The sequence below is a fragment of the Electrophorus electricus genome, chromosome 10, assembly GCF_041902795.1.
Source record: "Electrophorus electricus isolate QZ-2024a chromosome 10, ASM4190279v1, whole genome shotgun sequence".
Taxonomy (NCBI): domain Eukaryota; kingdom Metazoa; phylum Chordata; class Actinopteri; order Gymnotiformes; family Gymnotidae; genus Electrophorus; species Electrophorus electricus.
Window position 1 is genome coordinate 14,381,965 of NC_137506.1, and position 72,089 is coordinate 14,454,053.

Consider the following 72,089-nt stretch of genomic DNA (forward strand, 5'->3'; position numbering starts at 1 on the left):
AATAATAAGTGTATCATTTCCATCACACTTTTCACCTGAGTCTCCCGTGTTTCTGAATAAAAGAAAGTAATATAACACAAGCAGTTATACAATTTCCGAAAGGCATATTATTTAGAAATAAAGAAGAACTTGGTTATTATTTGGTTATTAGGACACATGAGGAAAGCATTTTAGTTGCATTCATTTTGCCAAAGACATCCATGACTGAAACAAGCTTCCTGTCACCACTGACCACCCTCCTAGCGTCCATGTCTCCACGGTTTCCCTGTCTAGTGTCTTTATTTTGATTTACTCCCTTGTTGTGGTTCCATTCCTTCGTTTCGTTTTCTGCACCCCTCATAATTTGCACTTGTGTCTGGTTTAATGCTCATTTGACCATGTTTTTAAGCCCTGTTTTAGTTTAGTCTTGTTGCTATTTATTGTAAGTCCAGCTGCTGTTTGTTAATCGAGGCTTCCGTGCATGTGAATATAAGCCTGAATGTTTATCCTCGCCCCTTTGTTATAGCCTGCATCCCTGGTTTGTCTTCGTGCACTTTTCTTTACTTTAGTTTATCATGAATTCTCGGACTCTCCATGTTAATAATTTGACCCTGGACTTTGGATTTGCCCCTAATAAATCTCACTCTTTTCCACACACTGCTCATCGTTACACTTCCCCAAACTACTATATTTACATTAAAACTCCGTCAACAGCAGTCTTTAGCGTTGAGGGTTTTTTTTCAATCTGTGTAAAATTACATAATTTCTGCTGTTTCAGAAGTGAAGGATTTGCGTGCTCTAAATTTTCATCATGCCAATGCACAGAGGTTTTGGTATGGAGATTTTATCCCGATCTATAGGAGCAAGTGTAATGGACTATAAAGTTGACGAGAAAGAAACCATCCGTTTCGCCGCCGTTTATGTCCATAGATGCTGCTATTACCAAAACTAGTACTGCGCTGATTCTTTAGAGGACAATCGATTTGACCGGAAGTCGCAGCAGTACGGCCGACTACTCCTGATCATAACGCATTCATGACAACTCAGCCCTTTTTACGACTGAGGTGCTCACACGACAACGCGTGATCTTGCACCTTTTATGTGTTTTAAGAAAAACGCTCAGTGTTTTAAAGAGCAGCAGCGAATTTTCCTCTAACGCGTTACTGAGCTTTGTGAGCAGAGTAATTTCTCCCATTGTGTTGAAATGAACAGGTGTCTGTTAAACTCATTCATGAGCGTATTTTAACGCGCGTTCAATATCGTCCGAGCTGTAATCTTTTGAATTCTGTAACCATGCGGCGTCATACGTATAACATTCTAGTCGCGTGGTGTGATAGCAACTGCTAGTCAGAATAAACAGAAGACAAGCAGTAGTACAAACATTTCAAAAAGATAAGATTACAAAAGTGAGATGCATTTTTGGCAGAACAGCGTTCATCCTTTTGAAGTTAGTTGCAGCAATTCACACAATTCTCCGACCTACATTGTAAGACATCCTCCTGTTGAGCTGGATATCAGTGTTTTAAGCTGGTTTCTGTTTTGTAGGAGGACGGTAAGCAGCTGGAAGATTCCACCGTGTCAGCGCATCGTAGAGTGAGTTATCAACACAGCTGGCGACTGTTACAACTAACACACCACTTTAAATTTTGATATGAGGCCCTTTTTAGATAGAGATTGCCTGTTAGGGATTAGAATGAGGCTCTGCAGCATCTCAGATTGAAAAATATATATATAGAATCTTTGATGGCCGAAGATCTCTAGGGACCGAATACACATTGCTGGGTCATATGTCTCTGCATGTTTCAAATGGGAAACCATAAGGTGGAGGAGGAAGAGACCCTGGGTGAATGTCGGAGGAAGACAAGGGAGGACAACCGACGGAAGGCTGCACGTGTGGGGCGGTGTCTTGGAGGTCTAGACCTCGAGCTAGCAGTGCGAGAACTGCAGAGGGAGAATGTGGAGATCAAAGCTGAACTGAGAAGGCTGAGAGCACAGCTTGAGAAAGTAGGAAAAGTGAAAGACTTAGTTACACTGCAGTGCACATCCAACGAAGCAATGTTCTGCTATACACAGGAGATGATTTTAGATTGAAATAAGGAACTATAATTAAAATCCAGGTAAATAGTGAGCATAAATGTGTTAGGGCAAATCAACAAATGGATTGCCTATGACACTACAATATCACAGTCTAACTTATATTATATTTTTGATAGTATATCAAAGTGTGTGCACATGCATGTATTTAATAGTGATGCTAAATTAAATGCTTTTTTCACAGTTGGAAAGCCCAAGGCCCAGTTTCCCCCTGGAGTCTCCCAAACCACGAGACAACAGGTTTCCCTCACTCTCCCTCAGACAGCCTACCAGATTTGCACCTGGTGAGCCCCACTGGCTCCAAGAAGCCCCATCATCCAGACCCTACAGGCCTTGCCGTCCACTACTGCCTCCCCTGTACTTTCACTCAGATGTGAGGGCAGCACCAAATGCACAGGAGAAGCTGTTCAAGGAGACACATGAGAACACACATGAGAAGAAGAAACTGAAACGTCAGCAAAAAGACATAGAGCAGACAACGAAAGAAGCAAATGGAGCCACGGAAGCAAGAAAATGTGAGAAGAAGAGATTTCGTATTACGATTGTATGGAAAGGATTTAAAGGAATTAAGTCTTTCTTTCAGAAATAGCTGTGTAGTATAGAATTTCATGTCCTTTCCATATTAACATAACTTTACTCTTTTCCTTTATGCAATAAACCTGACAAAATCATTTTCCAGGCATTTTTCATAGATTTTGAATTGATTTAAATATGAACGTCTAATTTCTCATTTCAAAATGTGCTTATTAGTTCATGTCTGTTTTATAATATAAATAAAGATATTTTATTAAATAAGTGAAAAGTCTGGCATCAGCTTAATAGGTACAGTTAGACCATTTAAGTCCATTTAAGTGTTCCAAGTAAGATCATGTCATGATTTATTGACAAAATATTAAAAATGTATAATTTTGAAAGAATTAACCGCCCAATATTTATTCAGTAAGAGGTTCAGGAGTAGAAAAAATGTTAAGAAGCCCCCTAGTCCCCCAGTCCCAGAGTCACATGCGAGGTTTAACCATCAAATATTAAAACCCTGAGAAATGTTCAGTTTGAGATCTGAGTGAATAGTTTAAGGTAGAGATTTGTCCAACCATCCATGTTCTGTTACAAAAATGGGGTTGCGGTCTGGACCTCCTTGACACCAAGAATTGTACAACCGTTTCCCTTTGTAGATGATGAATCTGCCCAACAACATTCCCAGTGATGTGGACGGTTATCTGTTCCCTCCCACTTCCACCTGTAGTCTGGTACATAATCTTACAGGATTTGTCATGGACTAGTGACAAATCCTGTCTCATCTACATTGTAGATATTCTGGGGTTTTGTTGTGAAATCTGTGAGATAAGCATATCAAAGCAGTGGGTGAATATTCCAGTATCAGCTGAGGTCCTCACTGTAGCCACAGGAAACTGTTCTGATTTGTGAATGGTCTGCTCAGGATGATCTCATAAAACAATAAAATGATTTTCTCCCATTGGGGAAAGGGCTCTGAATTCCACTAGCCAGATTATAATCCAGAACAAGATGTAAAACATCTGTTTCAGTGAAGCTCCAACCCCAGTCACACATGACCTGCCAGGATTGTAAGAACACATGGACACATTAGCCTAAGCCATTTTATGATCACATTGTAACTTCATATTTGTTATTCATTTATTCCATCAAACAGCATTTATTTTGCATATCATAATTTCTTACTTGCAGCCAGTACAGTGAAAACTGATGCAAGTTTGTACTTGAAGGAACTCCTCATTAAAACACTCTAAGGTCATCTTAAATGGAGTCTAGTGGGCTTAAATGGTTTCAAAGTGACTAGTGGTGAAAAAAGACAATGTGTTCATTTTTAAATAAAAGATATATTTACATGCATGGAGCCTAAATATAATGTCGACTATGAATCATATTATTATTTTGCCCACATACAGAAATATTAAGTTATTCTAATTCAAGGATTGCTTGTTGCCTATGGTTGGCATGCTTTTTGTAGTGCTGTATCACTTAAACCCACCTTTTAAAGAATCTAATTTTTGAAAATATTCAGATGTCCAGAAACTAGATGCCTGCTCATTTGTTAATATGTAAATGTAATTAGAAAACTGTGTACATACGTGGTAATGCTTAAAAATAGGTGTATCTGCCAGTGAAGTTTATCCTTTGACCTTTAGATTAGCTGTAATGCTGAGACAGGCAGGGCAAGACACAAGCGTGTTGTCGAACTTTGTTTATTAGGAGGAGCAGAAACATTATCCAAGAGCAGGTTACCAGAATACATGAAAAACAAAAAACAAAGTGAGGCTAACCAGGAAGAAGAAAACATAGAGGTAAAAGTAAGATAACACAGATATTAAGAACACGGGAATGGAGAACAATATGGAAAACGAACAGGCAGAGCAAGAATACATATGGTAGAACTCCAATGTAGTGATGGGATGTTAGATACTGAGGCATCAAAGCTCACTATTGCAAAGCACATTGATTCAACACTGTATTGAAGATTGTATCAAAGTTACTATTAGCATATGACTAATGAGGTCTAAGCATCAAACATCATCTAAACACTGGATGAAGTGGCACTGTTTCACAGGTCTGGCACTGTCCTATAACTTGCAATCTATAAGAGAGTGTAAAATCTCCAGACATCTTTTTCCCACAAAATTTGAAATATGGAAAATATGGAAGCAAATCTTTCCATATGAGGATAAATAACATAAATTGACCATTTCTTAATACACAGAAATTAAAGCATTAAAATCTCATTTGACATAATATAAATGCAGTTACCAAAAAGTGGCTGAAAATAAGCAGGAAACTGGGCATGGTATAAAAACTTATATACATTTACATACACTTATATATACATTTATGTGTGTTTTGGAAAGTTTCCAAGATGTTATTTTGTGCCAGCATTGTTTAGGTTTTATTGAGACTCCTGTGTCAGGTAATCAACATATTACAGTCCATGGTAATTGGTAAATTCAGGTGAAATATTTATATTCATCTGAAATTAACTGCCCTGCCACTGTGTGTGTGTGTGTGTGTGTGTGTGTGTGTGTGTGTGTGTGTGTGTGTGTGTGTGTTGTTTTCTCAGTGTTGACAGGCTGCTGCTGAGACTGCTCCACTGCTACAGTGTCTCTGACCTCCAGCAGGGGGCAGCAGCAACAGATCTGCTCTCTGCTCTGCAGCACAGACTGGACTTCTCCTGCAGCTCTGCTCTGGACCTGACAGCAAACACACAGACACACACTCTGACTCTGAGCAATGAGGACTGCACAGTCATCTCCATGGTCAACCAGAGAGCTCACACACACATACATACATACATACATACATACATACATACACACACACACACACACACACACACACACACACAGCTCACTGTGAGATAGAGGAGGCTGGAGTGGGGCTACTCTTCCCCATTTTACACACAGTCACCCTGCAGTAAGCCACTGACTAACAATTTAACACAATATTCGGCATGTGACTGAATGTAGAAGCTGTGTGTGTTCATTGGAAAGCATTGTATGTTCTTTGAAAGGCTCTATATAAATGTAACTTTGCTCATTCAGTCATATCTTGTGTTCTGTCAAGGACATTTTTTTGAAAACAAACAGCAAAAAGCCTGACTTTCTTGGTGATTTTATTTCTCTTACTGGCTGCCTGGTTCACTGATCACTGCCTGTCCTTGGCAGGATGGATATTGAGTGTCTCTGAAAATGTATTAATATTATTAGTATGTGCCTAACGCTCCTCTCTATTCCAAAGCTGACCCGATTTCCATAATTCTCGTATTGCATAAGACATTTATTTCCATTATATGTTTTAACATTCAGGTGGTCATTTTTCTTTTCAACAGTTATTGGCATGATCCAATAGATCCAAAGTCAAACGAATACGCACATCATGTGTTGAACCCATCCATAGTATTTTTCTGCTTATCTAATATGCCAATATTTTCTCGTAACCATCCCACCAAGTCCTAAAAACACCCAAACCTAAATGCTTAGTAACTACAGTAAAGCTTTTGTCACTGTCTTAATTTTTAGTCTGCATTAGTTCATCAAATGGTTATTTATTGAGAGTGAGTCTGTATTTTGTATTTGAAAAAAAATAAAACTTTGTCAGCATTAAGCAGGTTTGTTGTCTGGTTTGAAGGCTGTGGTTGTGCTATTTTTCTGGCCTTTCTGGTCAACTAGTTTCTGTACCCAGTCATTCCATCAAGGGAGGTGTGTTGCTATTGAAATGTCTAACTTCCTTCATCTAGGGAATTCATGACATACATTAGAATTACATTTATTATAGCTGCAGGTGGCAATTAAGGGGTCCAATCATTTTATCACATCTGCACAACTTGGTTTCTGATGACATCCCATATTAAGTTCACCAGCCTTTGTGGTTGGTTTTGAGGTTTTGTTTCCAGGAATGTTGTATTTTGAAACCAATCTCTCAATTTTCTCTGCTGAATTGCTTTATACAAATATTTTTTTCTGATTCGACATGACTAAGAAATATAGTTCCCCCAGAAGGTCAGTTCACCCCAAATGTACTTGCATTCACAGTATGTTCATATACACCATTGAAGTTTGGTGATAATCTAACACTCTATGGCTAAGTTTTAGCCTATTAATAAAAATCCTGCTCTTGGGGATTGATAGTTAAATACACATATTTTTGATAATTATTTACAAGAAGATCTGCATTTTTTACATTTAAAAGGTATCTCTAGATCAAAAGGTCACTGACTTGTTTGAAAGGTGCATTTGCCCAACTAATTTAGGTATCAAAAATCAGGCTAAAAAAAGGTTTACGAAACGTATTGAACTTTTTTATGGAATAGTCACAAAGTATTGCACTGTATAAACTGCATTTCTCATGCACAACTGGTACACAATGGGATTGACTCTTTTTTTTTTTTTAAATACCTTTTCATATGTCAGAGGGGCTCTGTTGGCAAAAATGTCCTATAATTGCCATGCTAGCTTAAAGTCCATAAATCAATACTCATGTCAAGTTTCATAAGAATTACTCAAAGAAGTCTTAATTTTTTTTTCTGCTGTTTTGAATGAATCGGTACACCTTGGAAGGATTGATAGGTATGTAGGGGCCATACTCCATACAAATATCAACATGTTTCAGTCTCATCAATATTTTGATACCAAATTTGTGAAGATTGGAGAAAGGTCCTACGACTAGTGTGTTACAGTTCATCAGCAACATAAAAAGCAGTAGGATATTTAAATTCAAAGTAATGTAGCAGTCCACTGAAGCCAGTTCTTACTAAATTACATTACATCCTTTGAAGCCCACTGAAAAATGATTAGCCAATTACCTGAAAAACATTAGCCAATGTTTGACTCAGCCTTAGCAATCCTCCAGCTTGCTTACAGAAGCAGTATGCAAAATTTCATCTTGATCAGAAGAGCAGTTGTTGAGAAACAGTTATTTGCATATTATTATATGCCCCATATTGACAAAACTGCTACATTTGGTAAGCTACCTCAAAGTCAACAATGGTATAAGTCTTTTAAATTTCATGAAATCTGAACATGTCGTTCAGGAGTTACAGCTAGTTAAAGTTAAGGTTAAAGCCTAACCTTTGTACTACTACTTTGTACTACTAATATTACTTTGCAATAGGACAGCTGTATTTTTATGTCAGGTTTTTGTTTAAATAATTATTGAGATTCAGACTCTTGCAAATATTTTGACACCAATTTCACTCAGATTGGTGTGAAAATCCTAGGAAAAACCCAAACAAACAAAAAAAGTGAAATCTAGTGGGCAGAGCCTATTCGAATTAAGGAGAAGCCAAGGAAGAATGACATAAAAATAAATAATACTATTTCTATATTCACCTCTGCCTTTTGTTTTGAACATCTGCAAATGTTAAATATAGTTTTGTCTGCAGTTCATAAAGGAAAAAACAAAAATACATTAGAGTCAGAACGTTTGTTTCTTTGTCACACAGTTTTATTATTGTTTTGAATTATTATATTGTCTTTTAGCAATTGTCAATTGTCCTTGGACTTGTCCTCGGCCTCACACAGCCAGGTGAAAAAGGCTGTCACGGATTTGAGGGCCACACCTTTGCCTCTTGTTGTGTTTGGACAGCAGCTGCTGGTGCACCTTCCTCTGCTCCTCAAGTTTGGCCTACTGATGGATCTGTTCAATGGTCTTGGGCCCGTGGTCAACTCGCTGCGACACCCAGTTATGCTAGAAAAGCAAAATCAGCAGATGCATACTTTTGCATCACCATGCGCTGGAATGGCAAACACAAACACAGGCAGAGTCTCTAACCAGTCGCAGGTGGATGACGTGATGACGTCCTGGAGCAGGAACCGAATGCGTGAGGAACCCCTCCTCTCCTTCACTGTCTTTTCTATATATTTAAAGTAGTGATCCATTTTTGGCTGAGAGAGAGAGAGAGAGAGAGAGAGAGAGAGAGAGAGAGAGAGAGAGAGTGTAAGAGAAACGTAGAAAAATTTCAGGTATTCTACCCCTTTCGATTCGATCAGGTGTGCTCTCAGCTGAACTCATGTCGCAAGACGTTTATGACTTTTATGTAAACCCTGCTGCCTTGCACGTTGGTCAGTGCTGTAAAGCAGTTCACTGCCACTGTGGGTGTAGCTGTGCTGTCATCAGCTGCGCTTGGCTTTGGGGAATCCAGGGTGCAGCAGCAGGAGGCGGCAAACGTGGAGGAGGCTGTGAGAGCAAAACCTTCTAACAGCTGACCAGTCCTGAATAAAAGCCTTTCATTTTGTCAGCTGCAGTAGGAGCAGAGCTAACAACCACACTGACAACTTCACTAAACAACATGAACTTGGACACTTTTAAAATCATTGCCAAGGCCTAATAATACACTGATATCAGCGCAGCATGCTAGTCGCACTATAGATGATGATCCTAATTAGTTGGCTACCCTGTAGTCAGAGTGCAGGCAACAGGCAAGCAACAGAAAACACTGACAGCAAAACTTTTATAGACAACATTTCAACATGCTTGTTTTTTGGTTAAAAGCGTGCATGGAGAAAAAAATACACAATAAAAAAGACCAGGAAAATTGAACACATATAACTGTCAAACTAGTTGGTGACTGAACTGTCAACATCACAACTGCTGTTCCTACTAGAGAAAAAACTGACAGTCAAGATACAATATCCAAAACTTCTTCATCCAGTTTCGATGTGTAAAGTACTTGTTGTGAAAAACGCAACACAGACCAAATCTGGACAAAATAGGCACAGTCGCTGCACTGCACACTAGCACTCATCTACACATGCCCCGTAAACCTTTACATGACATACTAAAGATAAACCGATGCAAGTGCTGAGCATCTGCTGAGAATATTAAATCAACCCAGACCAGGCCCGCGGCCTGCTTACCCTGGCCTTCTACAAGTCCAGGTCTTTGCCGATGGCTGTGAGGAGGTGGCACAGACGCTCCAGGCTCTCCTCGTTGTGGTTCATTAATAATTTGACCACGCAGTCGTGCATGATGGCCTCCGACAGCATGCGCAGCTTGAACAGCTCCCCGATGAACTTGATGTTGCCGATGGACCTCCTGTGGGCCTTGTCCTTCGCCTCCTCCAGATCCTCCTCCAGCCTCTCCCGCTCGCTGGCCTTGCGAGGAGTAACCAGAACAAAGACAAAAGCAAGAAACAGCGCGTTTGGACCCGATAACGACCTGGCCGCCTCCCAGCACTGCTGCCGATTTCAGTCCCCTTTCTCCTGATCTGTGGGTTGGTGAGTCGGGTAAACTAGACAGGAGTGCTGCTTACTGAAGTGGCCGCTTCCAGCTGGTGCCGCAGCTTCTCCAAAACATCATTGTTGACCTTGTCCTTCTCAAACTCCTTCTGACAGCGGTTCAGCAGCAGCTTTTGGAAACTCACAGTGCTGGTGGGCTTGTCTGCCATGGGCACTTTTAACTACACAGGAAAGACATGTAGGAGAAACACTTGGGTATAAGATAGTGTTGAGAGTTCTGTTACTAAATAGAAGCTGATTAAAGCTCCATGTCCGTTTAGAGTGGTTCAAACAGAGTTCACTTCTGTGTGGCATTTGCTTTTGTATGGAACTTCAGCAGCAATGTATGGGAACATGTTACTCACCATAGCCAGGCAACTGCACATATTGCCATAGGTCAGAGAAGCTGGGCTCATCGATGGCTTTTTCAAAAACCAGGTCAACCACGCCTTTGAGGCGCTCCTCCGTGTCGACGGTGAGGTCCATCACCTGCTTCATCAGCTGGTTAAACATCTGCGGAGGAAGCTCTGATTTCTCAGGGGGATAAGAGTCTGGGGTGGGGGCAGGAGTGGGAGCTGGAGCTGGGACGGGTCCATGTGCAGAGACAGGGGCAGGAGCAAAAGCAGGACTGCCGGGCTCTCGTCTCTGCACAGGAGGCTCGACTGGCCGTAGTGCTGGTGATGAAGACTTCAGCATTGCACACTCAAGCTTTGGCTCGTCATCTACAGCCAATCACAGATGAGGGTTGGGAAAGTTGAACCACCAAAAAGGGGGAAAAAAATTCAAATAAAATAATAATCAGTGGAGTCAAAAGCAAATCATCCACAAAACTAGTACTAGTTTCATAAGGAAGTTCATGCATGTGCTAGCTAGCCCTAAACCAGCTGTGTGTGTGTGTGATGTAGTTAGAGGGTTGAAAGGGACAGTGAGGCCTGACCTGGTTTCAAGTCCACAGGAGCAGGAAGGACCTGAGCACTGTCCACGTTATACATGACATTCCCCTGCTCTGCTACCTGGCTGTTCAGCTGCTGGGATTTGAGGTAGAAAATGTGAGAATAATGAGGGTGTGGACATAAAAACTAGCAAAAGACAGAAAAGATGGAGAGAGAGAGAGAGAGAGAGAGAGAGAGAGAGAGAGAGAGAGAGAGAGAGAGAGAGAGAGAGAGACTGCACACATGCAGAAGAAGGGGAATGGCAACGAGGGTGGGGGGTGAGCACAGCACAGCACAGCACAGCACAGCATAATTAAAGTTTACAGAGAGGCCTTTCCTCAGAGAAGCTGAGGTGCTCAGGATTTGGCTGAATCGTTCTTATAGGGCCTTTATGTGGGCTGTCTGTATAGTGGGAACACGAGGGAAGATCAGGAGGATTCGAGTGGCTGTGAGGGAGAACTAAGATGGAGGCAGATGAAAGAATAGGCACGGCAAGTCGGAACATCAAAACACATCTGAGAAGCCTTCTTAAGTCAGAACAGCCACAATCACACAAGCTACTGGAACAAGTCAAATATGACGGAGGAGGGTCAACGGTGCGACCGAATCACTGAAGGAGGAAGAGAGAATGGCTGGAAATCAAACTACACCATCAACTTTTGTTGCTGATTGTATGATGCTTTTAATAGGACAAGACAATGAAAGCCAGCCAAACAACCAAACAACCAAACAACCAGCTCAGAGCTTATTATGAGGGAGGACTAGATGAGAGAGTACTTTGACCTGTGGAGTGGATCACGCGAGCTGATTTCAGTTAAGCACCTAGTTATGGAAACTATAAAGACTAACATTGTCATAAAAATGTGCTAGGGTTAGAATACATTCTTTGCTCGCTTCAAGGCTACATCTAGCAGCGCTAATGCTAACAGCGTTAATGCTAACAGCGCCAATGCTAACGGCGCTAGTGCTAACAGCGCTAGTCCAAATGGCACTATCGGCGCAGCCAATGGCACATGCGCGGGGCCCACCATAGAACAGCGCCCTCTCATCATCACGGAGAGTGACGTGAGGAGAGTGTTTAAAAGGGTGAATACCAGGAAGGCGATGAGACCAGACGGTATCTGCGGGAGGGTCCTCAAAGCCTGCGCAGATCAGCTAGCCCCGGTATTCACCGACATCTTCAATCTCTCCCTGACGCTCGGTATCGTCCCGTCCAGCTTCAAGCAGTCCACCATCGTCCCCGTCCCAAAGAAACCTCGACCCTCCGACCTCAATGACTACCGCCCTGTCGCCCTCACATCAGTCGTGATGAAGTGCTTTGAAAAGCTAGTCAGAGACTTCATCACATCTTCACTGCCAGCCTCCATGGACCCACTGCAGTTTGCATACCGCCACAACCGCTCCACTGACGATGCAATTGCACATCTGCTCCACACTACACTGACTCACATGGACGAAGGGAGGGGAAATTATGTTAAAATGCTATTTGTCGACTACAGTTCAGCATTTAACACTATCATCCCCTCCCTACTCACTACTAAGTTGGGGGATCTAGGACTGCATACATCCCTGTGCGACTGGATCTCCAACTTCCTAACAGACAGACCACAATCAGTACGGGTGGGCAACTGCGCCTCATCCACCCTCATCCTCAGCACTGGAGCTCCTCAGGGTTGTGTCCTAAGCCCCCTGCTCTACTCACTGTACACCTACGACTGCACAGCCACTTCCAGCTCTAACATCATTGTCAAGTTTGCTGACGACACCGTTGTCATGGGTCTGATCTCGGACAACGACGAGAGGGCCTACCTGGAGGAGATTAAACACCTGGAAAACTGGTGCCAGGAAAATAATCTCCTCCTAAACGTCAGTAAGACAAAGGAGCTGATCGTGGATTGCAGCAAGAAGCAGGAGCGGCACTACCAACCAGTGAGGATCGGTGGAACCACGGTGGAGAGAGTAGATAGTTTCCGGTACCTTGGAGTTCACATCTCGCAGGACCTGTCCTGGTCCCGCCATACCAACTCCCTGGCAAAGAAGGCTCGTCAGCGTCTTTACCACCTCAGACGCCTAAGAGACTTCAGACTGCCCTCCAAAGTACTGTGGAACTTCTACACCTGCACTATCGAGAGCATCCTCACGGGGAACATCACAGTCTGGTTTGGGAATAGCACCAAGCAGGACAGACAAGCACTCCAAAGGGTAGTGCGTTCAGCGGAGCGCATCACACACACGGAACTTCCTGACCTGCAGACCATCTACTACAAGCGGTGCCAGACCAAGGCCAAGAAAATTGTGAAGGACCCCACCCATCCCAACAATAGACTCTTCTCTCTGTTGAGGTCAGGGAGGCGCTTCCGCTCCCTGAAGACCAAGACAGAGAGGCTGAACAGGAGCTTCTTTCCACAGGCCATTCGGGCCCTGAATCAGGGAAACTGATAAACTGTGGGGACCACCACCACCATGTAACATAACTGTATATCTGTACATCTGTATATATAGATTTATACTCAATTACCTTGTTACACAACAACTGTAGATATATTATTATACAAAATGGATCTGTACATTCTGTAGATTGTGTACATATATACCCAACCATATTACACCTGCACTGTACATTCTGTAGATTGTGTACATATATACCCAACCATATACATTGTACATTGTGTATATAATCATAATATACATATACTGTACATACATTGTTAATATATTTTTGTACATACATAGAATATATATATTTATCTTGCATATATATATTTTTCTCTATGCACCCCTGTTTCTTTTCCTCAGTTTGGACAGAGCACTCTCCACAATTTCACTGCGAGTTATACTGTGTATGACTATGTATGTGACGAATAAACCGAACTTGAACTTGAATTTGAGATCCGGCTACAGAGGACAGAGGACAGAGGGCAGAGGGTAACTTGGGGGAGATCGAAACTAAAGGACTTGTCACTTTGAACCAGTTCCTAACAAGAAGTACGAAATACATAAGATCTACCTTAAACATTGATGAGTGCAATAAACAATAAGTACTAGAGTACTACTAGACCAGCAAGTAGTAAGTTGCAGTAGTTTACCTTTGAGATCACAAGAGACCGCACAAGCACCTGGGTAGCTTCCTGCGAGAGAAGGGGCCGAATCCTTCGTATGTTACAAAGGAGAAATCTGAAACATGAGTTGAGAATGACAACTGGTTGTCCAAAGTTATGATCGTGATACCAGGGAGTTCTCAAAGGGAACTGTGAGGTCCTGATAAGGGCTGGGAGTACCCGGGATGTACAGAAGGTTGCATGTTAGCTAGGACAGCTAGCTGGCTCATTCGCTTTCTATCCATCTTAAAACTGCCAAAGTCTCGAAGTAAACATCACTAGTGAGTTATTCTACACATCTGGCATTAGCAGAGTGTTACAATAATAACAGTTCACCGCAGCAGTAAAGCAATAAACACTTGTCTTATGTAGCCGACAAACTCGCAAAATACACCAAGCCCGTTGTCATAGCAACCAGCACTTAAAGCTTGCTCGAACTAGCCTAGCTAAGATAGCCTTAATGGGCTAACAAAGACTCATTTCTACGCCAGGCGCACATACTACAAATGCATATTAGCTACATAACTGTTTGAATAAATGCGTGTATTACCATGCTATTCATTAATTTTCCTGTATGTGCACAACTGTAGACCGGGGGTTCTTTAACGTAATCCTCTTCGCCATTAGCTTAGCTAGCTAATAAAGCTAAGCTAGTTAGCCAGCCTAGCTAACTAACTGATATGTTTCAATGTGGAGACGCAGTAAGAGTGTCTCTAATAATTTGAGTTTGTTTTCAGTCGGTACGTACACTCAAACAGTGTCATACAGTTATAATAAATCAGCAGAAGCTGTTATTAAAATAATTTTCTGCGTCCTTTTGAGGTCTTACCTTGACATTGGTGAAGCTGAGCAGTGGTAACCTACATACGATTCGCATTAAAGAAATTAAATACAAAAAAAACATCTTTCTACGGTCAACCGAGAAGTCCATGTCTTTGTGAAATTTATTCTACAGTTTATTTTTTGTAGAAATGTATTCTACAAAAATTGTAGAAAATTGTAGAATTCTACAAAAATTGTAGAAATTTATTCTACAATTTATTCTACAGTAGTAATTTAATACTACTTGCTTTGGAAAAAGCAAACACTTCATGCCAAACTTAAAGTGTGCACGGCACAGTAATTGCTGTAGAAGACACATACATGTATTTTCACAATACACAGGCTGTTTATGTCTGTTCAGTACATATACATCATAAAATCAAACACAATGGGTCGTGTGTTGTTTGCTATTTGTTTATTTTTAAAGAACTGTACATGCGGGCGTTTTCATAATCTTCATGGAGAGGTGTCCGTTTTAAAATCAGGTGCGGGACTCGAATTTCCTCCGTTGTTCCAGGCGACCAGGGTGCGGTTCTGCTCACAAATCACTGCACCAGGTAGGTACCAGTCAAAATACGTGGTTGAAGATACCGTGAAGTTGTTGGTTTTTGACGGTACTGATGGAAAGGTCAACATGGCACCCGGAATAATGGCGTTTTCCTCCACAGGTGTTCTTATTAGGCCTCTTGGAGTATTAATTGTAGAAGTGCCTGATCTTCGTGCTGCGAACCTCCAGCTTTGGTCACGTTCTGCCCAGAAATCTATCCGCTTCAAGATTGGTCTAATGGGCCAGTCATTGCTCATCCTCCGCCGCTCTTGTTCAGTCGGCAGAGGGTGGATTTTCGTCCTGCTCTGTCTCTGTCCCATTGTCAAATGCGCTTACACTTGCTGAACTTGAATCTTATAAATTCTGATGTCAGCAGGGGTAACATTTCAGAACTGTTGTCAGTGTAGATCATTTGAATAAACGACTGTCCTGTTTGTCTGCTACGAGCTGCCATAGCTGCAGGTGTTTGGTGACTAGACCAGTCAGCATGCAGGAGTCTGCCTATGTTCAGTTAGAACAGGCATCAGTAAGACAAGACTCGCTGTACGCACTCATTATCTTAATACTGTTCATTAAATTAAGTCAGCGGTTTATATTGAGTTTACGTCAATTGGTACGACGACTCTACAGTCTTGAATTGATTTCTGGAGTGTAATATGGATATAAATATTAAAATGTTCTATTACAGAACACGACACCTGTTGCGTTTTATATTGGTAAATCTCTGATATGACCGCTGTAACATAAAGTTGCGGTTACAAGTACGTGAAACATTTTGATCGACTGAAATCTAGATGTATGTACATGTAATATATTTGTCTAAAAGTCTAAAAGTATCTCGGAAAATGTTCGAGATACTGCATGGCTTATATCTGTTGGAAGACTGCCTGTACGATGTATAGTCAAATGGAGTTGTTTTGTTACAACAAAGGAATGTCCGATGTATAATTGCATAGCCGATGAAACGATAGAACATTTATTGCTGCAGTGCACAAGGACTATTGAAATTTGGGAGAAAATGAAAGGTATTGGGTTTAAATGGGATCGTAACAGGAAAAGTATTAGGTATGGAATGTTTAATGAGAATTTGACTGAGAATGTGAAGGACCTTTATTGGATGATTGTTTGTGTGACAAATTCGAAGATTTGGAAAACATGATGTAAGATGGTTATTGAGCAATGTATAATACCTGCAGAAATAGTTTTTAAACAGATTGTATGTGAGTTAAAAAGGTTGAAGACGTTTGATATGAGAGGAAAAATTCCCTGGACTCTTTTGGACATATAAATGGATAATGTATACCTAATTTACAGATGTAAATTGTGCTGTTAATTATTAATGTATAGAGTGAAGGTAGTCTGTGTCCTCTGGTAGATATTGTTTGTGAGGTTTTTGTGATGGAGTGTTTGTATTGAATTGAATTGAATTTTCTTAATAAAGTCAATTTAAAAATGGAGAAAGGCAGTCCAAGAAACATTATTTATTTACATGACCTTCGAACGAGAGGGTGGGATCCATAACTCCAAGATCTTTAACCGTTAGATAAGATGTGATTGGGAGACCATTGAGGTTCATTGAGTTATTATAGAGTGGGGACCTAGCTGACTCTGGGCCTAATAGAAACACCTCTGAATGTCTCCGAATGTTAGAAATTAATTAAAAATACTAATGTCAATGTATTTACGACACATGCATTTAGGACATGTAAGTTTTTCAATCACAACAAAATATGTTGTTGTATTTTTTGCATTATGCTTACTACAGAATTAACAGTCAAAAGTTCAGTGACTTTGCATGCAGAGTTGTAACTCTGCTTATTACTAGAACTGTGGCTAGAATCAAAATCAACGCTAGTGTCATTCCTAAATCCCCAATCAGCTAGTTGTGAAGTTAACATTCAAATAGAAAATAAAAATGCAGACTTCAGAATTAGTTAAATAGCTGAGGGAATAGAATAATTATCCATTGCTACCCCTGTCTTTTATCATCCCTCCATCCCTCCATCCCATGCCATCTTCCTCTATTATTTGCTTTTCTTTTCTGGTATCTCCTTATCTCTTTTTAAAAAAAACATTGGCCAAAAGCAGCTGCATCATTACCTGGTTTGGGAACTGCACCACCTTTGACCGCAAGACCCTCCAAAGAATAGTGAGAACAGCTGAGAAGATCATTGAGGTCTCTCTTCCCTCCATCACGAACATCTACCTAACACGCTGCATCCGGAAAGCCACCAACATTGTGAAAGACCCCACACACCCCTCACATGAACTGTTCACCCTTTTGCCATCTGGAAGAAGGTACCGCAGCATCCAGTCCCGTACCTCCAGACTGTGCAACAGCTTCTTCCCAGAAGCCATTAGACTCCTGAACTCTGGCTAACTCCAATTCCAATTCAGATTCCAAAATGGGCACTTTTATACATGCTTATAGACAGTCACACACACACACACACACACACACACACACACACACAAACACACACACGTACATACCTACATACATACATACATATATACATATCTATACACACACTCACACATTGTTTTGCATTGGACTAGTGCTGAAGTCAAACATCACACAATTAAACTATGCACTCCTGTTGCAGTCTTGCACATTATCCTACTTGCTGCAAGAGTACTGTACTAAACCAGCACTGTAGCATGTTGTCTGTTGCACTGTTGTTTTCAGGTTGCACCATGGTCCTGGAGGAACATTGTCTCGTTTTTGTTGTGTACTTGTATATAGCTGAAATGACAATAAAACCTCTTGAACTTGAACTTGAACTTAAAGTCCCTCCGGACAGGCCAAGCCCTACAGCCTTGTACCGGGCCGCAGGATCAAGCAGTGCCTGTGGGAAGCGCTCTTCTGTCCGACTCTACGAGAGGAAGTGAAGCCTGATGGACAGTTCGGCGTGACTGAGAGCTTCTCTACTCCACTTTTCAACAGCTTCATGCCGCACTTTGAAGTGGACATGAGTGGAGAACCCATGCCTGAACAGCCTAAGAAGAAAAGCCAAAAACACTGACCATTTATTTCCACTGAATTTAAATGACCATACTCCATAATGTAAGCTTAATTATTATTATTGTGATTGTTATTGTCATCCTTGTTTGTATTATTACTATTATTCTTATTATTATTGTGATTGTTGTTATTAACTTTTTATATTCTATATGTAGAGTTTCTGTATAGTTTAAAATTGGTTTAAGCTTTTCTTAATTTTAAATTTAGTCAATCAGTCTGTCCCTTGTAAAATAATTGTGTAATAGTTCATGAGATGTCATTGTAATAACATTTTAAAATTATTTTGCATTATAATAAATTTACTGTAAATAACAATAACTTTAAATGTTTAAGGTGTGGCATCTTAAATAAATTGATAGAACTGGACATCTTTTTTCTAACGTTACAATTCGAGTCTTAATTTACATCTCTTATCAGTGGAAGATGCACTTGCTCACACCTTTCCTTTAGATTCCTTTTGTACACACTACAGACTGTGACCATGAGATGCTTGAATGAAAATTGAACATTCACCCTTGTGTATGAGTGCCGAATGTTAGCTAATGCATCATGATGAGCCTATCCTTGTTGAGTTACTTACTGAGATCATTCTCTTAGCAAGTTCATTACACCTTGTGTACTTGTTGTAGTGCAGTGAGCAGTTTCAATCTTAGTTATCAAAGACTCATTCCACCCAACCACAATACATCAGAGAGCTGTTTTGCATGTCAGTGCATCTTCACCTTGAACCACAAAGTTAAATAGCTTTTAGGCCTGGTTCAGGCTTCCGTTCTTACTTCACAGTATTCTCACTGCTGAGCTGAGTATAGAATTCATTTTGTGAAAATAAATGTTTTCCCTCAGAATAGGGAGACATATCTAGAGTTGTGGGGCACAGCAGAACCACTTCAAACTGGCAGTGTTTGAGTGCTGTCATATGGCAGATTAGGTCTAGTGGAGCTCATTTGATGGTGCAGATAAGAAATTTGGGTAACATTACTGAAGGGCACTGTTCAGAGTGCTAGATGACTCCCACATAAGCCCTTAATGACAATTGACATAAACATAGATAAATGTTTATGCCAAAAAGCATCAGCTGACATTAAAAGCTGCTTTTGACATCTTTGATATCAAGTTAACATAACTAAATCAAGTGGCACATTTTTGGTAAGATTAGGAGATATAATAATGCTAGGTGGGGAGAAATTACATCACACATTATAACAACTGACTTTGCAGTTATGTGTTTTTTTTTATAACTAAAATGAAATAAAATTTTAACAAAATGTTTAATTAATAAAATATTTTATTCTTTAATCCTTTAATGAAGCATCATGTTCTTCAGGTCAGTGAAGACCTGCCAAAAATACTGCGGGTCATTGTTAATCTGCAGCATCTTGCCACTCATACGGTTAGCAATGTCCAGGGATCGGGCCCAGGAGGCCCCTTTGTTTTCCTCCACCAGGAAAGCTTTGGCTGGGTAGCTGATCTCCTCACACATGTAGGAGCAAGACACATACAAGCATGTGAGCAGCACGGCCTGCAGCTCCTCCTTGGTGGCCACCTCAGCTGAAATGATGTCACGGCACAGCATGAAGAGAAAAACCACGGTGCCTGGAATGAGGAAGCTTTGCTCCTGCCATTCTGTCAGTGTCACGTAGCGGTCCACAATGCGCAGCCACTGCACGGGCTCGTCAGCAGTCAGGTCCTTCAGCAGGCAGCAACGCCGGCACAAGAACGCACACAGGCATGTGAGCAGCTCGCTGGTGGAGGACTGCATGAGCAGTCTAGGCATGCTTTCAGTGCTGGCCTGGCCCAGCCTTTCAGGCTTACTCGCAGTGGCGGACTGGGTTAAAGAAACATCACAAAAGACAGTTCACAACTGGAACCGGATTATGAGTGATAACAGTGGGCTCAACACCTTCCTGTCTTTTGTCCTCATGTTGGTTGATAACGGTACTCACAGTAACTCCATCCATGCCTTCGCCAGAGGCAAGCTTCATGGACCGCTTTGTCTTGGGTGACAGAGCTTTGCCAGAATGTCCTCGGAAGAGCAGGGTAAAGAACTGGCATTTCTTGACTCTGGTTTTCTTTTTCTTTTCTATCTGAGATGCTGTCAAATCCAAGACGCCATAATCCTTAACACAGATTGGTATGGACAATGCACTACCCATACTGTATGGATCAAGTGGAATGTGAACAGAAGAGAGTAAGGTGGAATTAGTATTTGCGGAGAAAAACGGTATATCGATATTAGTACATCCATGGCTTATTAAATTCCATTTAACTAAATTCCATTACATCCATGGCTTATTAAATTCCATTTAATTAAATTCCATTTAAATTCCATTATGTATTCAACACTGGCTACAGATGTTATGTAACAGTCACCCCAAACGCAATCCACGCGCTGTCTTTTCCCCTTTACCGGCACGCGCGCACTTAAACGTTCCAGTGGAGCAAGGAGTAAGCATAGTTGAGAACATGCGATGCTGATCCTTGCATTCCGTGGATCAATGCCTTTGGGACAAATATGTTAAATAGGTCATACATGACAATGTGTGTGCTGGTTTTCTAATCAAACAGCAGGCTCCAATGGATAGCAATGCTGACCACTTTAAAATGCAGCCATTCTCTTGTTTGACGGCACTTGTTAAAAGCGTTGAACTAACAGAACAAATGAGGGCTGACGTTCAGGTAGTCTGCCACATTAATGTCTAAAGAGCCAGTCACAAAATGCGACAAAATCTGTTCCTCTTTGACTAAATTGACTGACACTGAACTTTAATTTTTCTGTTCAGTTATCGTTAGCTAGCTAGCTTTGCGAATGAACCTAGCTTGACTATCATGTTAGTGTTTTATTTTCTTCATTTACTATAATTTTTTAACCAACTAATTGTAGCCAGCTTGCTGTGAGACACCCGATCTAAAATAATGGACCTGCTGCGTTGTATTTGTAGAAGCAATGGCAGATATGACGGGAAACTCGCTAGTGCACCCAGGTTACCTTGCCTACTGATGAAAGTACAATCGACCATGGCAGACAGAAAACTAGCAATCTAGTTAGTTATCTGATAATATAACTTTACCCCTCTAATATTAAGGGATTACCATCACAAATGCCTGTATGTTCAGAAAACCCATCCCCAATTAGATAGTTTTAAGATTAAATATTTAAATAGAAAATAAAGATGCAGACTCCAGAATTAGTTGAAGAGAATAGCTGGTCCCGTCCTTTATTGCAACTTAAATATAAACATGCTTTTGAGGGACCCTCCGGAGAACGTCTGAGGGGTACACAAGAGTTTAATTCTTATAAATTTTTTCAAGGGCAATTATGGAAACGACCCTCCTTTTTTTCCATTTTGTTCTTTGTAGTTTCCACCATTATGCTCAAATTACACATTAAATTCTAAAAGCTAGTCACCTATGAACCTGCAGGCTTATATAGAAGGGAAAATAAACTATGGAGAGAGAGAGAGAGAGAGAGAGAGAGAGAGAGCGAGAGAGAGAGAGAGAGAGCGAGAGAGAGCAAGCGAGCATGTGTGAACATATTCTTGTCACGGTACGGCCCCTCCCCCCAAACGTCTCCCCGTGTGTGTTTGCTTGTGTGTGTGTGTGTGTGTATGTGTCTGTGTTCATCCGTGTGGCCACGCCCCCTTGTGTTTCACGCCTGCTCTTCGTTGTGTTGTTATTGTTTGCGTAAATAAGTCCTTTGTGTAAACGTTAACGTTGTCAGTGTTTGATCCCACGATAGCCTTAGTGCTACGTTGTCTTCCATGTCTCTAAATAAACATCGTTGTATGCATCACGGCTCCTCTTTTGTATCCTGCCAAGCCTCCCTGCGTTACAATTATGATAAAATTTGATAAAATACTAGTTCATAGATTGCAGTCTGAAGTACTTTTGACCTGCTGAGAGTTAGCCTGAGCAGTTATCAGCTGCTCACATACCGTTCTAACCATAGAGATAGAAGAAGCCTTCAGCGCTCAGGCTGACCAAAACATGAATTAGCAGATACTCTGTAGGAGTCGTTTTTCTTTTTTTTTCTCTTTCTTCTGTTCTCTGTATAAGGGCAGGGGGACCGTACTGCGCGTCAGTCCTCTTACTCTGTTATACAGGGGACAGAACTCAATAAACTTTTACTCTTTACTACTCAATGCATAAAGCTGTCTGTGTTTGATGTGCTCTCATTTTCCCACCACATCCATTTAGCAGTACTTCTGAATAACCGAAATGGCTTAAAACAGCTGAGGGGATGTTTGAAACTGAGTGATAAGATGTTCAGCAATTTATATATGATAATACAAGGCAGTAAATTAAATTGGGCTGAACTGGACAATAGTACCTGGCATGAAAAGTATGTCGTAGAGAGAGTAACAAAAAACTCAACCTCTCACCTCGCGCTCTGAGATGTCTCTGTCACTGTCTGTAGTGTCCTCTAGGATACTGCTGCCCTCACTAAAGTGTGTCACCCTGACCGGGTCAAACATCTCTTGAACATAATAACTACACAATGGAAAATCAGCTTCAAGTGCTGCATTGAGCAAGAGTGCACTGTAAATGGCCAGATACAAATGGCAATGTCAGTAGTAAATTTATATATGCAGTCATGAAACAGGACCTAGCTGTAGAGCACAGCTTTAAGGTGCATATATTAATCTGCTCTTACCAATCATCCTCCTGGCTGTGTCTTGCTCTTTTGGCCAAATGTTTCTCTTCCAAAGCAGACAGACCAGACTTGCTGCTTATTACTCCGTGCACTATAAATAAACCACATGTATAATGCCTTGTAAACAATGGAACAAGGGAAATTTGAATTGTGACTACTCTGCTAAAGGAGCGGATAAGGCAACCCACACAAACCCCCCGAAAGCTGTTCTGTTATCCCTAATTGCTATGCAATAGTCCTGTGATTAACTCAAAGGCTGGAGAAGTTTCACCTTTCTCTATTTGAATCCTGAAGGCTGTTCGGTTCCGTCGCCCACAATCCATCCTGTGTAATTAAACATATACATCATAACTCGACCCCGTGTAATAGGGCAAACTCACTCGGATGGGGGAAAGGATTACAGACTACCTGTACTGCTGCCGCAACTCTGCGGCCATTCCAACAACATCCACATACATTCCAGCAACATCCTATTATAGGACACAGTGGGCTTAAGTACACCCATTTAGTAGCATGTTGGACCTTCTTTGGCCTCCAGAACTGCGGCAATTCTTTCTGGCATAGCTTCCACTATGTGCTGAAAATACTCTGCAGGAATCTTGGTCCAATCTTCATAGGATATTTTCTCTCAAATTACATGGAGGGACTGACATGTTCTAAACTGCCTGTTATACTCTTACAGCTGCTTTGAAATACAAAAAAACATATTTATCTTCCACTCCACTCAAGAATGGCCACACTTGGAATTTCCCTTGGCACATTTAAAGCATTGTGTGAGCCAGATAGCTTCTGTTTTCAACGTTCCAATGCTCTGAGTAGTAGTGTTCCATGCATATGACATGCTTCAACACATCCATGCGTGTTGTAAAGAAACACAGTGTAAGCAGTATTAATGAAAGTGCATCTCTACCTCAAACTCACCAGTGTAACAATTACAGTGTGTGAAATCTAATTTTAAATGGCGATCAGCCTTCTTAACAAATCTCCAATAACAAATAAGCAGAACTCACCTTGTTGAGTGTTTGTGTTTGTTTGTGTGTGTGTGTGTGTGTGTGTGTGTGTGTGTGTGTGTGTGTGTGTGTGTGTGCAGTTTTAAGCATAGCAAGGCACTTCAGGGTTGCCAGGTGGAGCCTTCCTGAAGACCCTGATACTGAAACAGCATTAAAATCTGCAATGGCACTGTAGTTGTTTTTATCTGCACTAATACTGCTTTGAACTCTTGCACTCTTACATACAGTAAGTTTCTGTGTACCTTTAGTAAATAAAGGGATTCTATTCTAATATTACAAATCACTATGTCCAGTGTTTTGATAAATGGCATCTTCAAATTATCTTTGCTGTTTCTTTGCATTAAACTTTAAACCTGCCTTTTAATGAGTCCACAATATTATACAGGATAGTCTTGACTATAAAGCTATTTTGAATTAAACTTAAATGAAAAAAAATTAATAAATGGGTTGTTGTGTTTGTAGGTTTGATTCAACACAGGATCAGACAGGTTCCTATAAGTGGAAAAATTAAAAAACAAATTATTTCTGCTGAACCTCAGTCTGCAACCAGCTATTCATCAGAGAGAGACTATTAACAGACCTATAAAGAAACTGATGTCATATGCATATGATGAACAAGTTTTCCTGCTGGATCTGTACTCTCATGTGAAGGACTCTGAGACTCAAACAGGCAGGAGTGTCCTTCCAGCATTACAGCCAGTTTACCAGTCAGCATCTGCAGTCTGGTACATAGACCTCAGAGAGAAAGACCTCCCTCTTCCTAGAAGTGCTGAAACTCCAAACAGTGAAGAAAGCAGTGGAGCTTAATGACTGGTCAGATGAAGAGAGTGAAGTGAGGAGTTTCCTTCAGTGTCTGCCATGTCCCAGCTGAGGTGAGTGTGAAGCTTTTATTAGTACTATAGGAGTTGTGTTTAACTGTGAAACTGATGGTGTCACAGCCATTTGTGGCTGGGAGTCTAAAGGAGCATAATTGGCTGTACTCTTAGGGAGAGAGAGAGTGGCATACGCTCTCTCCCTTGTTAATTACAGAGACACCGTGCAATCAAGGGCGTCTATAAGTTCACGCGTCAGAAGGGGGAGGAAAAGACTATTTTCCGAGTACTTAGAATAACATTCTGTACTTTTTGGAGAAAATTTTCTAGAATGTTTTCATGTAGAGAGAGAAATGAGTGGCTAAAATGTCAGAAACATTAAGGGGACAAATGGGGAATACTATAACAGCTCTTTCCATGTGTTAGTGACACCAGATGGTAAAAAAGAGCCCTGACTCTTGCAAACTTCATTTTTTTGTAGAACAAAGAGAAAGATGAATAACTCGCTTTATGGCCTTTTTCCACTCATGCATACTAATTCCAGTATGCATCCAAACATTGTCAGAAAAGTAGGAGTGCAGACTTTGAAAATGGTCATGTGAGGTAATCTCTGTGGCTTTGTCCCTGGTTGTCTAGTGGTTAGGATTCGGCGCTCTCACCGCCGCGGCCAAGGATCGATTCCTGGTCAGGGAAAAGCCTCTTTTTTGCTCATATAAAATGACAGATTCTGCATTAAAACATAAAGTTTGTGGGAGTCAGAGTTGAACCGACAGCCTAAGGATGACAGTTTTAACTTCTACTCTACCAATTGAGCTATTGAAAGTGACGTGCAAGTAATCCCACATGTCCAAACACCAGTATGTTGGCAAGAAACACAGCCAGTTTTGGATGTTTCAATTGTTAAGTTAATTTGACACAAAGAAGAAAGATCGCATCGTATAAGTTGTTCAGCTACAAACAGATATATCTTTTGATGACATTTGGAATCATACTGGACTTTGTGTACATGAATGGAGAAAGGCCATAAATGGTTAGAATAACATTCAGTGCTTTTGGAGAAAAGTTTCAAGAGTTTTGTCATGTAGTGAGAGAAATGAGTGGCTGAAATATCAGGCATTAAAAGTGCAATTTGCACTCATGGAAAGAAAATTGCTTTCATGTGGACCGCATTGAGATATCGAACTGCCTGTGGGACATAACACCTCTTAAGAGGCTAGATTTGTGCTCTCAAGCTGCGATGGTGGTTTTCTCATGGCTTCTAAAAGAAGAGGCTGTGGTCAGGGTGGAGTGAGTCTTTGATAACCAAGATTGTTGTTGTTTTGGCCTTCGAATAGACAACGGCATTACCCAGTGTCAGGTCTTTCTCAGTAAACTGCAGAGAATGATATAGAGGGCAAGAAATGGTCAAGCACAGTTTTATTGGGTGTGTGTCTCTAAAAAACACTAGAGCTCTCTGATACATTTTTGGTTCAAGATTTAATCATCATGCAAATGATTGTGATTAACGCTTTGTCTGTTTAATTCAAATATTATACTATAAACCTAATATTTTAATAGGGTTGGCAACTTTCTAGATCCGATTACATGTGTGTGAAGTACAAGTGCTGTAGCTATATGGTATACAATTGTTCACAGTAGCCTAATTATAATATATACAACCAAAAATGCATCTAAAATAAACACCAGAAACCTGGACTAAGGGTAATGTACATAAGTGCATTAAATCTAGGTAGGACTGCCCGATAGATAGGATAACAGCAGAACAATTGTCCCGCCATATAAGCAAAATGAGAGCCTGCTAAGGCCACCAAGAGGGTGCCAAAGACCATGTATTTATTTCTATTTGTTTTTTTATCTATGTTATGTCAGTGGCAGCTCAGATTTCTTCATAGGGCCCCACACAGGCTTGGGCCAGCCCTGGTATCACAGTGTCGTGCACTGGAAAACCATCAAGCCTGTTGATTATGCTACCAGTGTTGTTCATGTAACTGTGCAAATAAACTGCAAACACAATTACTTTTAGAAGTATCATCCAGTTTGTTTTCACAATTGCCAAAATGTAATGAATCACAGTCAGTGTTCTAAAACAGACCTGGAATGTATTCCTGGCTGACGTGCCCTGTTTTTGGTTACAAAAAAAAATAAAATAAATAAAAATTAATTGGATGAATTTTCAATGAAAGTGCTTCACTCAGCAGCCATTAATGATTCTTCTGTCCAGTAGGAATAAATTGGAATTCCTATCCTTGTATCGGGTGTGGCAATTATGTGTAACAATTGTGAAGCACAAAAGCAATAGTGAAATTTTAATATAACAATATAGGTACTATAGAACATGATCTGCATGCATATTAATTAGGCTATGCAAATAACACAACTACTTCTGTAGCACATCATTCATGCCTGTTGAATAGGCAGTTTTCTGCTTTGCAGATACTTGAAATCTTTTACTAATCTTTCCCCAAATCCACTAGGAGCTGCCTTTTACATTAACATGCCAGGAAACACACTGACTGGATGTTTAATCTTTCTAATGGGTAAGCTATATTCTTATAGTCAAGAAAGATCTTTTTTTAATTATTAATCAGTTAAGGAAGTCAAGCTATTGCATTTTGCTGAGATGAAGAAATATTACATAACCCTGTACTGGCCAAATAATTAGATTTGATGTGCTATTTTGTGGCTTAATCCCATAACTGAATTATTCACATGGTTTTATAGCCATGGCTAATACTTGCTGTCAAAATGCTGAGGTTCATAAGAACCTCTTTCCTTCATAAAGAAGCTTCCTGTTTTTGAAACTGTTTCAGCATACTAGCTCTTACTGCTCTCTATCTGTTTAACAAATTTTTCGTTGGATTTAATTACTTTCTACCTGGAAACTGGCAACTTCCATGGAAAACTACTTTATCATCACAAACTATATCTAAGGAACTACCACAAACATAAGTAATGTTAACATTTTGCTTTTTCATCATGACTTATGTTCTGCTTCAGAGCACTGATTGCAGCATGTTTATTCTTCGTCATTAGTGGCAGTTTTATCTGTGAGAAGTGTAGATGAATTGCTAGTCTGACAGAGAAGACTCTAGCACTAGAAGTACTCATCCAGACAGCAAGGCAAATGGGTGACGTTACGGCAAAGTAGACGAGCTTCGACCAGCTCATGGCAGCACTACACATCCCCAACATTAAGTAGCAAAACCCCAGAGAACTTCTGCCTGTAGTGGCCAGACTTCAGATCAGAAGGTGAGAGAATACAGTCATGTGTTGTGTGGCTCAGATTGTTCACACAGTTAGTAACAGTCCAAACACTTTAATTATACTGTACAGCATGAGACCTGGAAATGTGTGTCTGTGTGTGTGTGTGTCTTCTCCCCAGGCTGAGCTCCAGCTTTGTACTGTCCATCATCAGAGAGATCTATCAGACTGGCTCTGCTCACTGTGTGTCCAGCTTGTTGAGTTCAGCAGAGAACTGCATCAACCTGAACAGCAGAGAGGTGGACTCTGTCCACTGTGCTGCCCTGCACTTCACCCTCTAGCACTGCACAGCAGTCTCTCTCAGCCTGCTTTTCACCTCCATACCAAAGGCGGAGCTGGAGAGCATAGAGCCACTGCTCTAACACGTCTCCCGTCTCAGGCTTGAACTTTTCTTACAATCGGAATTTTAACACAGAACTGGTCTGTTTAGGGAGTGTTATATAAACGTTTATGTACGTTTATGTGTTTTTCACGAGTTTCCTAAAAAGTCATTTTGTGCCAGTATCATTTAGGTTTTATTGAGACTCCTGTCAGGTAATCAGCAATATCCATGGATATTTACCTCAGGTGTGTTAGGACAGAATAAAATGACTTTCTGGAGGAACTTGGTCAATTTAGGTGAAATATTTATATTAATCTGAAATTAACTGCCCTGCCACTGTCTGTGTGTGTTTTGTTTTCTCCTTGTTGACAGGCTGCTGTTGCTGAGGCTGCTCCACTGCTACAGTGTCTCTGAACTACAGCAAGGGGCAGCAGCAGCAGATCTGCTCTTCGCTCTGCAGCACAGACTGGATTTCTCCTGCTGCTCTGCTCTGGACCTCACAGCAGAAAAACAGACACACACACTGACTCTGAGCACTGAGGACTGCAGAGTCGTCTCCAGGGTCGTCCAGAGAGTGAGCTCACACACACACACACACACACACACACACACACACACACACACACACACACAGAGCTCACTCTACACGGCTGTGAGGGCAACTCTTCCCCATTTTACACACAGTCACCCTTCAGTAAACCACTGACTCAACACCACACAAACTAGGGAAACATTCTGGAAAAGGGGAAATAATTTTATCATTTGATACAAAATTTGTGTAAATAGCATTAATGTTAGTAGTTATGTGAGTGTGTTAGTGTTTTGTGACTCTACATGTTGGTGAATGTTGAGTGTGTTCAGCTGCAATAAAGCCATGCTGCTCCAGTTCCTGTCTCTTCTCTGTGTGGGGACTGATATGGAGTGTGTGAGATGCGCTGTGGCTCTCTCCCGGGCTCTGGGTAAGATGGTGGACCTCAGTCAGACCCGGCTGGACCAGCAGGCCTCTAGGTCACTGGCACTGTTTCTGGAACATTTTGAATGTCTGTCAGAACTGGACCTTAGCCACTGACAGCTCACTGACCACTGCCCGCAGCTGCTGTTCCCACACCAGCACAAAGCCCACATCCTGGAGTGAGTGGACAAGCGGGAGGAGGGATGTGTAGAGAGTCTTGATTGTTGAGTCCACAGTGAACACTAACATAGATATAACACATTTTACTCTTTTTCTCACAATTTAACACAAAATTCGGCATGTGACTGAACATAGAAGCTGTGTGTGTTCATTGTAAATCATTGTATGTTCTTTGAAAGGCTCTATATAAATGTAACTTTGCTCATTCAGTCATATCCTGTGTTCCTTCAACGACTTATTTTTTTCAAAAGCAAACAGCAAAAAGCTTGATTTTCTTGGTGATTTTATTTGGAAATGACGACCTCTCTCACTGGCTGCCTGGTTCACTGATCACTGCCTGTACTTGGCAGGATGGACCTCTGTGGTCTACAGAATATCCAGACTGCTTGTAGAAACACATCTTCTCATTAAAAAGAGAAATAAGGCATAACAGACTCTTTATGATTTACAGTTTCATGCCTGATAGATAACAAGTCATGTGTACAAGAACTGAAAGAAATGATATTTTGTTTAAAATGTCAAAATGCATAATTATCTGGCCATTAATGACTTAGGTCCACTGACACAAATATACTATTTATTTCTTTGCTTATTCATTCATTTGCTAATTCAGTCATTCGTTTATTCATTCATTCGTTCATTAATTTAATTCATTGATATATAAATCTACAGGTGTTTGTACTACTACACGGTGATTTAGTAGAGGGAGGTGTGTTTGGCAATCCTGAACAATGTGGTAATTATAATCCGTCTAATTTCAGCCTCAGTCACAATGACATCACTGATGTGTCAGCAAAGAGGATCTATGATACTGTCTCCACCAACAACAATATTCACACTGTGAGGTAACTGTGTGTGTGTGTGTTTAGGCATGTAAAATAAGGCTGTATTTATTTGAGTTTAAAATTTCAAATTTAAAAGCTTATTTTGATTTTATAGACTCTTCAACAACAGAATTACAGGCATACAAATCTTCCTCTCAGACAAGTGCTTTGAAGTCTGGTGATGTTGATGTGTTGTTGGCACTGTAATGATGAGATTTGATTTTACTAGATTATTGGGACTATCCAAATTATATTTTTGGTTTAAGTGAAAAAATGTTATCATTAAAAATGTTTTTTAGTTATTTTATGAATTTTAAGATTACATATAAAAATCAAATATTCAACATTTATTTATAAAGTACTTTTTAAAATTTTATTTTATTTTATTTTATTTACAACAGGTGTTGTTACAAAGCTGCTTTTTTAAATGTCCAAGTCCAAGCCCCCATTAAGCAAGCCAAGGCTGACAGTGGCAAGGAAAAGCTCCCTAGAGCATGACGAAGAAACGTTGAAAGGAGCCAAGACTCAAAGGGGGCCCCATCCTCCTCTGGCTGTTTAAAGAGAGACATAAATTAAAAAAAATTAAATAAGCATTTAATGTTTAGTCCAACTTTCTGGAGGTTCTAGTCTTGTGCCGATAGTGTGCATGTGTCCGAGACCCAAGTCGCAAGAGAACGTCCATTAAGGTCAACAGAGAGTAGTTGGTTGGGGTGGAGGTGGTGTGGGCTACAACAGGGCACATCAGGGGATGATGGGAGTAGCCAATCTGAGACAGGATGAGGCTCAGTAACATCACGACATCACGGGTAGGTGTACCTCAGCAGAGTCCACTATCAGTCCAGTGTATTAGTGCGATGATGTTTGATTCCTACTCAAAGAACATGTGATATTTCCAACATTCACATTGACATCAAGCAAAGGAGGACATGAGTAGACAAGCACAAGTTGGACTTATTAGGGACAATGAAACAAAACCTGAAGACAAGACAACAGAAATGAAAGCCTGAGTGAGCTGAACTGAACTGAATCAAACTCCTACCGCTATATGGACCTAGCTCTGTAATATAGTTGAAACTGTAAGTTGCTATAGATAAGCGTGTCTGCCAGATGTAAACAGGAGATCACATTAAGCAGTGAAGTTGTGCAGTGTGAACATGACATCTGTCTTTTACAGCAAAATCAGATTATTTTATTATTCTTTAAACGTCTTCATGGTCTAGCAACTCATAATGGCATTAGCACTTGAAAGCAAAAAAAAAACAAAAAACAAACCAACAGCAAAACAAAAAGATCTCAAAACACACTTATTGCATTGAGTTCTGTTTAGATGACTTTTGATTTTATATTAACACATCTGCTGTTATCTATTTACCTTTTCCTTTTATCATTATATATGTCATTTTATTTTTTATCATTTGGGCAATTAGTCTCTTCTCAATGCGTTTTATTTTTTCTGTGCAGAGAGAAGGGGTAAGAAGATGCAAGTATCATTACTGCTGGATATATATATATATATATATATATATATATATATATATATATATATATATATATATATAGAACACAGATTCTATATACCACATAATTCCTACAGGATCTATAAAATATAATATATATAGTACTATACATATATTAGTATCACTTTTATTGGAGCCTAAAGGCTAACATTCATTATTAGTTATGTTAGTATTATTGCATTTTCATAGTACTCACTCTTGATGGACCTGTTATGCTCCTCCTCCTCCTGCTGTTTCTGTAGGAGCTCTGTCTCCTCCTGCTGCTTGTGTTTTAGCATCTCCTGAAGAACCTGCAGCTCCTTCTGCTTCTGCCACCTGAACTCCTTCAGCTGCTCCAACAAACTGTTCTCCAACTCCTCCTTCTCACACCGCAAACACTCCAATCGGGCCACAGGCCCCACTACTGACACAGAACCACACACACACACACACACACACACACACACACACACACACACACACACACACACACACAGACAAACAGAAAGACAGACAGACATATGAAATTAGAAAGCCATATAGTGTAGAAATAGATTGATGTTATTCAGGGACCTCATTTATAAAACTTTGTGGATTCCTAAGTGAAAGTGTGTGTATTCTGCACAAATAACAGGAAATGGCATATACCCCCCCAAAAATTAGATTTCTAAAGCCTCGACTATGAATTATTGGGAGATAGAGGCGACAATGCAGCGCTAAAGACAAAAAAAGAATTTTAACCACAGGTATGAGTGGCAGCAGCAGCAACCGCAGGTGTGAGTGGCATTATATTTACATTTACCCTCCACATCCTTTGTGTCTGTGTATTCGTCCTCGATGCGTCCAGCACACCACCTCCAGAAACGCCTAATTTTTCCTCTGTCCTCTTCAGTGTCTTTCCACAGACTGATCTGTAAAGGTGTTGATGGGATTCCCCTCACGTGTGACATTGGGCCACAGGACATATGGGGTTCTAAAGTTCCAAGAGTGTAGATGAGTTGTTTTTCTTTGAATTTCCTAATTTCATTGCTGCCATAGCAACAACTGGCAATGCAAACAGATGTGTCATTAATGCAGTGACTCTACCTCAACCTGGATTGATTAACCATGTACGGCTCACCGGAGACTGTGATACGTATAACATCCCAAAGTGTACTTAATTCTGAGCAAAATCTAACTAGCCTCATTACTGCTGAACTATGAGGGGCCATTTAGGGAGAAATCAGGGAAACACTACTTGTACATACATATGAAACATTTTCACATAAATAGCCTACTACTTACATTTGAGTATAATAATTTAAACGTGCATATATACGCACTTGCCCACTCAATCTCTGGTGCGTAAACATAGAGTTGCACTATGCTTATGTTGGTATGGGGGTGTCTGTGTGTATATAACAATTTTCAGTGTGCCTGGAAGTCATTTCATTGTAATTTCAAGGCAGATATTTCACATGTGTACAGTGCGTATAATAGACAGAGGAAGACTGTTGAACTATTAATATTAGGACAGTTATTGACATTTATGTAATAAGTAGTGCTTGTCTTAATGACAAATGTAACTGTTTTCCCATATAGAATTGTGTGCTTTATATTGTTTGGAAGAACTTTTTCTTCTCATTTAGAAATATGTCGACTAAGTGCTCAGATTGTCTTATTATTTATTATGCTCAGTCTCACCATTTTTGGCAGATTTCACCACGTTATTACGAACGTGGATACGTTATCTTATAATTATAAGCAGTGTGAGCTGTGAAGCTAAGCGAAGCACATGTGCAGAATTTCTAACAATAGCCTGTTTTGTATAGCCTGGCTAACTGACCAATCAGTGAAATTAAATGTGGTTGCTGAGATTGTTGCAGCTGGGTCAATTTAATTTGATTTCATTGTGTTTCATTTTAAACTCAGCTGCGTGCCATGAGACACAAGTTAATCTGAGCATTTTTTGTTTTAACGCCGACTTAACCTAGCCATGTTTTAAAGTTATCTTGAAATAATTGAGGTTCATCGCTAGAAGGTGCTGTTCATCTTTTTTTCTTTTCTTTTTTTTTGTATTATTGATCAGGAAAAAACTAAAATAGATGAGGTGGACGTTTTCTATGTATCATATGGAATTTGAGTATATGAGTGAATGTTACTATGTAAATGTAATAGAATTTGTGGATAAGATTATTATGAGATTATTTATAATCAAATGACTACACTATACAACCAAATCTTCCTTTTATTTACATATTATACAGATATTTATATTTTATTTACAGGGCAGCTCCTCATTGGTTTGGCTCAGAAGCTTCTTTCGATGTCCTCTTTGTCCAGGTACTCCTGCAGAATTTGTAGATAAGATTATTATGAGATTATTTATAATCAAACGACTACACTATACAACCACATCTTCCTTTTAATTACATATTATACAGATATTTATATTTTATTTACAGGGCAGCTCCTCACTGGTTTGGCTCAGAAGCTTCTTTCGATGTCCTCTTTGTCCAGGTACTCCTGCAGAATTTGTAGATAAGATTATTATGAGATTATTTATAATCAAACGACTACACTATACAACCACATCTTCCTTTTAATTACATATTATACAGATATTTATATTTTATTTACAGGGCAGCTCCTCATTGGTTTGGCTCAGAAGCTTCTTTCGATGTCCTCTTTGTCCAGGTACTCCTGCAGAATTTGTAGATAAGATTATTATGAGATTATTTATAATCAAACGACTACACTATACAACCAAATCTTCCTTTTATTTACATATTATACAGATATTTATATTTTCTTTACAGGGCAGCTCCTCATTCGTTCGGCTCAGAAGCTTCTTTTCGATGTCCTCTTTTTCCAGGTACTTCTGCAGGTTAGGCATCTCCTCTGCCAACCGCCTGAGGGTAGAAGAGACGTGGTGTGAAGCGTAGCCTGCTGTTAAAGGCTACAGATATAGTACATCTGTGAGGCTAACAGCGCTTATTATATGAAGCCTTATAGAGGTCATATGGAATGATCTCATTCGATCAACCCTAATGTAACCCTTACAAACTTTCATGAACTCATTTGAATAACACTACCATAGCCCTTAAGAACTTTCTTAAAATGTTTTAGGATGTTCTGAACAGATTATCTCTTAAAGGTTAAATCCCTTGCAGGTCTTAGTCCTGCTCATCCCACATGCTGATGTGTGAGTGAAACAGTGCATAGGTGTAGAGACCTGGACTTGGCGAGATGCAGGCCTATCCTCGCATTCTGGTGCTATTCTGTTACTAGAGGACCTGAACACGCTTCTCCAACAGCACGTTCTTCTGGGCCTGATGACAACGCACACACACATGCACACGCACACACACGGGCACACATACAAACATACAGATACTGTTTAATTTCTTCACATCTGTAGATACACTAGCATAAGTTGATATATATGTTTATGAGTTTGATTATGAGCTGATTTCAACTTGACACGTAAAGAGTATATAGTATACATAGAGAGCGCATTGTTTTACCAGATTGAGTGCTACAGATTCTTGTGATGAAAGGTGTCAAACCCAGCCATATGAAGAAAACAAGTACTGGGTTAGTCCCTTAAAGGTTTAAAGGAGTCTCCCTTAAAGGTCTTAGTCCTGCTAATACCACATGCTGATGTGTGAGTGAAACAGTGCAGAGGTGTAGAGACCTGGACTTGGCGACATGCAGGTCTTTCCTGGCAATTAGTGCTGCATTCTGCTGCAGGAGAACCAGAACATGCTTCTCCACACACACACACAGGGGCACACATACAGGTGCACAGATATACACAGATACACATTCTGTTTAATTTCTTCACATCTGCAGACTAGAGTAAGCTGAGGATATAGTGTTAAATCAGGTACTACATAAACAGTATATAGTATATATACAGAGGATATTGTGTTAAACCAGGTACTACATACAGAGTATATCGTATATAAACAGAGTATATAGTTTTACCAGATGATCGTGCTGATCTTTGATCTCCAGGTTCTTTATCTCCAGAGCCACTTTCAGACTTATAATGTCCTCCTCTATGGGCTGGTATAACACACACACACAGACACACACACACACACACACGCGCGCACACGCACACACACACACACACACACGAATCATCACTACAGCCAGTACAATGGAAAGGTGGGAATGTGTACTGAATGTGTACTGCTGCTATAAGTAAAAGGTGGAGGTACTGGTGGATGTGTACTGACACTATAAGGGATCTCTACCTGCAGTGACAGTCTGAGCTTCTCAAGTTCTTCCTCCAGAGATTTCTTCTCCTGTTCACAGGCCATTTTCATATCTGCCAGAGCAAGTATCATTACTGCTGGATATATATATATATATATATATATATATATATATATATATATATATATATATATAGAACACAGATTGTATATACTACATAATTCCTACAGGAAATATAAAATATAATATATATAGTACTATACATTACTTACTCTTGATGGACCTGTTATGCTCCTCCTCCTCCTGCTGTTTCTGCAGGAGCTCTGTCTCCTCCTGCTGCTTGTGTTTCAGCATCTCCTGAAGAACCTGCAGCTCCTTCTGCTTCTGCCACCTCAACTCCTTCAGCTGCTCCAACAAACTGTTCTCCAACTCCTCCTTCTCACACCGCAAACACTCCAATCGGGCCACAGGCCCCACTACTGACACAGAACCACACACACACACACACACACAGAGACAAACAGAAACACAGACAGACATATGAAATTAGAAAGCCATATAGTGTAGAAATAGATTGATGTTATTCAGGGACCTCATTTATAAAACTTTGTGGATTCCTAAGTGAAAGTGTGTGTATTCTGCACAAATAACAGGAAATGGCATATACCCCCCAAAAAATTAGATTTCTAAAGCCTCGACTATGAATTATTGGGAGATAGAGGCGACAATGCAGCGCTAAAGACAAAAAAGGAATTTTAACCACAGGTATGAGTGGCAGCAGCAGCAACCGCAGGTGTGAGTGGCATTATATTTACATTTACCCTCCACATCCTTTGTGTCTGTGTATTCGTCCTCGATGCGTCCAGCACACCATCTCCAGAAACGCCTCATTTTTCCTCTGTCCTCTTCAGTGTCTTTCCACAGACTGATCTGTAAAGGTGTTGATGGGATTCCCCTCACGTGTGACATTGGGCCACAGGACATATGGGGTTCTAAAGTTCCAAGAGTGTAGATGAGTTGTTTTTCTTTGAATTTCCTAATTTCATTGCTGCCATAGCAACAACTGGCAATGCAAACAGATGTGTCATTAATGCAGTGACTCTACCTCAACCTGGATTGATTAACCATTTACGGCTCACCGGAGACTGTGATACATATAACATCCCAAAGTGTACTTAATTCTGAGCAAAATCTAACTAGCCTCATTACTGCTGAACTATGGGGGGCCATTTAGGGAGAAATCAGGGAAACACTACTTGTACATACATATGAAACATTTTCACATAAATAGCCTACTACTTACATTTGTGTATAATAATTTAAACTTGCATATATACGCACTTGCCCACTCAATCTCTGGTGCGTAAACATAGAGTTGCACTATGCTTATGTTGGTATGGGGGTGTCTGTGTGTATATAACAATTTTCAGTGCGCCCAGAAGTCATTTCATTGTAATTTCAAGGCAGATATTTCACATGTGTACAGTGCGTATAATAGACAGAGGATGACTGTTGAACTATTAAAACTCCATCAACAGCAGTTTTTAATGTTGAGGTTTTTTTCTCTCTGTAAAATTACATAATTTCTGCTGTTTCAGAAGTGAAGGATTTGCGTGCTCTAAATTTTCATCATGTCAATGCACAGAGGTTTTGGTATGGAGATTTTATCCCGATCTATAGGAACAGGTATTATGGACTATAAAGTTGATGAGAAAGAAACCATCAGTTTCGCCGCCGTTTATGTCCATAGATGCTCATATTACCAAAAATAATACTGCGCTGATTCTTAGAGGACAGTTGATTTGACCGGATATCGCAGCAGTACAGCCGACTACTCCTGATCATAACATTCATTGCAACTCAGCCATTTTTACGATTGAGGTGCTCACACGACAACACGTGATCTTGCACCTTTTATGTGTTTTAAAATGCAGCAGCGAATTTTCCTCTAACGCTTTACTGAACTCTGTGAGCGGAGTAATTTCTCCCACTGTGTTGAAATGAACAGGTGTCTGTTAAGTACACTTTAAATAGAAAATAAAGACGCAGAATCAGAATTAATTGAAGAGAATAGTCAGTCCCATGTTTATTCTGAGCTCAATGTTACAAACGAAGCATAGTCTGGAATATGTCGAACAATCACACAAAGAACACACATTTTTTATAGTTTTCAGAACTGATTATGTAATTGCCCCACTTTCTTTACATACTAGTGTTTGAAATCTCCACCACAATGTTCAAACATACATTATTCAATATATGCAAATTGAAGCTTGACACCATTATATCCCTTTGGAAGATTTTCCTTTTTTTTAAACAAAGATGATCTCAACTCACACCACCAAACACCTGCAAGATGATGTTGCTGGTCAGTATCACCCCGTGGTAAGATAATAAACCTTGTTTAGCCACAGAACTCTCAAAGAGGCTTTCAAGTCTATTAAAAACTTAGATCTTTTGCAACACTATTGAAGTTATTTCTCACAGGAACAGTTCAACGTACTCTTCCTTAGACTTGTACAGAAGCCTTGAAACCCCCTCCATCAGAGCCTCTGTTCTGCACGTACAGAATCAAAAATGTCTCTGACCTTAAGATATCCCAGAAACATTATTCATTTTTTGCTTTCAAACACAGTCTTGCACCACTCTGCACCTGTTACAAAGAGCTTCAAAGCCTTTTATAAATGTTATTACCTCAACAGGAAATAGATTTTGGAAAAGAACCAACATGTCTGGAAGATGTTCAGTGCTCCCAAAGTGAGAAATAAATACTGTATATCAGTGTTCCCACAGAGGATTTGGGAAGGACTGTGGACATATACACCTACCCTTTTCTTGTCCAGTTGTTTGGCGAGCAGATAAGTAATGAACTACATTTCAAAAGCATTTGTGCAGAAGCCACTGTTCAAGTGCCTCTCTGTGCAGTGAGGAAACATTTCGTAAGGCAGCGCGACTTCCACAAAAGTTTAAGTTCACGGAATTCAAAGTACAGAGCGCAATTACACAATGACATCTAACCATAACGTAAAAAAGGGGAATATCTCATTCATTTTTCAGGAATGCAATGTAAAGGTTTATGAAATATACTTAAAAAAGTAAAACTATTCAATGATGAATTCTTTTAAGTACAGATGCCAAAACAGAGGGTTGAACCCAGGACCTTTAGATCTTCAGTCTAATGCTCTCCCAATTGAGCTATTTCAGCTAATTTACAATAATATGGTGTGTATTCAGAAAATGACTACCACTGTGAAATCCATAGACCGGTCAGGACCATAAACCTTTTTTTAATAACAAATGTAAGTCTAGTTTTATCCCTCTTACAACTTTTATTTCACTGTTTATATTTTACACTGTTTTATCGGTTTTTATGTTGTATGATTTTATTATCCAGTGTTTTATCTTTACGTTTGTAATATTTTTTTATCATGATTGTGTGTTGTTCAGTCTATTATCCTCATCTTCTATTCATAGTGAACCACAATTGCTGCAAACATCCTCTTCCTTTCCTCCCATTCTTTTCCTTTCTCATCTCTTCCTTCTCCTTACGTTCTTGGGCTTTTTTCAGCTCCTTCTGGCGTTTTTCTGCCTCCTTGGCTGATTTTCTTTGCTCTTTGGCTTGCTGCTTCAGCAACTGTTTCTGATTCATCTCCTCCAACATTGCGAACAGTCTCATCACCCTCTCCCGGTGCTCCCGTCTTTCCTTCCATTCCTTTTCCAGTTTCTTACGTTCTTTAATTTCCATTCGCTTCTCTTTTTCTATTGCCTTTCTCTCCTTTTCTCTGACTTTTTCCTCTGCTTTTTCGATCTTTTTCAGAATGTTCGACAGGTTTTTATCCATCTTCTTTTTCAGGGCCGCTTCACTTGTCTGCTGGATTCCATCCTGTTCTTCCTCCATAAGAACAGCCTGCAATTTCTCCACTCCCAACTTAAACTGGGAAATCCAGCCTCTCTGAGGGAACAGATACCAATTAATTAAGCTCTTAACCAACAATTAAGTTCTCCTATTCATAACAGCCCAGACAACTGCTGCCACACACTCTAAAAGCTTGCTGTCATTGTGACTGCTTAGACTGCTACCTGTACACCTAACAAAAATTAATGTTTCATATTGCAGAGAAAAGATTATGCTTACATGGTACATAGAATGTTATTAAAATGACTTCATTCTGGTTACCATGACATTAAGAATGGGACGCTATGAAAATACCAATTCCAGACAAATAAACAGAAAAGTAGAGATGATGCATAAAATGGCTTCTGTATGAAAATATCTTATCATACATTTACTCACATCTGCAGGAGATGTTGCCACATCTCTCTCCTTCTTCAGAGTCTGCTGCTCCTCCCTCATCTTACTCAGCCACTCTCCTGGCTTTGCCTCATCCGCAGCCTTGTGGTGTCCCATGTGGAACAAGGGGCAACTCAAACTGCGATGAGGGGGAATGGTGCCAACATCTATATTGTTGGTTTCAGTATCCTCCTGCAAAACAGTAATGTGCTTTGACCTCTGATACCAAGCTCTATAGGAGGGTGTCCAGCATGTAAATTGTATCTAAAAAGGTGTGAACTTTCTGCTACTAACCTTAAAAGCATGCATTCTGTTTTGACAAAAATCCCGTCAGTTTAAAACCTGTGGAACATGGTAAACAACAATGTTAGTTTTCAGCTCATGAGACACAGCATTGGAAATACCCGAGACAATTGCCAATAATTGCCCTACATTTGCCCTAAACCATAGATGCAATTTACACTGTCCTCACCACTTTGTGAAATACATGATTTTGTCCCCACAACTTCTTGAAAGTGTATTAACAAAAATATTTGTATTTCTTTCACAAGTTTGTTTTTGCTTCATTTATTAAAAAATAATTCGATTAATGTGTTGTTTTGGTCTATAATCCTATTATGCTTTTAATGACAATCAGAACACGTTCGTGCTGATATGTTGTCACGCTAATAAACGCAGTACAACTGACGTTTCTTGAATTATGGTTCAATCAAAATAAATAGAAAATAATTTGACTACAAATATATATATATATATATATATATATATATATAAAACCATAGTTTTAGTTTGGAGAAGTGGGCAAGACGGGAGTCGCACGCAACTACACATTTAGTGCTTTATTGGGCAGAATAAAGACTAGATAAAACAATCCAAAACACGATAGGCCAAAAGGCAGGAACCGTACGAACAGGGATCAAACGCGCTCGCTGTACCAAACGAAACTTCGCAAATGGAATACCAAACAAGAGGCTTTATATACGAACATGAATCAAGGTAATAAAGGGCAGGTGTCGTTAGATGTCCGGGGATTGGGAGCGACACGGTGCGATACTCCTTGTGTTGTTCAACACCGATGACAGACTTAAGCAGTGTGTCCATAACACCTTTCATAAACTTGTTTCAGTCGGAGTTCATTTCTTTTCAGTAAACGCGCGTGCCCGAGGATTTGATGTCTTAAAGGGACGTGAACTTGAGGGGCGCCAGAACTGATTGGACACCCGCTCTGAATTCTTGTCTCCATGGATCAGTTGCACCAATTGGGATTAATTGCTAAACTGGTAGAAGCTAAAAGATCATTTTCATAGACAAGTTTACGCCTGTTGCACCAAGACCAGTAGCGACGCACGCGCCTATTTAAAACGTGTAATGACCGTTGCTAAGTAACTTGCGCTGTTACTAAGCAAAATTGTTACCGATACTCACTTTGGCAAGATAGTCCTCTATTTCCTACCAGATTACAGACTATAGAGGAAAACAAAACCCGCCGACAGTGAAATACATAAATCAATCGAATTAGATTCACACAAACCACACTTATTTATATATGGTCAACTTGCCTATCTTTGCAATGACAGTCTGGCTAATGTTAGCTAGCTGGATAGCTAGAGAATTAAAATTAGACTATGACCAAGTTATCTAGCCGCAGGCCTTTCCCTCTTGTATAGTGCTAGTCTCTTTCACAAACTGGCCCTTATTGTGAGAGCAAAAATGACATCTTGAAATTGTGTTTACCTTGTATTTCCTAAGATGTGACAGTAAATATACCCCCAGGTATTGAATAATATAAGAAATTTACGAGCATAATTAGCTAATATTAATTTATGTATACTCACCGTCAATGAACGTTCCTGTCTCAACTTGGACACGTTACAAATTGTTTCAAAGCTTTGTATGTCGTCTAGTTAAATGACCGTATCTATTTCTACCTATTTGTAGCCGAATAGTGAGGACACATGGCAACATTGTGACGTCATAATACCGTGTGCAATGGAAGGCGCTTATAATAGGACTCTACTAATTTCACAAGAACGTCAGTTAATTTCACGGACCTGTTTTATAAAAAAATTATTTCATGAATTTTAGGATACAAATTAATTTTAGGCTACATTTCATGGCATTTATTAAATAACACTGAAGAAGCTTCATAGTTAGGATAGCCACTTAGACTCACTAGGCCTGCCATGCTAATCCCTGTACTGGCTTTAGTTTAGCATGGAACTGCAAATAACTTCCAAAATATAACCGTGATGTTTGTAACGACGAAATGGCTTTTTAAAATCAAAAGCAGGAATATTTATGAAAAATAAACTATTGAGCCACTGACTCATGCACAGAGGTCTCTTACTATTTTGCATTTTCTTCCTCTACTGAGTTCTTACTGAGTATAACGCAAACTTTGATGCATTTGTTTTCTTTTCACCGAACAATACCTTCAACTTTGACTGTGGTGACATGAATTCCAGATCTGCAGAGTGTTTTTTCAGTAATGCATCTTTTGCCCATGCATTTTGATTGCAGTGTTAGTAGGTCATAACTGCTGATCAGAACTTTGGACAGGAGGGTTTTTCCTCATGGCTCACTGACTTTCATGTACAACAACAAACAATATTTTCTTATTTATTTATTTTTCCAGTTGTAACAAACCGTTCTGCTGTTTTTTAACTTCTGTCAAATTTTTAATGGTTGTACAGGACAATTACAATGGAAATCGAGGTGTACAAGCGCCACCTTGAACAGACCTACGAGTTGTGTGGGCCTGTCAGACCGCTGAGCAGTATGACATCAAGCACCAGAACCGACAGCTGCCGGCCCTGCTTTTCAACCACCAGCTCAGATGCAGCCAAGATGCGGACAAAGCATTCATTAAGGTGAGTAATTATTGTCAGTGGTTGTCTTAGAATGGTGCTGAAGTGCTTAAGATACTTTTAGGCGATTCCATAGCCAAGAATTCTCACGGTCACAACTCGCTGCATTCCTGTTGGGTGTGAATGACAGTTGCTCCTTCCCGGTTGATACAAAGTGACGCTAGAAAAAAAGGACGTACACGGAACTGGTAGTGAACACTGTCCTTCAAGTGCATATAACCCACAGTGTTTGAGCCTGCAATCCAGTTCATTACCCTGTCCAACAGGCTCCTAGGTTCCCCTCCACATCTTCCTTGTCAGAGATGAAAATTGATATAAAAAATTGGGGAACAGTTGAAATGACTGAGCCAATACACTGCACATTTCACCTTGAATACTTTTGGTTACTTTTTTGTTCCTGGCTACCATGCTTTTTTAAGCATTGATTATCTCAAACATTGATTTATCTAAGATAAGCAAAGACCTGTTTTCTCTTGCTGCATTTTGCGGGTTTTTTTGTTTGTTTGTTTTTTTTTCCAAATGAAGCTGTTGTTTTCGTTTTTGGTGGGTTTCATACTATCCACACCAGCTTCCAGGTTTCTATCCTTTTACATACCAAGCAATCAGCTTCCTTTCCTTTGCTACAGAGCACCTCTTTTCTGTCCACACCTGCTTGGCTGGTAGCTCTCAGAAGCCTTGCCTTCCTCACCTGTGCTTTTCTGGTTGCGTTGGCCATATGTGGGTCTGGATGTGACTCTGGAGACACATCCTCTCTCCACAACAGCCCGCACACTCTCAGCGGGGGAGTCATCCCACCCAAAGAAGCCCACCAAAGTGACACTGAAGCCAAAGCAAACAGCATCACCAAAACTATGCAAATGTGGAATGACCTGGTGGGTCTTCTGCCAGAGAGAGGCAATAGAGAATATCAAGCTGATCTGGTAGTCTGGAAGCAACCACCAGATGGCTGTTGCTTCTGTTGGCCTTTTGACTTCCATCAACATCTGCTCAGGCAGTAAAAAGAAATGGTGTACTGGGAGGTAGTAAATCTTGCTAATCAGTACTTGTTTTTGGCCTGTGAAAATACAAACAAACAATACAGATATTCAAACACTTCTGAACTACAATTGCTTATCAGGATTTACACAGACTTAAGTTCTTAATACCTCTTTGCTTACAACTTCATCAAAGCGGTTTTGTTCTACAGTATGTGCAAAGTCTACTTTCCCACACAGTTCACATGAGTCTTGGCTCCTCCTGCTGGTTCGTCATGTCTGTGAATGTGCAAAATCAAACTTTTTTGCTTGGCTTCAAGCAGTGATCCTTTGATTGCATCATTCATGATTCATTTAGGATTACAACCAAGTGGTTCAATGTCCAGCCAGAGGTGTACTCAAGTGAGGTAATAAAATGAAATTATTAATGTAATAATATGATGGCAGGAATTGTAAAAGACCCAATTAGGCTTCGGAAGTAAGCAGGAAGTGAGAATGACCAAATATGGCCTCTGTGTTAAGTCCGGGATTGAGGCCAGGATACCGCCTAAAGATACAATTTTAATAAAAAATGGTTTTGTAATTTGATGAAAATGTATAAAGATTGAACCCACCTGAGACTGTTAGACATTCTCTGGACAATGCCTCGTCTGTATGCAACACTGAGCTCAGAATAAAGATGGCACCGGCTATTCTCTTCAATTAATTACTGCGTCTATATCTTTATTTTCTATTTAAAGTGTACTTGAGAAAATTACTGGAATGTGGGAAAACTCTAGGAACCACACAAGAATGTCTGGAGGTAAAATGTCAAGGCTGCATAGCCATACCTTAATGTGAGAGATCCTCCATTTCAGAGTCTGCTGTGTGAGAGTCCTGTGCCTTTTTTCTCTAGCTTGGAATAGGACTGTTGCTTCTGCTTCTTAAGGTTTTCAATCAACAAGGACGGTGGCTCCACCTGCAATGAACCATGAGCTTGTTGTATTAAACTGCACAAGACAGTAAATTAACACTTGTATTCATTCTGTATGAAGTGCGCCTCACTTGAGATGTCAGCCAAAGTTTAGCAGTAAATATGGTTATCTGCAGCTAGAGGGAAGTGTGTTGCTATTGATAGACATCTTCAGCTAAAAATAAATCTTCCTTGACCCTACTACACCAAGCCCAGATACAACACAGACATGCATGTGCTGTAAGTTGGCTTCAAAAGATTAAATGAACTTGTCAGCAACATGGTCCAGCTTCCTGCAGCATTTGACATGCATCTGCACGCATCCTGCCCCCACAGTCTCTGCCTGGCTCCCCCCACCCTCCTCCACCCCCAGTTTGCTCTCTCGTCCTGCCCACCAGCAGCTAATGTCCGCCGCCGCAGCGCAGCACCTCCCACTGTATGCTGCATGCTCCACTGTGTGCCTATGGTAAAACATCGCCAAGTTTAGCCTTCTAGCCACTGTACTCCGCTCCCCAACTCACACATCAATCTCAGAGGCAGATGGATTCCTGTCTCCCATACTTGGATAAATGTTCTCTGTGAATACAAAACAGCAACATTTGTCTAGTGTAACGGAGACCTCTTGGACGTTTTGTAGACAGGCGAGGCCGGGCTGTGCTAGCTGAGAGAGACGATATTTAAGCTTGAATCTGACTAGCACATGCACAGAAGCATAGGGTATTATGAAGGCTCTGCATGATATCGTGACCCAAGGTTGAGCTTACAGTAGGTGGCCATATTGCCTCATATCAAGGGCAGTGTACGTTGGAAGACCATAGCAGAGATGTGTGACCGAACTATGTACACGAGCGCATAACATGCTGCATTCCTTGTTTTCTCCCATTTTTGAGTGAAGCTAATTTATAGTGCCATCTGCCATCTCCTTTTAGAAAGCCAGTGCAGTGCCTTGGCTGTTGATGTGAGTTGTTTGGTCAAAGGAAAGAATTGAAAATGTGAATGGTGATCTCCATGTAATACTTAGACTTTAATGCCCTTTACCACTCATTCAGTGCTTGTCTGTGTTTATGTTTTCAAGTGTTACAGTGTATTTTTATTTATGTGAAATTTGTTTTCAGTCTATCTGCAGTAGTGCACTTAAAGGGCCAGGAAGGTTAGTGGAACACATTTGCTCTGCCTCTGAACTCACAATTCCACTGTGACAACATTGTTCAATTCCGTCATTAAAAAAAAAAAAAAAACTGTTCCGAAATCTAGATTTGTTTAAATCGTGTCTGCCAGTGTATGTGAGTGTGTTGCAGTCTCTCTGACCCTCCACACCCATTAGTGCGTTCTTCCACTAGCTTCTCTCTCAAGGGAGGATTCAAGGGAGGATTCAGATCCATTCAGGTAATTTTGCAGTCTTCAAAAAATGCATTGAAAGACATTCCAGTAGCTCAGTGGTGCACCTGCACTCCACTCTGCTCCCCAGTTCGGAGGACGCCAGCACCTATGTTTAGTCTTTTATGTTTAGTCTTTTTTAGTCTGTTTCTCTTTATTTCCTTTGGACACCAGTGCTTTTTAATAATCTGTTTTGGATATGGTATGGCTGCTCCATTACCCAGGAGCCCATACAAAGGTTCATTTCTGCCTGCCTGCATAACTGCTGGAGGGAGGATTTTATGTCCAGAAAATGTTAAGATGGCAACAGCTCGGTGGGAGACAGTATGTGAAAATCACCTCTTAGGCTGATTTTACTGTTTCTCATGTAGAAGGAATTCCCTCACTGTGTTCCCATTCTGAGCATCAAAGCCAACTGGGATGGGGGTTTGTCACATTCTGAATTCTAGCTCATGTCATGATATTTTGTCAGCATTGGCATTGATAGACTCAGGTTATCAGTACAAATTTACATTCAAGATTAGTTGTCTATTACATATATATCTCCTCTCCTGCAATCATGGCTAATTAGCTGCATCCGTCATTTCTTTTAATGATTTAATTTTTCATGCTAGTTCAGTCACTCTTGTATTAGTGCCATGCATGTGAAACAGACTCTTGAAAGGTTTTCTTCTCGTATCTTGCATGCCTAGCCTAATAGGACATTCAAAATCCCTTGAAAATTTTAAACTTTTTTTTTTTTAATGTATATATCTCCTCAACATTCCCAGTACAACTGCTGTAGAGTCCACGACTCAACTCTTGACTAAAGTCTTCACTTCGAGCCGAGCGTCTGAGCCGGCTGCTGCGGCGTACGCCACGCTGCTCTGTGACCCTCACTCTCCACTCCTCTCCTCTCTCAGCTTTTCTAGAGCCCTCAGATGCAGACAGCCCAGCCTGCCATTCCAGGTAACAGCCCTTCCATTCGACCTGTGTCCGGCCAGCCCATCATGATGTTCATGACGCCCATGCCCTTCACCTCATCCCAGACCGCCCAGTACTACGTACTCCAGTAGTACGTGCCCCAGGTACCCAGAGCAGAGAAAAGCGCCTGTGCAAATATGTACACAGTGTAGCAAATGGGTTGAAAATCTGTCTATAAACAGGTTGGCCAGCAATAAATAAACTGCTCCTAAAATGTGTAGATAAAAATATGTTTTATCTTGGAAGCAGAAATGAGAAGTTCTAGTTTAGTTTTTTTTTTCAGTGTAAAAAGTAGATTTTTTTGTATTTTTTGTTTGTTTGCTGCTTTGAATATTTCCTTTAGGAGTGTGCTATATGAATGGCCATGTCTGGTGCTAGGCCCTTTACCTCTGCTGTTCTGTTTCATTCTCAGTATCGCCACAGTGGCCTTCCCTACGTGGGACATCCCCAGCAGTACTCCATCCAGCCCACAGGACCCACTACATTCTACCCTGGGCTCTTTCCTGCAGACTGCCCACTAGCATATAGTGAGTTTGGACTTCCCTTTCCCTACCCCCACCTCGGAAACACACATGCTTGCTCTCACCGATAAAGAGACCTTTCTTCTAGGTATTCCTGCTGGCTAAAACTGGTTTGTCGTTTGCTCTCTAACTGAAACCAGTGCTTTTTTTTGGTCACCACTAGTGGCAGGGCCTTCATACTATCCTGGCCAGACCATATACACCCAATCTCCATCCATAATAGTGCATACAGCTCAGCAGCCTCCACCCACTAAGAGGGAAAAGAAAACAGTGAGTATTCCCCCTGCTTCAGAGGTGAAATTAATTTAATCGTGGATTGACTTAATAGATGCAAATAACTTGCTGTTCGCTAAGATCCGTATCCGAGACCCTAACCAGGATGGCAAGGATATCACAGAGGGGATCATGTCAGGAGTAGGCGTTAGCCAGAACACAAGCCCACCAGTGGGACGTCCCTGCACTACCCCTACTGCTCCACAGGTAAGCCATTCAGTCCCGCAGCCCGAGCCCCTGATCGGCTGCAGGCCGCTGCCTCGCATGATCCACTCCACAGGTCAAAGTACTCTCTCATGTAGTCCTCCCTCATAATAAGCTCTGAGCTGGTTGTTTGGTTGTTTGGCTGGCTTTCATTGTCTTGTCCTATTAAAAGCATCATACAATCAGCAACAAAAGCTGATGGTGTAGTTTGATTTCCAGCCTTTCTCTCTTCCTCCTTCATTGATTCGCTCGCACCGTTGACCCTCCTCCGTCATATTTGACTTGTTCCAGTAGCTTGTGTGATTGTGGCTGTTCTGATTTAAGAAGGCTTCTCAGATGTGTTTTGATGTTCCGACTTGCCGTGCCTATTCTTTCATCTGCCTCCATCTTAGTTCTCCCTCACAGCCACTCGAATCCTCCTGCTCTTCCCTCGTGTTCCCTCTACACAGACAGCCCACGTAAAGGCCCTGTAAGAACGATTCAGCCAAAACCTGAGCACCTCAGCTTCTCTGAGGAAAGGCCTCTCTTTAAAGGGAACACTCACTACTGCGTTGTTGCACTTACTTTGTGTCCTCTTTCCCTAAAAGTTAAGTGTTCCTCATTCCTCTCTTTCTCTATTTCCCCTGCCCATTTATTTAACCACCCCATGCTTGTCACATTTTGTGCCTTTGCGGCTGGATCTTTTGCCCTCTTGTGCTTTCTCATTTCCTCTCTCTCTCTCTTTGCCTCTTTTTCTACTCACTTCTCTAATTATGCTGTGCTGTGCTGTGCTGTTCTCACCCCCCCACGCTCGTTGCCATTCTCCTTCTTCTGCATGTGTGTGCAGTATTTCTCTCTCTCTCTCTCTCTCTCTCTCTCTCTCTCTCTCTCTCCATCTTTTCTGCCTTTTGCTAGTTTTTATGTCCACACCCTCATTATCCTCACATTTTCTACCTCAAATCCTAGCAGCTGAACAGCCAGGTAGCAGAGCAAGGTAATGTGATGTATAACGTGGACAGTGCTCAGGTCCTTCCTGCTCCCGTGGACTTGAAACCAGGTCAGGCCTCACTGTCCCTTTCAACCCTCTAACTACACATCACACACACACACAGCTGGTTTAGGGCTAGCTAGCACATGCATGAACTTCCTTATGAAACTAGTACTAGTTTTTGTGGATGGTTTGCTTTTGACTTCACTGATTTTTTTATTTTATTTAAATTTTTTTCCCCCTTTTTGGTGGTTCAACTTTCCCAACCCTCATCTGTGATTGGCTGTAGATGACAAGCCAAAGCTTGAGTGTGCAATGCTGAAGTCTTCATCACCAGCGCTACAGCCAGTCGAGCCTCCTGTGCAGAGACGATAGCCCGGCAGTCCTGCTTTTGCTCCTGCCCCTGTCTCTGCACATGGACCTGTCCCAGCTCCAGCTCCCACTCCTGCCCCCACCCCAGACTCTTATCCCCCTGAGAAATCAGAGCTTCCTCCCTCTGGCCTAGAACCAGCCCCCAATGTAGCCTCAGCTCCAGCTCCTGGCCCCTCCAAGCGTTTGTTAGCAGCAGAGGGGACAGACCCCCGCAGCGCTTCACCAAAGCCTGAGCCAGCCATCTCTCCAGAGCCAGAGAAACTGGAGGCCCAGCATGCCCCTCAGCACTGCCTATCTCTCCAATTCAGGTGCTCAAGGCTGTCAACGGGCTGGCCGAAAGAAATCCCACTCCTCCCTGCAGTGATCCGGGCTTCCAGCCCAGCCACACCTCCCAGCTACAGCCTGCCCCCAGCCCTCCTCGGCCACATGCTCCCATCTCAGAGCCCAGCCCCGCCGGCCTGGCCCTGGAGGCCTACTGTCCGGCGAAGGCTGCAATTCCAGCAGCCGGAGAGGCAGTTGCCACAGGCATGCTGACGCCCTCATTGCCTTCCAGCACTGCTGCTCCTTCAGGCCTCACTCTCCCAGGCCAGGCTGTTATAGAGGCAGGCCTGGCCTGTGGAGCCTCCACTGGGGCAGAGCTGAAAGAGACTGGGAAGGAGCCAGAGGTCTTGCTGGAGGATAAAGTGGAGCCCATCTTACAGCCCAATCTTAGGCAAAGCTTGAGTCAAGGTAAATAACCACATGCAAGACATGCTATGTTAGGACACTAAAAAGACACCAGACTGATTTGTTATGTTTTACAGCTATTAGTTTACCCAACACCTGGAAGAAGCCAAAAGAGGACACTCCTGTGGGGCAGGCCCAGTGTCCTGACAGAGAGGTGATTCCTCTCTCCAGGTGCTCACTGTACCCCTCTCTGCATGCAGAGCCAGAGCTGAAGGATGGGAAGAGGCAGTATGATAGAGACTTCCTGTTGGCCTTCCAGTTCATGCCTGCCTGCATGCAGAAGCCAGAGGGGCTTCCTTACATCTCTGATGTGGTACTGGACAAGGTAAGCCTGCTAAAACATTGGCCTTAGGGGACCTTTAAAACCATTCCATGGAGAGGGGCTGATGGACTTTGACTTGACTCTGTTCTTTTCTAGATCAAACACCTCCCCGCAAGATCATCAGCAACGTTTCCATGAACAACGAGGTGCAGCTGAAGAAGGCCAATAATGCTTGGAAGCCTGGCATGAAAAGGGAGAACACACAGAACCCCGAGACCCAGAAAACTCAGCTCAGCACCTCACTCCGCCGTACCCTGTTTTCAGATTTCAGAGTCACATCCTGTTATGGTGGGCTTGAAAGCTACTTAATTTTTTTTTCGAAATATGCTCTTCAAGAATTGGGGTCATTGTTTAATTGGGTGGGTGTGTGGGGAGTGTGCACGAATGTAGCTATGCAGGGGGACATTGGTTTCTAGTGTAAACAGGGGGTGTGATGATACTGAGGGCCAGATCTTGTGTGCTTGTTGTTCCTTGTGTTGATTGTGATGTTGATTTTGGTGAAAGAGTATTGTAGATTATTGAAGTGAGGTGTTCAGACTGAGTTAAAAAAGAGTAGTTTTGTTTTTGATGCATGCATAAAACTTTTTCCATTGCAATTCAGTAGTAAGTTTCTCTAGTGAGTAATGGTACTTTTTTGTTTGTCAGTTCGCAAGTATAGTTTTCTTGGATTAATGTTGTATGCTGTGGAGACCTTTTCTGTCCCAGTGATTGCTGACGTGTCTCCTAGCAGACACTGCTGGAGATGAGGGCCGAGGGATATTTAGAGAGTGTGATAAAAGGTTGGCAGCTTCCTGCCAAAAATGTTTTATGGGTGTACTGTGCATTATGGCATGCATATAGTTATCTACTGTGTTTTGTGTGAACAGTAGCGTATTCTGTGGATGATCTTGTATATATTTTAGGTTAGTGGCCAGTGGTTGTGTTAAAAATATTCTTGCAAATTTGTGTGCAATTCAGCATTGGGAGAGATTGACAGATCTTCATTGCATTGTCTGGTCGGTAGGATTATTATTGGATCAGATTTGGTTATTATGTATTTATTGTTTTTTTGTAGGAGTTATATGTTGATTAAATCTGAAATTCTTGTAGGTAGTTCTAATGGGTTTTCTTTTAATTTGAATTTGGAGCACATGAGGGGTTTTAGTTGATAAGATTTGATAAACTGTTTGCTGCCAGTGCTACACTTCTCGGAAATTGTGATTGATGTATGATGCCTTTTTCAGTCTACATAGTAAAGCTGAGTGATTTTTGTTCATGACGAAGTTCCAAATGGCAGAGTAAAAATTTGGTGAAAGTGAGGAGTTAGTCATTATGTGGAAGAACTGCTGAATTTAACAAAAGATTGGGATCTTTGTAATGGAAAGCTTAGTCAGTAGTCTGTTTTCCTCTCCAGGAGCTTTTCCAGAAGGTGCGCAGTATCCTGAACAAACTGACACCGCAGATGTTTAACCAGCTGATGAAGCAGGTGATGGACCTCACCATCGACACGGAGGAGCGCCTCAAAGGTGTCGTTGACCTGGTTTTTGAAAAAGCCATCGATGAGCCCAGCTTCTCTATGGCCTATGGCAATATGTGCAGCTGTCTGGCTAAGGTGAGTAACATGTTCCCATACATTGCTGCTGAAGTTCCATACAAAAACAAATGCCACACAGAATTGAATTCTGTTCGAACCACTCTAAATTGACATGGAGCTTTAATCAGCTTCCGTGTAGTAACAGAACTCTCAACACTGTCTTATACCCAAGTATTTCTCCTACATGTCTTTCCTGTGTAGTTAAAAGTACCCATTGCAGACAAGCCCACCAGCACTGTGAGTTTCCAAAAGCTGCTGCTGAACCGCTGTCAGAAGGAGTTTGAGAAGGACAAGGTCAACAATGATGTTTTGGAGAAGCTGCGACACCAGCTGGAAGTGACCACTTCAGTAAGCACCGCTCCTGTCTAGTTTACCCGACTCACCAACCCACAGATCACGAGAAAGGGGACTGAAATCAGCAGCAGTGCTAGGAGGCGGCCAGGTCGTTATCGGGTCCAAGCGTGTTGTTTCTTGCTTTTGTCTTTGTTCTGGTTACTCCTTGCAAGGCCAGTGAGCGGGAGAGGCTGAAGCAGGATCTGGAGGAGGCAAAGGACAAGGCCCACAGGAGGTCCATCGGCAACATCAAGTTGATCGGGGAGCTGTTCAAGCTGCGCATGCTGTCAGAAGCCATCATGCACGACTGCGTGGTAAAGTTATTCATGAACCACAACGAGGAGAGCCTGGAGCGTCTGTGCCACCTCCTCACAGCCATTGGCAAAGAACTGGACTTGGAGAAGGCCAGGGTAAGCAGGCCGCGGTCCTGGTCTGGGTTGATTTAATATTCTCAGCACATGCTCAGCACTTGCATCGGTTTATCTTTAATATGTCATGTAAAGGTTTACGGTGCATGCGTAGGTGAGTGCTAGTGTGCAGTGCCGCGACTGTGCACATTTTTCCGGATTTTGTCCATGATGCGTTTTTCACAGCAAGTACTTTACACAACAAAACTGAATGAAGATGTTTTGAATATTGTATCTTGACTGTCCATTTTGTCTCTGGTAGGAACAGCAGTTGTAATGTTGACAGTTCAGTCACCATCTAGTGTGAAAGTTATTGTCCTGGTCTTTTTTATTGTATTTAAAAAAAATGTTTTTACATTTCCATGCATGCTTTTAACCAAAAAACAAGCATGTTTAAATGTTGTCTATAAAAGTTTTGCCATCAGTGTTTTCTGTTGCTTGCCTGTTGCCTGCACTCTGACTACAGGGTAGCCAACTAATTAGGATCGTCATCTATAGTGCGACTAGCATGCTGTGCTGATATCAGTGTATTATTAGGCCTTGGCAATGATTTTAAAAGTGTCCAAGTTCATGTTGTTTAGTGAAGTTGTTAGTGTGGTTGTTAGCTCTGCTCCTACTGCAGCTGACAAAATGAAAGGCTTTTATTCAGAACTGGTCAGCTGTTAGAAGGTTTTGTCCAGGCCCACGGGAGCGTGCTCTCACAGCCTCCTCCACGTTTTCTGCGTCCTGCTGCTGCACACTGGATTCCCCAAAGCCAAGTGCAGCTGATTACAGCACAGCTACAGCCACAGTGGCAGTGAACTGCCTTACAGCACTGACCAACGTGCAAGGCAGCAGGGTTTACATAAGAGTCATAAACGTCTTGCGACATGAGTTTAGCTGAGAGCAGACCTGATCGAATCGAAAGGTGAAGAATACCTGAAATTTGTCAACATTTCTCTTACACACTCCTCTCTCTCTCTCTCTCTCTTTCTTTCTCTCTCTCTCTCTCTCTCTCTCTCTCTCTCTCTCTTTCTCTCTTTCTCTCTCAGCCACAAATGGATCACTACTTTAGTTATATAGAAAGGACAGTGAAGGAGAGGAGGGCTTCCTCACGCATTCGGTTCCTGCTCCAGGACGTCATCGACCTGCGACTGGTTAGAGACTCTGCCTGTGTTTGTGTGTTTGTGTTTGCCATTCCAGCACATGGTGATGCAAAAGTATGCGTCTGCTGATTTTGTTTTTCTAGCATAACTGGGTGTCATGGCGAGCTGACCAGGGGCCCAAGACCATTGAGCAGATCCACAAGGAGGCCAAATTTGAGGAGCAGGAGGAGCAGAGGAAGGTGCACCAGCAGCTGCTGTTCAAGGACAACAAGAGGCGAAGGTGTGGCCCTCAAATCCATGACAGCCTTTTTCACCTGGCTGTGCGAGGCCGAGGACAAGTCCAAGGACAATTGACAGGAGGATGGACACATTTGCCAATGTGTGCTAAAAGACAATACAGTAATTCAAAACAATAATAAAACTGTGTGACAAAGAAACAAACGTTCAGACACTAATTTATTTTTGCTTTTTCCTTTATGAACTGCAGACAAAACTAAATGTAACATTTGCAGATGTTCAAAACAAGAGGCAGAGGTGAATATAGAAATATTATTATTTATTTTTATTTTATTCTTCCTTGGTTTCTCCTGAATTCAGATAGGCACTGCCCATTAGATTTCAGTTTTTTTGTTTGTTTGTTTATTTTTTGCTAATTTCAAACCAGTCCTAGGATTTTCACACAATCTGAGTGAAATTGGTGTCAAAATATTTGCAAGAGTCTGAATCTCAATAATTATTTAAACAAAAACCTGACATAAAAAATACAGCTGCCCTATTCCAGGCTAATATTAGTAGTACAATGTAGTAGTACAAAGGTCAGGCTTTAACTTTAATTTTAACTAGCTGTAACTCCTGAACGACATGTTCAGATTTCATGAAATTTAAAAGACTTATACCAGTATTGACTTTGAGGTATCTTAACAAATGTAGCAGTTTTGTCAATATGGGGCATTATAATATGCAGATAACTGTTTCTCAACAATTGCTCTTCTGATCAAGATGAAATTTTGCATACTGCTTCTGTAAGCAAACTGGAGGATTCTTAAGGATGACTCAAACATTGGCTAATGTTTTTCAGGTAATTGGCTAATCATAGCACTGGCTTCAGTGGACTGCTATAATGTTGATTCTTGTAGAAATTACTTTGAATTTAAATATCCTACTGCTTTTTATGTTGCTGATTAACTGTAACACACTAGTCGTATGACCTTTCTCCAATCTTCACAAATTTGGTATCAAAATGTTGAGACTGAAACAAATTGATATTTGTACGGAGTATTGCCCCTACATACCTATCAGTCCTTCCAAGGTGTACTGATTCATTGAAAACAGCTGAAAAAAATTAAAACTTCTTTGAGTAATTCTTATGAAACTTGACATGAGTACCGATTTATGGACTTTGAGCTAGCATGGCAATTATAGGACATTTTTGCCAATAGAGCCCCTCTGACATATGAAAAGGTATTTAAAAACAGAAAAATGAGTCAATCCCATTGTGTTCAAATTGTGCATGAGAAATGTGGTGCAATACTTTGTGACTATTCCACAAATAAATTCAATATGTTTCATAAACCTTATTTTAACCTGAAAAAAAGGTGACAAACGAGACCTGTGACCCCAGGGGGAAATCATGGATCAGATGCCTTACACCAAGTCACTGTGTAAACAACACCAGGTTCATGTTTTTGTGTGAGGAATGAGTGCAGGAGTGTTTTGAAAGAGCAAACACAAACACTAACAATAAGAGAACAAAGAAAACATTTTTGAATTACTTACTGAGATCATTCTCATAGCAAGTTCATTACATCTTGTGTACTTATTGTAGTGCAGTGAGCTGTTTCTATATTGGCTGACAGAAGGAGCAGACCTGTTCAAGTCACAGATCCATTTACATTTAAACAACAGAATCTTGTCAGTGAAGGATGTACTTTCTCAAACCTTTTTAACTGGTATCTTGCCTCTGTGTCTCTCTGTGTTCGCAGGACAGGGACCACTGCACGTCTCGCAGCAGGACACCTTTCCAGTGATGACTCCCCTCGTGTGGAATTAGTTCATGGCTGTTTAGTCTTATACTTATCCACAACTAGTATTAGTCCATTTACTATTTCTTAGAAGTGGGGATCAAGAACATTGGAAGACGTGAGTAGTTTTTTGGAGCAATAAAGATCAATACATAAAAACAGGCAAATGACCTGGTTATACCCAAATACATCAATAAACACATCAAACAAAAATAATGCTTAGGTATGAATTTTCTTCACTTCGTGACCTATTATGAAGCTTAACTTGTTATGAACTGACACGTGTGATAACGTTCACACATAAACTCAGAGGGTTAATTGGAGCTCGCTCAGATGATGGTGTTGACTGCTTCAAGGATTTTCACTAGAAGTTATATAACTGCAAGTTATATTATCGATGACTAAGTGTATGCAGCGCAGAATTCTTTATTCGTAATGTAATACATGTCCTATTTAATTCTACAAGATAAACAGGTTGGAAAATATTTCTGTAAAATAGATTATGATTATTTTTGGAATATAAGCCATGCAAACATTGTAAGTGGACATCATGGAAAAATATAAAATAAAAGAATAGTATAGCATACAGTTACAGGGTATGCCTGTTTTCATTGATTACTAGGGAAGCTCTTTGTCTCCATCTTGTGGCCATTGTTGTCTTAGCAAACAACCATATCAACATCAGTGACATGAAGTTATAGAAATTAATTAAAACTAAAACGTATTTTTATAAACACATTTTGACAGTGTGTTTTACATATTCTGGTTGAATATGACATTTATGTCGACAAGATTATAAAAAACACAATCATACATTTACCTGATACTTATATCCAAAGTGACTTACGAGTGAGTATAACTTGAGCAATTGAGGGTTAAGGGCCTTGCGCAGGGAACCAACAGTGGCAACTTGGCAGCAGTAGGGCTGGAACTGGTAAGCTTCTGACTATAAGTCAAGTACCTCAATCACTGAGCTACCACTGATCACTGCTGTGGCTGATCATAAATGTTAAAATTTACAATGTTGGTTACTAAACAATTGAAAAAACATTTTGGAACATGTATTTATTTCATTTCCCCTTACCTTTGACAGCACAGCTAGTCCAGACCTCTGTATGTATCTTCTTACCCCTTCTCTCTGCACACAGAAAATAAAACACATTGAGAAGAGACGAATTGCCCAAAGGCTAAAAAAAAAGACATATAATGACAAAAGGAAAAGGTAAATAGATAACAGTAGATGTGTTAATATAAAATCAAAAGACATCTAAACAGAACTCAATGCAATAATTAGTGTTAGATGTGTATAAAGAGTGTAAATATTGTTTGTTTGGTACTTTGGTGTTGGATACTGGTGAAAGGGAGTGACTGCCATTTTTGTTGGGTGTGGGATTTGCCTCTGTTTGTGTGTCAGTAAATTAGGAAGGTCTGTTGTATGTTTCTTTTGTTTGTTAGGTTTATTTAGGGTGTATTCTTTTTCATTAGTGTGGGTTTTGTTTATTGTTTTGGCCTGGGTCACTCCTGAACAAATTGCACCAGAAAGATTATTTGTGAATAATAATATCCTCTGTAAAATATACCTGTAAGGGTTGGTGCCAGGCCAAGGCTCCTTCCGGCCACCCTCCCATATACAAATTACGGGATTTCGACGGGGAAAATATACATGGGACCTTTTATGAACAGGAGCTGCAAAAGATTATAGTGGGAAAAGACAAAGCCTTTAAAATAGAAAAGATTCTATCTGAAAAAACTAGGAACAGAAAAAAGATTTGCTTGATTTTTATTTCTGGATTCCGGCGGAGGATGTCCTTAACGTTGTAAAAGATTAAAAGGGGGTGCTAAAACCAAATTGAAATTATAATCCGGTCACCATGGAAGAGAACGGATTCTACGTGACTCTACCGTGCAACGCCTCCAAAGACATGTACCTCGATAATAAGATTTCGTGCTACACAACCAAATTTTTGAAGCCTATAGAGTTGGTGGGGGGATGGGAGGTCACACTCACCGAGCCTCATCACTGAACCATACAAGAAGCATGCAACCCACATTACAAAACAAGCTAGTGATCTTGCCCCCAAGAAAGATGATAGTGTCATTCCTAGATCTTCCTAAGTTCATGACCGTTTACTCAGTACACACTAAATAGAAATAAAGATGCAGACTCTGGAATTAATTGAAGAGAATAGCTGGTCCCGTCTTTATTCTGAGCTCAATGTTACAAACGAGACATTGTCCAGAGAATGTCTAACAGTCTCAAGTGGGCACACATTTTATACATTTTCTTCAAGGACCCTTAACCATTTTTATTTTTTCATAATACTTCTCCAGGTTCCTCTATTGCTCTCCAAACCAAACATTATTCAATACTTACACCAAATGGTTCTTGGTACCATTATGTTCACCCTGAACTACTTCTATTTATTTCTGCTCTATTCTATATCACCAGATGCCCATATATGTTCTTCCGGTGATGTCCATATTATCTCTTTCAGTGCTTGATCAGGATGTCCCAGCCTTGAATCCAGGCTCTCCCTTTGACTGCGGCCACTAGAAGCCTGTCAAAGAGGCCTGAAGATTTACACTGAAGCCTACAGAGGCCTTTCCTGCATGAAACCAGATTATTCTGGACCATCCATACTTTTGTGCTTACAATATCATTTTATTACCTCAATGGCTTGTTTTGGTTAGCTGTCTGTGTTGGGCTGCATACAGCATTCTCTATGTTTACAGCCTTAGCTGATTCAGGAGCCGAGGGTACCTTCATACACACCCATCTTGTACAGGAATTGGCATTCCAGTAGAACCATTACACTTCACCTGGCTGCTCTGGATGAATCACCACAAGGGCACTCCATTCAGAACTCATCTCATTTCAGGTCATAGAAGCCTCATCATTTCCAGTCATTTTAGGTCTACCTTGGCTAGAACAACATAACCCATGCATATCATGGCCCCAAAAGGAAATGTATGTCATCTCAATGTATGAGGAATTGTTTGACATTACCTGTTGTTCAGTTATGTTTCAGCACTATAGATAGTCCTGCTGATGACCAAACCTTTTCCCTCCCTCCAGAATACCAAGATCTCTCTATGGTCTTTAGTAAGAGTCCTTATAACTGTCCTTATGACTCTTTTATTGAGCTCCTGGAGGGAGCCGTATTCCCCAAGGCTCATATTTACCCTCTCTCCCAAGAAGAAGATAGGAACATGGAAGAATATATAGATGAAGCACTGAGCCAAGGCTTTATTCAGCCATCCACTTCCCCCCTGGCATCGGGCTTCTTCTTTGTGAAGAAGAAAGATGGAGGTCTTCACCCCTGTATTGATTACTGAAATCTCAATCAAATATCGAAGAAAGATGCATACCCACTACCTCTTATTCCCGTCACTCTAGAATAATTACGAGAGGTCAAGATCTTCACTAAATTAGACCTCCATAGCTCTTATAATTTTATAAGGATAAAGAAAGGTGATGAATGGAAAACCACCTTTATTACCACCAGAAGTCACTATGAGTACAAAGTCATGTTGTACGGTCTCGGTGTGGCTCCATTTGTCTTTCAGGCCTTCGTCGATTATATCCTTTGTGAATACATTGGAAAATCCATTATTGGTTATATTGATGACATCCTCATCTATCCCCCTGACATTGAAATCCATGTATAACATGTATGAGCAGTACTGAAGGCTCTTCTGGATAAAGGATTATATGTAAAGGGAGAGAAATGTGAGTTCCACCTTCCAGCTATAACTTTTCTAGGATACGTGATCAGCCATGGTGAAATCACTATGGATGATAAGAAGATCAAAGCCATCTTCCAGTGGCCCATTCCTGTTATAGTTAAAAAACTCTGGAGATTCTTGGGATTTGCAAACTTTTACCGACGCTTCATATGGAATTTTAGCAGCATTGCAGCTCCTCTCACAGCCCTCCTGAAAGGAGCAATAACCAAGCTACTTTGGAATCAGGAGGCTGATCAAGCATTCAGGAAACTGAAAGAAGCTTTAACCACAGCTAGAATACTTCGACATCCTGATCCTTCCATTCCATTTGTCGTGGAAGCTGATGCTGCTAACATCGGGGTAGGAGCTGTACTTTCACAACGATACGACAAGTCCAAGTTACACCCAGTGGCTTATTTCTCCCGTAAATTATCAATGGCAGAGCATAACTATGGAATAGGAGAACGTGAACTTTTTGCCAATAAACTGGTCTTAGAAGAGTGGAGGCATTGGCTAAAGGGGGATAATCATCCCTTTTTAGTTATCACCGACCATAGAAATTTGGAAAACATGCATGCAGCTAAACAAATGAACCCACATCAATCAAGCCCATTGGTCTTTGTTCTTTTCAAGGTTTCATTTTAAGATTATATTGTCCCGGGACCCGCAATAGAAAAGCTGATGCCTTATCCCGCATTTTCCTGGAGGAGACAGAAGAGGAATCTAGCAAAAAGGAAGCTATGCTTCCTAGCTGGATACACCTGTCATCTATACGATGGGAAATAGTTGATTAAATAGACAAGTGTATATAAAATAGATGATGAAATAAACAAGCCATACAAGACACAGTCATCCCAACGGAATGTCCGTCAGGAAAACATTATGTACCTACCTTGTGCTGTGACCATCTGTTGAAGTGGGCTCATTCCTCGCTGGTTCAGGGCTATGATAAGCGATATTCATAAGTATATTTCTTCATGTTCAATTTGCAGTCAAAGCAAGATGCCTAAGACCCTACCCACAGGAAAGCTCATGCCTCTTCCCGTATCAGAAAGTCCTTGGTCTCACATCACCTTAGATTGCGTTACTGACCTCCCTTGTTCCGAAGGGAACACTACTGTCCTCACTGTAGTTGATGGATTCTCCAGGGGTGTGTGGTTCATTGTGTTTCCGAGTATGCCTACAGCCTGCCAAACTGTGGAAGCCTTGTTTAACCAGGTGTTCCATATATTTGGAATCCCAGAGGACATATGATCATATTGGGGACATCAATTCACATCTCGAGTTTGGGCTCCCTGTATTGAACAAATCGGGGTAGCTATTAGTTTTACATCCACAGTCAAATGGCCAATTCCTACATTGTTTTTATATGAACAATCCATCAGACCGGTCCAAGTTCCTCTTATTGGCAGAAATGACCCAAAGTTCACTTACTAGTTCATCCAGTGGCTTGAATCCTTTTTAATGTATTTTAGGTTATCAGCCTCAAATGTCCCATGGACTTCCATATCAGCTGGTTATCCCGCTGTGGATGAGTGGATGCAGCGGAGTGAAAGGCTATGGGAGGAAACACATCAGTGTATTGTATGAGCTCTCTGAATGTATAAGGAAATTGCAAACAGGCACAGAGGGGAGAACCCGATATACCAACCTGGTGACAGAGTGTGGCTCTCTACACAGGACTTCCACAAGCCGGGGTCATGTCGCAGGTTAGGTCCCAAGTATATCGGTCCATATGAAATTACCAAGCACATTAATGAAGTCACATATCAACTCAACTTACCTGCTCACTTGCGTGTTTTGAGGTCATTTCATGTGTCCCTTCTTAAGTCTGTTGTTCCTGTTGTGGCCTTTGGATGAGGTCACCCCTGAGGTCACTCCTGTATTAAGTATGTTGGTTGCTGTCATTAGAGTGTATTGTTTCAGAAGTGTTTTGTCTCTTCGCAGAGTGTGATTTTCAAGAACTTTAGTAAGCAGATGACTTATTTGTATCATCTGTTTTGGTAGGACAAAGCCCATCCATGAGCCAAAGGAAGCTGAGGTAGGCCCCATTCCATGAAAACACAGGGAGTGTGTGAACCAGGATACCAACACAAGCATACATGCAAGCTGACGCCTACCCTTCCCTTGTGCAGCTGTTTGGCCAGTAGACAACTAATGAAAAACATTTCAAAAGCATTTATACAGAAGCCACTGTTCAAATGGCTCTCTGTGCAGTGAGGAAACATATCATAAGGAAGTGCAAATTCCACTAAAGTTTAAGTAGGATCACTGAATTCAAAGTCTAGAGCACTATTACACTATGACTTCTAATGATAGCGTAAAAACAGTAAAGTCGTATTCCTTTTTTTGTAAAGGAATGTAAAAGTTTATGAAATATTCTTAAAAAGAGGACAATTTGATGAGGAGCTTGGTCTTGCACAGCTACCAAAACCCAGGACTGAACCAGGAGTCTTTTGATATTCAATCTAACACTCACCCAGCTGAGCTATTTCAGCTAGTGACTAAGTACTTTTGCCTGGTTTTGATCGAAATGTTACCAATGAATGTAGCTCATGTTCATGTCAGAGGAAACTGTCACCTTTATCCCTGGTGAGCTAGTGGCTAGGATTCTCTTTCAAACTTAATTTTTATGTGGAACAAAAAGAAATATGAATACCTTGCTTTATGACCTTCTAATGCTCATGCATCCCAAGTCCAGTATGCATACAAACATCGTCAGTATACTAGGAATACAGAGTTTGAAAATTGTTTGTCAGAAGCATCAGAGCTTTATTGCTGGTGGGTGAGTGGCTAGGATTCAACACTCTTACCACTGCGACTTGTGCTCAATTCCTGGTCAGGGAAAGGTCTTTGTTTTTGCTCAATTAAAACAGAAGCTTGTATGTGAAAAAACAAACTTCCTTTGAGTCAGATTTTAACTGACAGACTAAGGATAACAGTTTAACTTCTACAGTCCTCCACTCTACCAACTGAGCTATTGAAGGCAACAGACATGTAATCCCATAGGTCCAAACACCAGTATGTTGGCAAGAAACAAGGCCAGATATGGATGTTTGAATTGTTAAGTTCATTTGACACAAAGAAGAAACATTGCATTGTACGAGCTGGAGATGTTCAGCTCCCAACAGATATCTCTTGATTACATTTGGATGCATACCGGACTTTGTGTACATGACTGGAAAAAGGACATAATATATTAATAAACTTTGGAAACCATTTATCAAACACATTCAAATGCACATGTAAAATGTAGAAAATGTATAAAAACACAAGTGAACAAGTTTAAACACACAACACACAAGTTTACAGGTAACAACATACGTACATAAAGTATTTTACAACAAATATAACTTCTTTAAATGGGGCTCTCCTCACAACTTTTCTTGACACCATCCCACGATTGGTATATTTTCAATCCCACGTGCATTATATTTGTCATAATTCAAATATACTTGAATTTGACACCATCCCACATATGGCATATTTACCATCCCAAATGCATTATATTTGACAGTATATTTGACAAACCAATAAAATCTAATTTAATTGGGATTTTCATCCCATCTGTAATATATTTGACAGATCAATGAAATTTAATTGAATTAAGATTTTCATCCCATCTGCAGTATATTTGATCATTAAAATGATTTATTATGACTCACCAAGTATCTATTTCTGTCTTTGTCTAAGGCCATACTGCTGGTTACTGCTGGTCTTTAAGATGTAACCTTAGTAAGGGCGGCCCAGATTTAGACATTGGTAGTGTTAGTTTCAACATATCTCCCACAAATTCAGAGATCTGATGATCCCATTTCAAATATATTCCAATCAAGAATATATAGGGGTTTTAGACAGTAGAATTTCACAACTCTTAAGACAGATATGGGGTCAAGGAGAGATGTGGTTCAAGGAAAATTGGTATTAAGATCACTCCTTTTTATTCATTCCTTGCCATTAATTAGTCATGGCTTCACGTCATATATCAGACTATGACTTTCTATACTCTTTCATATGAGACAATTGTACTCCACACATGTTTGCTCTCAAGCTCAAAACATTACAAACACATGCGCATACACCCCTTGTAACTACAACAACACAATGAATTAGTAAGTTGCAATTGTTGCAGCACTTATGAAACATAAAAGGGATCATTTATAAAAAACAAAACAAAAAAAACCATTTAGGTATATTTTATGTGATGTGAGTTTCACATATACTGCAGCTGAGTATGTGTAGGGCTAACACACCATTTCTAATCACCTTTTTACTTTCATTATCTAACTGTTCCTTTGTTTTTACTCTGATGGCCAAAATGTGTATTCTTCAGTTTCCTCTACTTCAACTTATAAACATAAAATTATGTGAGCCTATTTTGTGTTCATTGTCACAATCAGTCCCTCCTGGGTTCCATGTTCTCCATCTTGTGTTTTTTATTTCCATTGCACAGTTTCGTTTACTCCGTCCCTTGTTTGATTTTCAACACCTGTCCCTCATTTCTAGTATTAAGTTCATGTATTTAAACCCTGTCTGGATCCCAGTGTGTTGCTGTTCATTTGAATGGTTGCATTTTTGTAATTGTGAATGTGTTGGTTTGTACTCCGGGTATTCTAGCCTTCATGTTTCTTAGCCCTGAGTTTTCCCTAGTCTTTGTTATAGCCTGCTTATCCTGTTTGCCTCCGTGTGTTTGTTTTGTTAATCATGTATACGTGCACTCTCCATGTCAGCTCTTTGACCCTGGACTGCCTTAACGACTCTGATTCTGGATTCGCCCCTATTAAATCTCGCTCTTCTCCGCACATGCGTCCACCTCCTTACCGCTCAACGTTACATTTATACATAATTCATTTCCCATCACTCACTTCTTCCGTAGCCTGTTATTACTTTTCCATAAACAACTTGGACTGCTTGATTTTATTTAGTGATGTGGAGAGATGACTAAGCAGACACATACATGGAGCCTGAGGGGTGGGGAGTGTGGGGTGGGCCTCTAATAATTGCTTTCGAGCTGTTTCATTCTAATAGTTTAGAAGGGCACAGATCTGCAAACCCCATCACAGTTGGAGCGTCTGTGCAATGGAATGCTCCCCCCGCAAGTCACGTGGTACGGCCCACCACGTGCAGGGGGATTCACGATTGTCTAATTTGTAACCACATCTCCCTGGGATAGCACACACCTGCATGGGGTTTAATGTTAAGTGTTTGTCTGTATTTAAACCCTTGTCAGTGTATGCTCCCTTGTTGGTCAATGTCTTTGTAGTGGTAACGTTCATTTGTGTAGCCACCTTCGATGTTTATATAATCCTTCTTAATGTTAAGTTGTTAAGTGTGTATTCATATTCATCTTTAGTGTCATGTGTGAGTGCCACTGTTGTCATCTACGTCATGTGTTAATAAACATCTGTCAAAGTCGAGGGATTCTGTGCATCCTGCTCCGTGCCCTGTGGCACTCGGGCCGTTACAGAATGACCAACCACCACAGGACACCAACTTCTTCGATGGGAAATGGACTTTCTACAGGGATGTGTCTAAGGACATCGCAAGCTGCTACCGGGATCCCTGGATCTTGGGCAGAGGACTGCAACCGGACTTTGCGGTCACTCCGGATGAGGAGTGGAATGCCCCCTGGAATCTCCTCGGGGGAGCCTAGAGCTACCAAGCCAGGACTGCAGAGAGCTGGGGGGCTCCAAGGGGACCGCAGTGAAGGTGGTTTGGTGGAGCCAACTAAATCTCTAGCTAGCGAAGGAAAAGCCCAAGTTCTTCCTCTTCCATGAACACGCCAGGAATACTGGATGGGTCCGCCCAAAGTCCCAGAACTCAACTGCATCTGGTGCGCTCCTAGAGCGGCTGGCAAAAGAATGACCGTTAGGGAGAGTAGCACGTTCAGAGCCGGGGCAGACATGCACCCCTGCGTTTCCAGTGGGGCCAAGGACACGCCTCCACTGGCTGTGCCACTAGCAGGCGCTGCATACTGCACCTTACGTGTGTGTCTGCACCTTTTGTGTGTTTACAGGCGCATCGCCACGATGTGTGGAGTGTACCGGACTGCCCTGAGACGGGCACAGACTCTTGCCTTTCTGCCTGCTACGTCGAGGTCTTCCGTGTTGGTGGTTTCTAGCTCACCTTGTGTTGGATGGGCACCAGACCTTACAGTTAGTTGTATTTGTGTGTATGTATACATGGCGGCCTGGGAATCGCAGTCCTGGGATGGAGGCGTCGGGAGCCGCGCCCCTTGGTAAGCATAGGCACATAGTCTAGCCTTCCGCGTGCAAAAGGATTCACATTTGTCTTTTGTGATCACGCCCTCCTTGATGGCACACACCTGCTTAGGGTTTAGTGTTGTCTGTCTGTTTTTAAACCCCTGTTGTTGTGTGCTTCCTCAATGGTCATTGTTTGTGTAGCCTCTTCTAATGTTTTGGTCATTGTCGTTAGCATGACGTGCATTTATGTTCACCTCTAATGTTAGGTGTGAGTGCCACCATTGTCGTATGTCAATGAATGTTTGTCAAAGTCGAGGGAGTCTGTGCATCCTGCTCCATGCCCTGCGCCACTTGGGCCATCACAGTCTGAAACTCACATCGACCATAAACCTTTTTTTAATAACAAATGTAAGTCTTGTTTTATCCCTCTTACAACTTTTATTTCACTGTTTATATTTTACACAGTTTTATCGGTTTTTATGTTGTATGATTTTATTATCCAGTGTTTTATCTTTACGTTTGTAATATTTTTTTATCATGATTGTGTGTTGTTCAGTCTATTATCCTCATCTTCTATTCATAGTGAACCACAATTGCTGCAAACATCCTCTTCCTTTCCTCCCATTCTTTTCCTTTCTCATCTCTTCCTTCTCCTTACGTTCTTGGGCTTTTTTCAGCTCCTTCTGGCGTTTTTCTGCCTCCTTGGCTGATTTTCTTTGCTCTTTGGCTTGCTGCTTCAGCAACTGTTTCTGATTCATCTCCTCCAACATTGCGAACAGTCTCATCACCCTCTCCCGGTGCTCCCGTCTTTCCTTCCATTCCTTTTCCAGTTTCTTACGTTCTTTAATTTCCATTCGTTTCTCTTTTTCTATTGCCTTTCTCTCCTTTTCTCTGACTTTTTCCTCTGCTTTTTCGATCTTTTTCAGAATGTTCGACAGGTTTTTATCCATCTTCTTTTTCAGGGCCGCTTCACTTGTCTGCTGGATTCCATCCTGTTCTTCCTCCATAAGAACAGCCTGCAATTTCTCCACTCCCAACTTAAACTGGGAAATCCAGCCTCTCTGAGGGAACAGATACCAATTAATTAAGCTCTTAACCAACAATTAAGTTCTCCTATTCATAACAGCCCAGACAACTGCTGCCACACACTCTAAAAGCTTGCTGTCATTGTGACTGCTTAGACTGCTACCTGTACACCTAACAAAAATTAATGTTTCATATTGCAGAGAAAAGATTATGCTTACATGGTACATAGAATGTTATTAAAATGACTTCATTCTGGTTACCATGACATTAAGAATGGGACGCTATGAAAATACCAATTCCAGACAAATAAACAGAAAAGTAGAGATGATGCATAAAATGGCTTCTGTATGAAAATATCTTATCATACATTTACTCACATCTGCAGGAGATGTTGCCACATCTCTCTCCTTCTTCAGAGTCTGCTGCTCCTCCCTCATCTTACTCAGCCACTCTCCTGGCTTTGCCTCATCCGCAGCCTTGTGGTGTCCCATGTGGAACAAGGGGCAACTCAAACTGCGATGAGGGGGAATGGTGCCAACATCTATATTGTTGGTTTCAGTATCCTCCTGCAAAACAGTAATGTGCTTTGACCTCTGATACCAAGCTCTATAGGAGGGTGTCCAGCATGTAAATTGTATCTAAAAAGGTGTGAACTTTCTGCTACTAACCTTAAAAGCATGCATTCTGTTTTGACAAAAATCCCGTCAGTTTAAAACCTGTGGAACATGGTAAACAACAATGTTAGTTTTCAGCTCATGAGACACAGCACTGGAAATACCCGAGACAATTGCCAATAATTGCCCTGCATTTGCCCTAAACCATAGATGCAATTTACACTGTCCTCACCACTTTGTGAAATACATGATTTTGTCCCCACAACTTCTTGAAAGTGTATTAACAAAATATTTGTATTTCTTTCACGTTTGTTTTTGCTTCATTTATTAAAAATAATTCGATTAATGTGTTGTTTTGGTCTATAATCCTATTATGCTTTTAATGACAATCAGAACACGTTCGTGCTGATATGTTGTCACGCTAATAAACGCAATACAACTGACGTTTCTTGAATTATGGTTCAATCAAAATAAATAGAAAATAATTTTACTACAAATATATATATATATATATATATAAATAAAACCATAGTTTTAGTTTGGAGAAGTGGGCAAGACGGGAGTCGCACGCAACTACACATTTAGTGCTTTATTGGGCAGAATAAAGACTAGATAAAACAATCCAAAACACGATAGGCCAAAAGGCAGGAACCGTACGAACAGGGATCAAACGCGCTCGCTGTACCAAACGAAACTTCGCAAATGGAATACCAAACAAGAGGCTTTATATACGAACATGAATCAAGGTAATAAAGGGCAGGTGTCGTTAGATGTCCGGGGATTGGGAGCGACACGGTGCCGATACTCCTTGTGTTGTTCAACGCCGATGACAGACTTAAGCAGTGTGTCCATAACACCTTTCATAAACTTGTTTCAGTCGGAGTTCTTTTCTTTTCAGTAAACGCGCGTGCCCGAGGATTTGATGTCTTAAAGGGACGTGAACTTGAGGGGCGCCAGAACTGATTGGACACCCGCTCTGAATTCTTGTCTCCATGGATCAGTTGCACCAATTGGGATTAATTGCTAAACTGGTAGAAGCTAAAAGATCATTTTCATAGACAAGTTTACGCCTGTTGCACCAAGACCAGTAGCGACGCACGCGCCTATTTAAAACGTGTAATGACCGTTGCTAAGTAACTTGCGCTGTTACTAAGCAAAATTGTTACCGATACTCACTTTGGCAAGATAGTCCGCTATTTCCTACCAGATTACAGACTATAGAGGAAAACAAAACCCGCCGACAGTGAAATACATAAATCAATCGAATTATATTCACACAAACCACACTTATTTATATATGGTCAACTTGCCTATCTTTGCAATGACAGTCTGGCTAATGTTAGCTAGCTGGATAGCTAGAGAATTAAAATTAGACTATGACCAAGTTATCTAGCCGCAGGCCTTTCCCTCTTGTATAGTGCTAGTCTCTTTCACAAACTGGCCCTTATTGTGAGAGCAAAAATGACATCTTGAAATTGTGTTTACCTTGTATTTCCTAAGATGTGACAGTAAATATACCCCCAGGTATTGAATAATATAAGAAATTTACGAGCATAATTAGCTAATATTAATTTATGTATACTCACCGTCAATGAACGTTCCTGTCTCAACTTGGACACGTTACAAATTGTTTCAAAGCTTTGTATGTCGTCTAGTTAAATGACCGTATCTATTTCTACCTATTTGTAGCCGAATAGTGAGGACACATGGCAACATTGTGACGTCATAATACCGTGTGCAATGGAAGGCGCTTATAATAGGACTCTACTAATTTCACAAGAACGTCAGTTAATTTCACGGACATGTTTTATAAAAAAAATATTTCATGAATTTTAGGATACAAATTAATTTTAGGCTACATTTCATGGCATTTATTAAATAACACTGAAGAAGCTTCATAGTTAGGATAGCCACTTAGACTCACTCGGCCTGCCATGCTAATCCCTGTACTGGCTTTAGTTTAGCATGGAACTGCAAATAACTTCCGAAATATAACCGTGATGTTTGTAACGACGAAATGGCTTTTTAAAATCAAAAGCAGGAATATTTATGAAAAATAAATCCACATTATTGCAGGTCAAAAATGCACGTTACTTTTAGGAAATCCCCAGCAGGTTGTTCTCATTTGACCTTTCTCCATAGCAACAGAAAAACTGCTATGAGGTTTGGCATTAAACTCTGCCCCGTTCACATAAGGCATGTCATATATAAAATAAATAATGTACTCGGTGGGGAATTATACCGTGTGGTTCATAGATTTTCCCCACATTCCAGTAATTTTATTAAGTACACTTTAATTAGAAAATAAAGACGCAGACTCAGAATTAATTGAAGAGAATAGTCAGTCCCATGTTTATTCTGAGCTCAATGTTACAAACGAAGCATAGTCTGGAATATGTCGAACAATCACACAAAGAACACATTTTTTATACAGTTTTCAGAACTGATTATGTAATTGCCCCACCTTCTTTACATACTAGTGTTTGAAATCTCCACCACAATGTTCAAACATACATTATTCAATATATGCAAATTGAAGCTTGACACCATTATATCCCTTTGGAAGATTTTCCTTTTTTTTAAACAAAGATGATCTCAACTCACACCACCAAACACCTGCAAGATGATGTTGCTGGTCAGTATCACCCCGTGGTAAGATAATAAACCTTGTTTAGCCACAGAACTCTCAAAGAGGCTTTCAAGTCTATTAAAAACTTAGATCTTTTGCAACACTATTGAAGTTATTTCTCACAGGAACAGTTCAGCGTACTCTTCCTTAGACTTGGACAGAAGCCTTGAAACCCCCTCCATCAGAGCCTCTATTCTGCACGTTCAGAATCAAAAAGGTCTCTGACCTTAAGATATCCCAGAAACATTATTCATTTTTTGCTTTCAAACACAGTCTTGCACCACTCTGCACCTGTTACAAAGAGCTTCAAAGCCTTTTATAAATGTTATTACCTCAACAGGAAATAGATTTTGGAAAAGAACAAACATGTCTGGAAGATGTTCAGTGCTCCCAAAGTGAGAAATATATACTGTATATCAGTGTTCACACAGAGGATTTGGGAAGGACTGTGGACATATACACCTACCCTTTTCTTGTCCAGTTGTTTGGCGAGCAGATAAGTAATGAACTACATTTCAAAAGCATTTGTGCAGAAGCCACTGTTCAAGTGCCTCTCTGTGCAGTGAGGAAACATTTCGTAAGGCAGCGCCACTTCCACAAAAGTTTAAGTTCACGGAATTCAAAGTACAGCGCGCAATTACTCAATGACATCTAACCATAACGTAAAAAAGGGGAATATCTCATTCATTTTTCAGGAACGCGATGTAAAGGTTTATGAATTATACTTAAAAAAGTAAAACTATTCAATGATGAATTCTTTTAAGTACAGATGCCAAAACAGAGGGTTGAACCCAGGACCTTTAGATCTTCAGTCTAATGCTCTCCCAATTGAGCTATTTCAGCCAATTTACAATAATATGGTGTGTATTCAGAAAATGACTTTACCAATGTGAAATCCATAGACCGGTCAGGCAGGACCATAAACCTTTTTTTAATAACAAATGTAAGTCTTGTTTTATCCCTCTTACAACTTTTATTTCACTGTTTATATTTTACACTGTTTTATCGGTTTTTATGTTGTATGATTTTATTATCCAGTGTTTTATCTTTACGTTTGTAATATTTTTTTTATCATGATTGTGTGTTGTTCAGTCTATTATCCTCATCTTCTATTCATAGTGAACCACAATTGCTGCAAACATCCTCTTCCTTTCCTCCCATTCTTTTCCTTTCTCATCTCTTCCTTCTCCTTACGTTCTTGGGCTTTTTTCAGCTCCTTCTGGCGTTTTTCTGCCTCCTTGGCTGATTTTCTTTGCTCTTTGGCTTGCTGCTTCAGCAACTGTTTCTGATTCATCTCCTCCAACATTGCGAACAGTCTCATCACCCTCTCCCGGTGCTCCCGTCTTTCCTTCCATTCCTTTTCCAGTTTCTTACGTTCTTTAATTTCCATTCGCTTCTCTTTTTCTATTGCCTTTCTCTCCTTTTCTCTGACTTTTTCCTCTGCTTTTTCGATCTTTTTCAGAATGTTCGACAGGTTTTTATCCATCTTCTTTTTCAGGGCCGCTTCACTTGTCTGCTGGATTCCATCCTGTTCTTCCTCCATAAGAACAGCCTGCAATTTCTCCACTCCCAACTTAAACTGGGAAATCCAGCCTCTCTGAGGGAACAGATACCAATTAATTAAGCTCTTAACCAACAATTAAGTTCTCCTATTCATAACAGCCCAGACAACTGCTGCCACACACTCTAAAAGCTTGCTGTCATTGTGAC

At 40.7% G+C, this 72,089-nt stretch overlaps 1 protein-coding gene, 1 long non-coding RNA gene and 1 pseudogene across 2 annotated transcripts; 2 read left to right on the top strand and 1 right to left on the bottom strand.

Annotated features, from left to right (window-relative positions):
* Positions 1-9,464: 9,464 nt before the first annotated feature.
* Positions 9,465-49,956, bottom strand: LOC145659402 (eukaryotic translation initiation factor 4 gamma 3-like; annotated as a pseudogene).
* A 2,016-nt stretch (positions 49,957-51,972) lies between these two features.
* On the top strand, positions 51,973-53,201 carry LOC145659403 (eukaryotic translation initiation factor 4 gamma 3-like). Its single transcript, XM_081721941.1, has 5 exons — positions 51,973-51,993; positions 52,156-52,353; positions 52,537-52,683; positions 52,842-53,078; positions 53,172-53,201. The coding sequence occupies exons 1-5, from the start codon at positions 51,973-51,975 to the stop codon at positions 53,199-53,201; spliced, it is 633 nt and encodes a 210-aa protein (XP_081578067.1).
* Positions 53,202-54,173: 972 nt separating this feature from the next.
* Positions 54,174-56,411, top strand: LOC145659505 (uncharacterized). The gene is made up of 4 exons (XR_014125724.1): positions 54,174-54,211; positions 54,304-54,539; positions 54,648-54,694; positions 56,143-56,411. It is a non-coding gene; the product is annotated as an uncharacterized LOC145659505 (long non-coding RNA).
* The last annotated feature ends 15,678 nt before the right edge of the window (positions 56,412-72,089 follow it).

What these genes read in the sequence shown, in the direction of transcription:
- LOC145659403 (XM_081721941.1), top strand. Translation starts at nt 51,973, where the DNA reads ATGCCTTTTTCAGTCTACATA. An exon ending in TGCCTTTTTCAGTCTACATA is followed by an intron (nt 51,994 to 52,155) that starts GTAAAGCTGAGT and finishes TTTCCTCTCCAG; the next exon opens with GAGCTTTTCCAGAAGGTGCG. An exon ending in AGCTGGAAGTGACCACTTCA is followed by an intron (nt 52,684 to 52,841) that starts GTAAGCACCGCT and finishes ACTCCTTGCAAG; the next exon opens with GCCAGTGAGCGGGAGAGGCT.